Here is a 72,089-nt window from a genome sequence, read left to right as displayed (position 1 = left end):
CAGGCGATATAACAGTTCCATCACCACAGAAAGTTCTATTGGCTAGCACTCTTCTAGATGAGGTTAAAATCATGAAAGGGACAGAGGCTGGGTCCCTAAATGATGGCTGAAGCAGTCACGCCGTCACTACCACTCATTGGATTTGATTAAATAAATAGATAAGCTTCTGTTGTGTTGAACCCTTTAGACATGGAGGTTTATCATTCATAGTAGGTAGTAACCTCTTATTTGACACAAGGGCCTTGTGTTAAGATACTGAAGCATTGAGTTCACTTCCCTCTCAGTAGATGGTGGAGAACAAGTCCCACTTGGAGAACTGTCTTGTCCCAGAGCAAAAAATCAACGATTTCCTGGGATTTGGTCCATGAAGATTAGTTCCGTAAGTATGGAGACAAGTGTCAAGGCCTTCCTATGGGCTTTGAAGAACATTCCTCTAAGACTTCAGAGCCTGAAGATTTGTACGCCCTGCTCTTTGATGCAGCCTTCTTGATGCTGTGGTATCAGCAGGTTTCTGCATATTCTTTACATGGTGGGAACACCTGACGCGTGCAGCTCACAAGTACTTTGAGAAGTTAGCAGTCCTGGCAGATCACAATCCCCCTTACCTCAGAGAGTGGAAACTGAAGTTCCCAAGGGGCCATGCACTGTTACAAAATAATATCGCAACAATTTTATAGGTGTGTTAGAATGTGACCTGCGCCTGTTGTGAATATTTTGCCTACACAGGGTTGCTTTATACAAAGCAGTGGCATATTTTAGTTTAGAATATGTGGAAAGAAAAGAAAGATATTAGAGCCCTTTTTCATAAAGACTTGCACTCACATCTGTAAAAAGCAATCTTCAGAGTTTTAATTTTTAAAATTTTCAACTTTTCTCATTTCTGATATTTCTTGTGTACACTTATACCATTGATGTGGTATGAGGTTATTTTAGGGGTACAGGGAGAGACTCTTCTAATTTAGTAGCTATGTTTTCCTTGCATTCTCATTATAGTCAGAATATGTGGCAGATGATTCTGACTTCCCACTTAGTGATAGAAATTTTCCTTTTAAAATAAATTTGCTTAAGTTAAAATACAACTCATCAAAGGAAAAAAAGATATGAGTAAATAGCAGTACTAACACAACATGGATTCAACAAAAGTCCTGAATGTGGTATATAAATGAGTCCTGTTTGTACATCCGTAGGCTGTAAATGCCTGGCCAATGGATAGGATTTCTTTCTTTGTTAAAACGAATAAATGAGTTTTTATTTATTTATTTTGTTGACGTAACACTGATTTATAAGATTATCTAAGTTGTGTCAGTACTTGGTGTTTGCTAATCGGCTTTTTGTCTTTTTTTTTGAAATTTGAATTACCTCACACTTTGTTCAGTTCCTGGCAAAGAGGGAATGGTGTATGGATGATCATGTAATGCCTGAGCCTTGAGTACAAAACAAAGACTGGTCTTCAGGGCACCCATGCCTATCCCTGGGATGTTAGAGTAAATTTGATCAGTCTACTCAGGTAAAACAGCTTATCCAGGTGTGAGTAAACACTGCTTTCCTTTCCCTGAGCTGGAAGCAAGTGCAAGAATCATGCAGGATTGTTTCATCAGATGCTATGTTCCTGCTCTAGTGATGAGCTCTGTCCCCCCGCCCCCAGCTTGGTTTCTGAGAGGACCCAGTGAAGCAGAAACACTTTCTGGGCCACAGAGCCCCCAGAGCTGGGTCCTGTTGGCTGGTGTCAGTGTTGCTGTTCAGACCCCGTGGCCTCCCAATTTTGAAATCCCATCAGGTAAGTATCCAATGATCTGTCTTAACCACAGTGACTCACTGAGTCTTTAGTTACCCTGTGGCTGGGACCTGTTTCCCTAACAGGAAGACATACTTTAAATGACGTGAGTGATAGAGCGCTCTCTCTAAAAGATTTAGAACAACCAACCAGAAGTTCCAGAACATACGCTGGTTTGTCCAATCCATCTGACAATTATGAGAGAGGCAGGACCCCCATTCTCTGACCATTGCCAAGGGTTCCTCATTCAAGGCTCTGTAGTGTTGATCAAACAGAGAGGCTCAGTGCATATTAATGGTTCCAGGAGATAAAAGGGAAATCAAGCTGTGAAAAAATAAAATAAAATCCCTCAACAATTGTCTGCGATTTATGGAGTTTTCTCAAACCCTCAAGGGCAGATCATTTAGCTAAACTCCAGGGATGGTGGGGCTTTGGAAGAGAGAGAACCTGAGTGAGGACTGCACCCACCGTGGCCTTCAGATCCATTCTTATAATGCAGTTTGCTTCTCTCCTAGAAGACTTTTAAAAACTATCACACTAATTCAATATGTGTGGTGAGGAACTGCCCTCACATTTCACAGTTTCACCTAAAAATTGTCCTACTCTGTTGTTGGTCTCCTCTCCCGAAGCAAAAAAAGAAAAAAAGAAAATTAGAGTTTGAGCACTCTCTCAAGATTAAAATGGGGGGGGGGAAGTTTTAAAGGGATTGATCTGCTGAGAAAACTTGCATCCCTCACCTAGCATGGATGTTCTTCCATAACCTCACAGCTCTTCTGTCTAGAACTGAATTCATTGTTTTTCATGGACACCGTCTCTCCCTGATTCTTCCATTTCCGTCACTGGCAGTTTTGTCCCCCATGTGCTCAGAAGCTTGCAGTCTCTGCTCCCCCATCCCCGGCTCACGCTTAGCCCCAAGGGCTGAGTGAGGGCTCACTCTTCCTATCATCACTGCCTGAAATGCCCGGCTGGTTCTGGCTCTGGTCCTGGTTGTGCTTCTTTTTTTTTCCTGGTTGTGCTTTGTGACAGAATCTCTCCCCTATGTCCCCATGGTGGTCTGCCGCCTCCATCCTTGTCTACTCCCCAATATCTCATTCCACCCGCTTTTCCTTCCTCCAGATCCTAGCCCATGCTGGTTCCAGTGGGATCCTGGGATGCCCTTCCTCACCTCCTCGTCTGCTGCAACCTCGTCCTGTCCTGCCAGAACCTCCTTCCCCGCCGCCCACAGTTATCCATCTGCTGAGCTCCTGGGAGTCGGGGAGACCACCGACTGCTGGCCATTCTTTTTAGTCTGCTTCAGATGTGATAGATCTTACCTTGACTAGAGGTTTCCTGGAATACTACATGTCCTTCTGCCTCCCTGTATCCCTCTATCAGACCCAACAGTTTCATATGCATGATTATTGTTGAATAAATGATGAATGAACGCTTCTGAGATAGGTTTTTAAAGATGAGGAGGAGGGGAACCACAAGCAGGAGCTGTCTGAAGAACGAATCCTTATTTTAGATCCTACTGAGTGTTTCTGTCGAGGACTCTTTGGACTATGAAAACAGAAACAATTATGGTGTAAATGGACTTTGAAAATAGCAATAATTAGGTAATTAAAAATGTACTTCGGTTTCATTATGGTGTCCATAAAATTCCACCATCGAAAACAAACTATTTTAACATATTTTACTTAATATAATTCATGTAATTGTGATTTTTATGTTCCACCTAGTTATGCAATTAAGTAGTACATGGCTATTTCTTACAATTAAACATTGCGAAAATCTGCTGCCAGTTCGGAACACAGAGTATGATATATTTAACAACTTTTTATGCTAAACAGTAGACACAGTGAACATTATATTCATTTAATTCCATTTTAATTAGTTGAATAATATTTTAAATGTGAATTTAGGCCTAACTAGAATGGCACATTACTTGAGGTTGTTTTCTTCCAAATTACATATCTGTAACTTGTTGATGTTTTTCACAAAAAGAAACGGTGGTATGTGTGGGCGCCTGAGTTGAGAATAAGGGAGCCTTCCCAGTTTTCTGTCAAAGCTTCTCAATCACTGGTTAAAACTATTCTAGTGGCTCATGGATTCCCACATGCACTCTTGAAGAGTTAACCCCCAGAAACTCAGAGAATGTGTTCTAACTTTGGCTGAGGCCTGAGGCAACAAGAGGCAAGGGTCAGAGATTCCAGCTCCTCTGGCTTCTCCTGCTCTGATGAAGAGGCAGCCTAAACTCCCCCACCAGTTGCCTCTGGCCCTGGGCCTTGGCCCCACTCACACCTCAGACTGCTCAGAGGAGGGCCTGTGCCAGCCCATGGTCAGCCACTCCCCCAAGGGCTTCTGGCCTCCCTTTCCCACACACTTCCTTCCCACCTAACTGGACTGCTGCTGAGTGAGCCTGGAGCCTGGGAGGGATTCCCGAGGCAGTGGAGCTGAGTTCCCAAGGAGGCACAGGGATTTATTAGGGAGAAAGGGGACCTTAGAGACATCAAGCTCTGCTTCGGTTCCCTGACCTGCCCTGTGTCATTTCCCGTCAATTACTGCCCTGGCACAGAGGGTCCCCAGCAGTCTCCCACTCCTCTCGCACCAAGATCTCCTTTCCTTCACTTTCCCCATCTACTGAGTCTTGACTGTTGGATTTTAACGTCCTGAAGAAGATCTGTGGCCTTCGGTCTACTCCAAAATCATGTCCCACCTTCTATACTGGCAGGGCAAAATTAAGCCTCCCTAGGGTCCAGACTAACAGCCTGACTTGTCCTCCTTCTGTTCCTAAATGAGAACGAGAACTCTGCACCAAGACAGCCCCATGTGACACGCCTTGATGGGAGTCCTGCCGCAAAGCGGGAGGGGGGCAATCAGCTCTTGCGCTTGAGGGACTCCTCCTCTCAAGCTCGGGTAGTCCTGGCTGTTTCTAAGTGACCCTGCTGTTCATTCCATTTGCCTGACAATCGCCATTCCCAGTCCTCTTGCCCTTGAACTCTCCAAGGCTCAGCTCCCATTCTGCCTGTCTCACTAGACCTCTTCCTAGTGTTGCCGCAGACCCTAAGGACTGAAGGAGATGAGGCATGGGAGGGCTTAACAACCAGCACGACAATAACAACAGTTCAGTTCAGCTCAGTTCAATTCAGTCATGTCCGACTCTTTGCGACCCCATGAATCGCAGCTCGCCAGGCCTCCCTGTCCATCACCAACTCCCGGAGTTCACTCAGACTCACATCCATCGAGTCAGTGATGCCATCCAGCCATCTCATCCTCTGTTGTCCCCTTCTCCTCCTGCCCCCAATCCCTCCCAGCATCAAAGTCTTTACCAATGAGTCAGCTCTTCACATGAGGTGGCCAAAGTACTGGAGTTTCAGCTTTAGCATCATTCTTTCCAAAGAACACCCAGGGCTGATCTCCGTTAGAATGGACTGGTTGGATCTCCTTGCAGTCCAGGGGACTCTCAGGAGTCTTCTCCAACACCACAGTTCAAAAGCATCGATTCTTCGGTGCTCAGCTTTCTTCACAGTCCAACTCTCACATCCATACATGACCACAGGAAAAACCATAGCCTTGACTAGACGGACCTTTGTTGGCAAAGTAATGTCTCTGCTTTTGAATATGCTATCTAGGTTGGTCATAACTTTCCTTCCAAGGAGTAAGCGTCTTTTAATTTCATGGCTTCAGTCACCATCTGCAGTGATTTTGGAGCCCCCAAAAATAAAGTCTGACACTGTTTCCACTGTTTCCCCATCTATTTCCCATGAAGTGATGGGACCAGATGCCCTGATCGTAACTGATGCTAACTGAACACCTCTTCAGCCCTCAGTACATTGCACTAACTATCTGATTTAGCTCTCCAACATGCACAAAGGTAGCTAGCTGCTCCTAGTAACTCTGCTTAGGACAGTTAATGAGGCGGGTTCAGAGACATACTGCCAAGGGAGAGAACCCGTCTCAGAACCAGATGATCCGACTTCAGGGTCTGCGTCTCTAATCACTGCTCCCTCCTTCCTCCCCAGCAGTGTTCACTCTCTCATTTCTGGCTGTAAGGCCCTATGGACTAGAGCCTACCAGGCTCCTCTATCTATGGAATTTTCCAGGCAAGAATACTGGAGCAGGTTGCCATTTCTTACTCCAAGGGATCTTCCCAACCCAGGGATTGAACCTGCATCTCTTACGTCTCCTGCACTGGCAGGTGAGATCTTTACCACTAGCGCCACCTGGGAAGCCTGCCTCCCCAGCAGGGGAACCAGCAAATAGTAGGCAATAGTTATTATTTGCTGCATTGAATCCCAAGGAATAACCCTCTTTTTCTTTGCTTCTGTTAGTTTTGAGATCTGGGTCTTCTGACTCACTGTTCAGTTTAGAATCACAGTTAATTTCAGCAAGTTTTTTTTTTGTTTTTTGTTTTTTTTTTGTACCCAGATGGTTGAGTGACTTTGGTAGGCTCAGATCCTGGCTTTCCACCTGGGGTCTCTCAGATCTCTCTCTTTGGACTTTTAGATCTTTTTGAACTCTGCCAGAAAATCTGCCAGTGGCCTTGGGCTTAGCATCTGGCAAACTGGATACCAGACCACCTGACCTGCCTCTTGAAAAATCTGCATGCAGGTCAAGAAGCAACAGTTAGAACTGGACATGGAAAAACAGACTGGTTCCAAATAGGGAAAGGAATATGTCAAAGCTGTATATTGCTTATTTAACTTATATACATTATGAGAAATGCTGGGCTGCATGAAGCACAAGCTGGAATCAAGATTGCTGGGAGAAATATCAATAACCTCAGATATGCAGATGACACCACCCTTATGACAGAAAACAAAGAACTAAAGAGCCTCTTGATGAAGGTGAAAGAAGAGAGTGAAAAAGTTGCTTAAAACTCAACATTCAGAAAACTAAGATCGTGGCATCTGGTCCCATCAGTTCATGGCAAATGGATGGGGAAACAGTGGAAACAATGGCAGACTTTATTTGGGGGAGCTCCAAACTCACTGCAGATGGTAACTTCAGCCATGAAATTAAAAGATGCTTGCTCCTTGCAAGAAAAGCTATGAACAACCTGGACAGCATATTAAAAAGAAGAGACATTACTTTGCCAACAAAGGTCAGTCTAGTCAAAGCTATGTTCTTTCCAGTAGTCATGTATAGATGGGAGAGTTGGACTATAAAGAAAGCTGAGCACCGAAGAATTGATGCTTTTGAACTGTGGTGTTGGAGAAGACTCTTGAGAGTCCCTTGGACTGCAAAGAGATGTCTATCCTAAAGGAAGTCAGTCCTGAATATTCATTGGAAGGACTGATGCTGAAGCTGAAACTCCAATACTTTGGCCACCTGATATGAAGAACTGACTCATTGGAAAGATCCTAATCCTGGGAAAGATTGAAGGCAGGAGGAGAAGGGGACAACAGAAGATGAGGTGGCTCAATGGCATCACCGACTCGATGGACATGAGTTTCAGTAAGCTCCAGGAGTTGGTGATGGACTGGGAGGCCTGGTCTGCTGCAGTCCATGGGGTCACAAAGAATCGGACACGACTGAGCAACTGAACTGAAGCTGGAAGTCTGTCTTGAGGTCCCCAATCACAGCATTGTATTTATGATGCTAGGGACATCAGAGTCCTGACCACTTTGCTACCTTCAGTGGCACTCACCCCTCTATTCCCATCTTGGTTGCCCAGCCTCAGCTACACCTGACTGTAACTCTATCCTCTTAAAATCCCAGCATCTCTTGGACCTTAAACAACTCCAACTTGGCTGCAGCTGCTGCTACGTCACTTCAGTTGTGTCCAACTCTGTGCGACCCCAGAGACGGCAGCCCACCAGGCTCCCACGTCCCTGGGATTCTCCAGGCAAGAATGCTGGAGTGGGTTGCCATTTCCTTCTCCAATGCATGACAGTGAAAAGTGAAAGTGAAGTCGCTCAGTCGTGTTCGACTCTTAGCGACCCCATGGACTGCAGCCCACCAGGTTCCTCCATCCGTGGGATTTTCCAGGTGAGAATACTGGAGTGGGCTACCATTTCCTTCTCCCCAACTTGGCTAGTATTGAATAAATGGTTTGAGGAAGGTAGCAGCAGAACATAGGCTGCACACAAAGCTGTGTTGTCAGATGCCACTGGGAGAGAGACTGCCATGATCTCAGACTGAGTTGTAGCCTCTGGAGAGCCATGTCTTGCTGCAGCCTTTGTCCTCACTGTGTGCTGTGCTGTGCTCAGTCATGTTTGATTCTTTGCAACTCCATGGACGGTAGCCCACCAGACTCCTCTTTCCTGGAATTCTCCAAGCAAGAATACTGGAGCGGGTTGCCATTTCCTACTCCAGAGGATCTTCCCGACCCAGGGATCAAACTTGCATCTACCGTGTCTCCTGCATTTCAGGTGGATTCTTTACCCACTGAGCCACTGGGGAAGCCCTCACTGCTCCTGCATAAATGTGAGGTGTGCTTCCCCTACATCAGGCACAATGTTACTGCTGTTCCCAATTCCAAAACCAACTCTGAAAGTTCCATATTTATTATTCTAACTCTATAGAAGAAAACTGCAGAGCATATAGAAGACAAATTTGTTTTTGTCTGCTCAGAATCCTTTTTTTTTTTTTTTTCTGGTAATAGTATCTTGATTTTCCTTGGGACACACCCCTTTCTATCTATATGGACTTTCGGGACTACATTTCAAGCCCTTCCTTGCCTAGAGATAGGCATGTGATACAAGCTAAGCCAACTGGATTCCTTTTTGCTTGCAAATCTGAATGTCGAGAGAAGGGATGGAAGAGAGGGGAAAATGATTGGAGCCAGTTTAACAGGATAGCATGAGGTCCTGAAGTCTGGATCCCAGGGCTGCTCAGACCTCATTCTTTCCGAGATCCCTTTTTCAGCCCAGCTTTCACTCCCTAAGTGACCCAGATCCTCCTCACATTAGCCAGAGTTAATTTCTGTTGCTTGAAACCCTAGAACCCTACATGATAGAGGGCTGGCCATTCATTCATCCGTGTAGCGGCAAGCTCCCAAGCATCCTCTCTGTGCATGGTGCTGTGGGTGTGGTGATGAGGAGGGCTGAGTTTCTGTAATCAGCAAGGGTAGTCACTCATTCCACTCTTGAGTATGTTTTCAGTCCAAGGAACTTGTCCTGGGTCATGCACAGGACTATTCCATGGCTTGATGAGATTCAAGATAGGTTGTCATACATCTGTATTATTTTATAGATCTGTGTTGCCTTGTCCACACTTTGCTGGAGGATCAGTCAACTAATATCTTCCTCCACCTTGGCACTAAACTGTTGCGTGGATAAAAGTCAGGTATCTGGGACTATGAGAATAATTTCCTCAGATATGCCTCCATCTAGTTGGCCATTTCATTTTTTCTTGGGGATTTTGTGAAAGATGGTTTGCTAAGAGTCAAAAGAGACCCTAATAGCAGATCAGGAGATATGGCTTGATTTGCGGATTTACCACAAAATTCCGTTGTGGTATTGGATAAGGTGGTGGCCTTCTGTGAGTCTCAGATTCTCTTTAGGTAAATTGGGAAATTGTTCCAATGATCTCTAATGCCCATTCTGCTTTGGTAGCTTCTAAACATCTTCTGTCATAGGCAAGCTCTTGGATAAAGAGAGAAAAAAGGCTGTCTCTCCTTGTGATTTGAAGGTTCTGAATGGCATAAAAAGAGTTAAGCTTTGCAGTACATTGCAACATTGATAAAAATGTGTGTACTTTAATTTCTAATAAAAAAAATCAAGCAGGTATGAATAGCAATACAATTGCTCAAAAATTGTTCAAATTGAAGGGAAACAATTGGAAATGGATTTGGAAATACAATGTTTAGCTAAGCAAGCTATAATGTTCTGTTATTTTAATCAGCATTGTAAAGTAATTTAAATAATGCAGGAAGAGACTTTTATACTTTAATATATAATCACTTTTTTTTCAATGCATTCATCAAAAGGCATTTCATGTTAATGATTCTGTGGCTGACGACAGATACTGGCAATAATGGTCTCTCGTCTGCTCTCAGCTTATATTTGGAGCTTTTTAGATTTAACTTTTTTCTGCTCTTCTCTACTACTCTTAAAGGAAAATTCCTGTAATTTTGGGGAAAAAAATGTTGTTCCTAAATGTTTCAAAGAGAAATATATTTTAAAAAAGAAATCTAGAACATTTCCCTGATATGATTTCTTCTGTAGCACCAGCAAGTTGGAATGGAGCTCAGGGGTCATCTCAACAACTTGCTTGCCTCCAGGCCCTTGAAACTCAAAAAGCATGAATGTGTCTTTCCCTTTAAAAATCTTCTCCAAGGACAGTGGGATTCTCTCACTCCATAGCTATTTTATCTGTAATTTTAATAAATAAATACTTATTGACAGTTGAAGATCTTTGCATGAAGAAATGACAAAGAAAGTTTCCTTCTTATTATTGAATTTCTGTTGACTATTAATATTATAAGTGGCTTTTTTGGAAATCTATTTTTAAAGAGTCATTTGAATTATTCTTGCTGCATTCTACATGTTTATCAAGTCCCCATACCCTCCAGAGAGAAGAGTTCAATGCCAGCCCCCAAATGGTGAAAGTAGATCTCCAAAGATTATAACGTTTGGCCTTGCCCTTGCAAGAACCTTCTTTCCTCCCCAGATAAAGCACACTCTCAGTGTCACCTGCGTTGCTTCTGCCCATACTGTGAGGAAAACTCACCTATCCATCTATCCATCTATCCGTCCATCTATCCATCTATCCATCCACCCAGCTATCCCCACCTCCAGAGTTTCCCCAGGATAAGAATAAAACTTAGCCCTAGATGTGTTTTTACATCTGAACACTATTTCTGGACTGGAGAGCTCCTAGTTTGACTGTCCAGAAATATTTTCAGAAAGACAGCCTAGTTTTCATCAGCTAAGCCTGAGACAGTGGAGTTGGATTCAAAGCACTAAGGAGCCAGGGGGAGTTGGCAGCCAGGTGGGAGGAGGGGCCCAGGCTGGGGGCCCAGGAGCCTCTGTTTGGGTTGAGTCTGCCCCAGATGGAGGGTCTGGCAGTCGTTCCTCTCTTTGGGCTGGTTAGCGATGGATTGGAAACACATGGCAGACTCCGGGTTGGCGCTCGTAGCCACATGCTGCTCGTTGAGGTGGCAGGCTCAGCTCGAGCTGCTCGGGGGCAGGAAGGAAAGAGAGCTACTGGGGTCCAAGCTCTGGTCAGAAGGGCTTCCTGAGTCCTCCCCACCTGAGTTCCAGGGGACTTCAATGGCCCTTCAGGAGAAGAGAGGTGAATCAAGGACTGGGGAAGCAGTGACTGCTTAGAGTGAAAGCAGAGACACAGTGAGCTGAGTCCAGAACAAAGACAAGAGGGACAGGAGAGGAAACTTCTATTCACTAGGGAGGAGTCCCTAAAACTCTCAGTGCCTCCGTTCTCACACCTGTAAATGATAAGCCTTGTCAATTCCTGTATCATAGGCCGACTGAGAGAATTGCATAAAGTAGCAAGGATAAAGCACCGAGCGCAAATCCTAGGGAATAGTGGCTTCTCTGTATTGGACTTCTCAGGAAGGGGGGGAGGGGCAGAGAGTAAGTCACAGCTGTGAAAGGGCAGCTGTGTCCAGGGCAACCCAGCGAAGACACCAGAAAGCTCTCAGGGACCCTGCATCAGTGGCCCAACTCCGAGCCCCCACAGGACACAACTGCAGAGCCCAGGAAGGACTGTAGTCCTCAGAACTCAAGAGCATCCCGAATTCCATCTTCGGTGTATCTTCACTGCCACATCATGACAAAATCCACGCCACTCAGCTCTTCAGAACTGCTTGTTAACTCCTTTGTATGCTGAGCACTTACTGGGTCTCCACGGGTTGCACTGGAATCCTGGTGTCCTGAGAGGGAGGGGACACGTCTCAGCCTGAGGATGTTGTGACCTATGGAGGAGAGGACACACAAGCGCACCATGCCGCCCCCACAGGGCATGAGGCAAGGCTCAGGGCATGCCTTCCAACCCTTCGTTTACCTTCAGGGAAGGTAAATCCAGACAGAGGCATGGATAGCCAGTCAGCTGGAAAAAGTGTTTCATTTTATTGTCAATTGAGTAAATGTGTGCTACAGCACCAATAAGTCAACATTCTGCCTCAAAACTTCCAAATATTAAAAAACAAACAAACAAACAAACAAACAACAACTACCCTTGGTTGGGGTAATTGTGAGAAAATGCTGACAGGGATGAAATTTGCTAGTACAGAGGCTCATATATATATGGTTGGTATATTTGATTTATGCAATTTTGTTCTATGCACTGACTTTAGAAATCTCCCTTCGATTTAAGATGAGAGTCCATCATAGAAGTTTTCTAAAGGTAATTTAGCCGTATATATTAAAGTCTTTAGAAATGAGTAATATTTAAGCCAGCTATTCCAAACCTGAGAATTTATCCTAAGAAAATTAACGTACATGTTAACGAATGTTTAGCACAACAACAGACACCTCAGTGTCATATCTAATTGGAAAAAATGGAATTTATCTAAAAGTCCGGTAATGATTGAGTCAATGAAAAATCATAGTATGCACAAATAAAGGAATCCTGTTTGGCTACTGAATGCAGAGGAGTAGGATTTTTTGATGGAAAAATGTTGAAGAAAAAGTCATGAACAGAAAATAGAGTAAGATTAAAGTGGAATAATGTTGCTTTTTACTACTACTTATCTATTAATTTTCTATCTACCCATCTTTCATCTATTTATTTACCTATATATTATGATATTGCCATTACTCATTTAAAAATTAATTTTTGGTAAAGTTTGTTTGTAAAATACTCTACATTAGCTTATTTTTTCCTTTTTTTTGGTCACAGATCATTTTGGTTTTTATACATAGAAAAAGTAGCATTAGATATTTTTTCCATTAAAAATGAATCTTGGTGCTTTCTAAAATTTAATATTATAATTTGGTTTAAGAGAAGTAATTTCCAACTTAAAAACAAAAACAAGATAAAACAAAAACTTTGACCATGGCCATCCTGAGAAGGAAAAAGTCCATGAGACGGAGAGGCTGGCCAGGCTGGGCTAGGATAAGAGAGGGCCACTCACTGTACTTGGTCCTCCTTCCAAAATCTAACGGGTAGAAGATAGCAGTGAACTCACACTGTGGCCCATGTTACCCCCTGCCCAATTTATCCACAGATGTTAAGCTCTCATTACAGAAAATTAGACCTAAGACAAGATGTTCCAGCCATGTAGACTATTTCTTTGGGTTATAGCTTATCTATTACTTATAAAAATGTTTTTCTATTAAAGTGTAGATTTTCAAAATCTAATTGCCAACTTATCTTGCTGACTTTGCTTTCTCTACTTTATTTTCATCAAATGCCTAAGGGTGATTATGTCAACCTTTAACACAATTGAAGAAAGTGTACCAAACTCATGTCTCTGATTTTCACTGCAGTGTTATTTATGTCAGTGAAGAGTTGGCTTGATCTCTGTTGACAGAAAAATGGGTAAACAGAATGTTGCATATATGGATGGTGGAATACTATGCTGTAATGAAAATGAATTTAGTTGGTACCAAAACCAATGTTGGATGATAAGAAATAGATTATATTTCCATAACATATTATCTATGTTTATGTTTGTATCTACTTATATACAATATCAGAGAAGGCAGTGGCAGCCTACTCCAGTACTTTTGCCTGGAGAATCCCATGAACGGAGGAGCCTGGTGGGCTGCAGTCCATGGGGTCGTTAAGAGTCGGACACGACTGAGCGACTTTACTTTGACTTTTCACTTTCATGCTTTGGAGAAGGACATGGCAGCCCACTCCAGTGTTCTTGCCTGGAGAATCCCATGGACGGAGGAGCCTGGTGGGCTGCAGTCCATGGGGTCGTTAGGAGTCGGACACGGCTAACGAACTTAGCAGCAGCAGCAGCAGCATATACAATATATGGAGGAGGGCATGGCAATCCACTCCAGCCTGGTGGACTACTGTCCATGGGGTGGCAAAGAGTCAGACTCGACCGAGCAGCCAAGAATGGCACAGTACATATACAATCTATTTATATTGTATATTTATAATAATGTATATTGGGTTGGCCAGTAAGTTTGTTCATGTTTCTCCATAAGGTGTAACAGAAAAACCCAAATGAATGTTTTGCCCAACCCACTATATTTAGAAATACACTTTATTTCTGAACTATAGGACTCTACTACATAACTTGAGTACAAAAATGCTCTATTTTTTCATGAATAAAATATTTATTAATAAACTGAGGAAGAATTAGGAAGAACTGTAATAACTACAAGGTCACATGGGTTAGCATTCAGACCTGACCATGATGGAATCAAGTGCAGTGGACTTAGCTTTCCCACCAGAAATAACTGTAAAACTGAAGGAAATGTATGAAGCATCTGTTTTCACACACTGGTGGTGAGCACCACATTTAACCATTTTCTGCAGGGGGTCGTACTTATACTTTGTAAACATCACAGGGATGCGGTTGAGATCTACAGTCAGGCCATACTTTGGGAGTATTAATCATTTTTCTTTTTGTAAATGTGTCATTTGTTGTTTGTTCCTTTTCTCTCTTGGTTTGAATATACTGTATTTATTTTATCTCCTCTATTGACTTTTAAGCTATACTTCTCTGGTTTATTATTTTAGAGATTAGTCAAATGATATTATACATTCTTAGCTTATCACATTCTTTCTTGAATTAATATTAGTTTGCTTTACATATAATGAAGATCTTTCCAGTAATACACTTCTATTCCCCTCTCTTTTTGTGTGTGAGGGTTATCATATATTTCACTTTTGTATGTTATAAACCCAAAACATTTCATTTTTAAAAATAGTTGATTTATAAAGTTGTATTAGTTTCTGGTATACAGCAAAGTGATTCAGTAACATATGTATATATATATATTTTTTTCATATTCTTTCATTTTTTCATTTTTATTTTCTTTTCCGTTATGGTTTATTATAGAATATTGAATATAGTTTCCTATTCTATATTGCAAGACCTTGCTGTTTATCTCTCTATATATAGTAGTTTATATCTGCTAATCCCAAACCCCTAATTTATTCCTCTCCTCACTTTCCCTTTGGTAACTACATTTGTTTCTATGTCTATGAGTTTGTTTTGTAAGTAAGTTAATTTGTATCCTATTTTAAATCCCACATACAAATGATATATATTTGTCTTTCTCTTTTTGACTTATTTCACTTAGTATAATAATGTCTAGGTCCATTCACATGATTAGAAATGGCATTATTTGATTCTTTTTTATGGCTGAGTAGTATTGCATTGTATATGTATACCACATCTTCTTTATGCATTCTTGTTTACAGACATTTAAGTTGCTTCCATGTTTGACTATGGTAAATAGCGCTGCTATGAACAATGGGATCCACGCATCTTTTTGAATTAGACTTTTCTCCAGATATATGCTCATGAGTAGGTTTGCTGAAACAGATAGTAACTCTATTTTCAGTTTTCTAAGGAACCTCCATAATGTTTTCCGTAGTGGCTGTACCAACTTACATTCCCACCATCAGTGTAGGAGGGTTCTCTTTCTTCTACATCTTTTCCAGCATTTATTATTTGCAGACTTTTAAATAGCAGCCATTCTGACAGGTGTGAGGTTATACCTTTTTGTAGTTTTGGTTTGCAGTTCTCTAATAATTAGCAAAGTTGAGCATCTTTTCATATGCCTATTGGCCATCTGGATGTCTTCTTTGGAGAAATCAACTTAGGTTTTCTGCCCATTTTTTGATTGAGATATTTGTTTTTTGTTATTCAGTCTATGAGCTTCTTGTATGTTTCAAAAATTAATTCCTTTTTGGTTGTATCATTCGCAAATATTTTCTCCCAGTGTGTAGTTTGTCTTTTCATTTTGCTTATGGTTTCCTTTACTGTGCAAAACTTCTAAGTTTGATTAGGTCTCTTTTGTTTATTTTTGCTGTTATTTCTATTGCCTTGGAAGATTGATCCATGAAGTGTTGCTCTGATTTATGTTGGACATTGTTATTTTTAACTTAAAGAGTCAAATGGCTCATAAAGAAACTAGGAAAGGAGAAAAATGTCGTTTAGATTGACATTTTTCCATCTCTCCTTCTTTTACGTGGACTAAGTTTCTATTTGTTACAATTTTCCTTCAGCCAATTTTTTGGGATATGGTGAAATAGCTTATTGAAGTTGCCTTTACTTTGACCTCATTTTCCATGAATATTTTCACTGGATATAGGAGTCTAAGTTGGTTTACTTTATTTTGACATTTAAAATATGTTGTTCCATTGTTTCTGATGAGAAATTAGTAATAGTTATATCTTTGCTCTTTTGTGTGTAAAAAGATATTTCATCTTTGGCTGCTTTTAAGAATTTTTTAAAAAATAAATATTCTCAGCAATTTGATTGTGAGGTAACTAGGTGTAGTTTTCTTTGTGTTTATCCTGCTTGTGATTTGTTGTTTCTCTAATCTCTGGGTGAACACTGCTCATCAAATTTGGAAACCTTTTGTCATATTTTTCCCTGTTTCAGTCTTTGTCACCTTCTGATCCTCATCTACACATATATTCAACCACAGAAGCAGATTACTTAGGTCTCGGAACCTCTATTCACTATTTTTTTCTTTCTTAGTGCCCCAGGTGGTATAGCTTCTCCTGACATGTCTTCAAATTTACTGCATTTTCTTCTGATTATTCAATACTCTGTTAATCCCACTCACTGAAATTTTCGTTGCAAATATGTTTTTCTATTCTAAAATTTCTGCTTGATTCTTTTTCATAGTTTTCATTTCTCTGATGAGGTTTTCTATCCACTTACTCATTATATCCAAGAATTTCTTTAAGTCTTTAAACATGTTTATAATATCTGCTTTAAAGTCTTTGTTTTCCAAATTCAATAACTGTGTTATCTTAGGGTCTATTTCTATAGAAAAAGCTTTATCTTTTTCTGGTTTTAAGCCAAATTTTCCTTCTTTGCATATATAATTTTTTCTCACTGTGTGCTATATATTATGAATGCTATATATGTGAGAATATATTGAGTCATCTTCCTCTAAAAAGTATTGAGATTTGTTGATAGTTAATTTATTGGAATATCAATTTGATTATCTTATGAGTTGCTTTTAATCTTTGTTAGGATTACATTAGCATAATCTTTATTCTGAAGTTCAAATATCTTACTTTAAAGATGTGAGCTTTATGGAACTTCAATTAAATTCCTGGAATGTTTACAGATGTTTCTCCATCCTGACTGTCCAAAATTCCTGACTCCCAGTGCTGAATGTCATCTGAAATCTCCATCCAGTCCACATTCTCTTTTGTAGCTTTTTGTTTGTTTGCTTTGAGGTCTTAAAAGTTGTACCATGTATAACCATGTCATTAATATCCATGCAAAACCTCAAGGAGACTTCTATGCAAATTATTTGGACTCCTTCTCTGTGAAGTATTTTTTCTTTAGTATCATGTCTTGTAAAGTGAAAGTGAAAGCGAAGTTGCTCAGTTGTGTCTGACTCTTTGGACGCTATGGACTATAGCCCTCCAGGCTCCTCCATCTATTAGATTTTCCAGGCAAGAATACTGGAGTAGGTTGCCATTTCCATCTCCAAGGGATCTTCCTGACCCAGGGATAGAACTCAGGTCTCCTTCATTGCAGGCAGACTCTTTACCCTCTGGAATTTATTTAGAGTGTAGTTCTATCTTGTAAGTTCCAGCCGTCTCAGCTGTTCCAAATTTTAATCAAATCAAAGGAAGATATTGTCAAAATCGGGCTTCCCTGGTGGCTCAGTGGTAAAGAATGCTCCTGCCAATGTAGGAGACTCTGGTTTCATCTTTGGGGTCAGTAAGATCACCTGTGGAAGGCAATGGCAACCCACTCCAGTATTCTTGCCTGGAAAATCTCATGGACAGAGGAGCCTGGTGGGCTACAGTCCATGGGGTTGCAAAGAGTCAGACACAACTGAGTAACTAAACCACAAACAATTGTCAGATTCAGTAAATAAGCAAGATCTAGATGCTATTATAAAAGAAACACTTGAAATGTAGAGAGACAGGTTAAAAGTAAAAGAATGGGGAAATATGTACCATGCTGACAGTAAGCATAAGAAAGCTAGCATGGCTCTATCACTATCAGACACAGAGATTTTAAGAAAAGGAAATTATGAGAGTTAAAGAGACTACTTAATTAACATAAATGGGGCAATTCATAAAGAAAAAGAGCAGTATATGTATAAAATATATGGACCAGATATCAAAGTTTTCAAACACAAAGAAAAGCAAAACAAAGAGAAAAACAAAGATAAATCCACAATAATAGCTAAAGATTTTAACACTCTACTCTTAGTAACTGGTAAAGCAAGTTGATAACACCAGAATATTTGATGAACACTATTTACCAATTTGACCTAGTTGACATTTGTAGAACATGACATCCAACCACTTCATAATACATATTTTTTTTCTAGTGCACTAAAGACATTCACCAAGGTAGAACTTAAGATGGACAATAATACAAGTCTCCATGCATTTCAAGGAAATAAATTAAAAAATTAGGAAAATTTTTTCATAGCTGAATATATAATATATACTTCTCAATAGCCTATTAGTCAAAAGAAAAAAATCCTTATAGGGATTGCCTAATATTTATGAATAATTGATAACAGGAACTTCCCTGGTGACCCAGTGATTAAGACTCTGCACTTCCTTTGCAGGGAGTACCAGTTCAACCCCTGGTCTGTGAATTAAGATTCCACATACCACAGGGTGTACCCCCTCAAATAAGAGTAAAAATAATTGATAATGAAATATAGCATATAATATTTTATAGGATACAGCTAAAGCAGTACTTAAAGGAAAAATATATTGCCTTACCAGTTAGAATTGAAAGTACTGAAATTCAAACTTAAAAATCTGAGAAAAACAAAATTAATGTGTATAAATAAAATAAGAAATAATAGAGATGAGTAGATATCAGTGAATAGAAATGAACAAACATTAAAGGCAATGAATACAACAAAAAATAGCTTCATTTAAAAGATTAATAAAATGGATAGGTAAAGAGAGAAAACATAAACTTCCAATTAAAAAATTAATTTAAAAATTTCCAAGTGAAAAAGCAGGAGATATCCCCAGACATATGTCACACAGATATTAAAAAGATAAACTAGTACTATGAACAATCTTGTGTATATAATTTAACAGTTTTGATGGAGTTAAAAAATACATTGAAGGACACAAATTGCCAAAATTAATACAACAAAGTGCAAAAGTTTATAGCCTTATATGTGTTAGCTAAATTGATTTTGTAATTAAAACCTTACTACCAAAAGCACCCAAGTATCACATGGATTCACTCGTAGATTTTACCAAATTTTAATTTAAAAATACTAATCTTACAGAAATTCCTTGAGAAAATAGAAAAGAAGGGAGTACATTGCAGTTCTTTTGATGAACCCATCTTAATGCTGATACCATAACTAAACAAGGACGTTAAAAGGATATCATTAACTAACATTTCTTATGAACACAGATGCAATACTTCTTAACAAACTATAAACAAATTTAAAGAGACAGAACATCATCATTACTAAGTGGATTATCCAAGAAATGCAAGATTGGTTTAACAATCAAAATTAATCTAATATACCAGAATTGCCAGAATAAAGAAGAATATCACATAATGATCTCAATAAATGCAGAAAATGCATTTGCTAATTTTCATGCACAATCCTAAAAATAATCTCTTTGCCAACTAAGAATAGAAGGGACATTTTTCAATATGATAAAGAGTTCTCACTACTATCAAGACCAAAGAAAAGATATTTCTTAATATATCTATTCAAAATTATACTGAAAAATGCAGTGAGTACATCAGGAGAAAAAGAAATAAAAGATACAAAATTCAGAAAGGAAGAAATATAGCTATCATTATTCATAGATACAAAATTCTACATGTAGAAACTCCTAAAGAATCTCTAAATAATTAGAAATAGTAATTACTTTAGCAACGTTACTAGAGATAGGTTAATATTGGAAAATTATTTGCATTTTGGCAGGGAACAATTAGAAAATGAAATTTAAAAATACTATATATAATAAAATAAAAATACTTAAGGAGATAAGTGTAAGATTTCAACACTGAAAAGTATAAGAAAATGTGAGAAATTAAAGAAGACCTAAGCAATAAAGAAGTATACCATGTTCATGAATTGTTCAAAGATCCAGTGCTGTTAAGATAGCATATATACCAAAACTGATTCAATGCCATACAAAGCAAAATTCCAGCAGACTTTTGTTTTTGACTGGCAAGCTGAAACTAAAATTATATAGCAATCTGAAGGGCCTAGAACAACAAAACACAATATTAAAGAAAAACAAATTTGGATGCTTACACTACCTGATTTTAAGAGACTATAAAACTGTAGTAATCAAGACTTTTTGTATTGATGCAAATAGGAACATATATTAGAGTCTGGAAGTTGATTTACACAACTGAGTTTCGACAAATTCTGCAAGACAATTCAACAGGAAATGATGGTAAACAAAGGGATAGCCACACTGGAACAACAACAAAAAAAATGTTCAAAACCTATCTGACACCACACACAAAAATTAACTTGTGGAAGATTTTAGCTCTAAATAAAAAATAAAAATCTATGAAGCTCTTAGAAATAAACTTAAAAGAATATCTTACTGACCTTCAGGTAGTCAAACATATCTTGGATATGGCATGGAAAACATAGACCATAGCCGGAGTGTTTTAGCTCAGGCTTCCATAACAAAATACCACAGAGTGGGAGGCCTATTATGTTTCATAGTTCCAGAGGCTGGAAGTCCAGGATCAGCATGGTTAGGTTCGGATGAGAGACTTCTTCCTGACTTGCACTGAGTTCTCACATGAGAACAAAACAGAGAGAGCTCTGGTGTCTCTTCCTTTTCTTATAAGGGCACTGATTTCACTATGAGGGCCCCACCCTCATGACCACATCTAGCCCTAATTACTGTCCACAGGCCCCAATACCAATCGTGTTAGGAGTTAGAGTTTAACATATGAATGGGAGAAGGGGAGGAGTGTACAAACATTCAGTACATGGCATAGACTGAAACCAATAAATTAGACTTGATCTAAATCAAAAACTTCTGTTTACAGAAGACACCATTAAAGATGGTACAATAAAACTCAGTAATAAAAAGGAGTGAACTATTGATACATGCAGAAACTTCAATAAATCTCAAAGAGAGGCAGAGTAAAAGAAGTCAGCCTCTAAAGGTGACATACTGTCTGAGACCATTTGCATGGCACTCTTTTTGACAAAAATTAGAGTAATGGAGGATAGATCAGTGGTTTCTAGAGGTTAGGAGTGGGGAACGTGTGACCACAAGAGGCAGCAGTGAAAGAGCTTTGTGGAGTTCTGGTTCCTGATCGCAGTGGTAGTTATGTGAATCCATTCATATTTTAATAGTCAAAGAACTGTACCCCAACAGAAGTCAGTTTTACTGCATGTTAATAAAAATATAAAATAATTGGTAACTAGATGGGTAGAAAAGATTTTGCAGCATATATATCTGGAAAAGAACTAGTGTTTGTATTAGAAAGGCAACTCAATAAAATATGGACATATATCAACATGAATCTGCCACAGGTATACACGTGTTCCCCATCCTGAACCCTCCTCCCTCCTCCCTCCCCGTATCATCCCTCTGGGTTATCTCAGTGCACCAATTGTAAAGTAATTAACCTCCAATTAAAATAAATTTATATTTTAAACAAATGAAAAAATAAAATAAATTAGGTAAAAAAAATATGGACAAAAATTGTGAAAAAATACAAAGGAAGCTATTGAAATGGTCAATAAGCATTGGAAAAAAGTGGTCAAGTTATCAGCAAAATGCAGATTAAAACTGTACTTGACTTACTAGAAGAACTCACTAGAAGGCTTAAAATTTAAAGGACAGTCAATGGTAAATCAACCTATTCCAGTACTCTTGCCTGTAAAATTCCATGGACGGAGCAGCCTGGTAGGCTACAGTCCATGGGGTCACTGAGAGTTGGACATGACTGAGCAACTTCACTTTCACTTTTCACTTTTATGCATTGGAGAAGGAAATGGCCACCCACTCCAGTGTTCTTGCCTGGAGAATCCCAGGGACAGCAGAGCCTGGTGGGCTACCGTCTACGGGGTCTCACAGAGTCAGACACGACTGAAGCGACTTAGCAGCAGCAGCAATGGTAAATGCTGGTCAGGATATGGGACAAACAGATGGTAGAGTGCTCTCATACTTCTGATTAACTGTAAAACGGTGTAACCACTTTGGAAAACAGTTTTGTAATTTCTCATGGAATAAACATACACTCTGACAGCAACGCCACTCCTAGGCATTTACTCAAGGTAGATCAAAATATGTCTGCAAAAATTTGCACAAAAATGAGCACAACAACTTTGTTCATAATTATCTCAAATTGGAAGCAACCCAAATGTCCATCAAAATATAACAGATATAAAATTTGTGGTAGATTCATACAACAAAATGCAACTCAGCAATAAAAAATGAGAAACTATTGATATCCACAACAAACAGAAAACTTACAGAAATATTTGTGCTGAGAGAAAGAAGCCAGGCAGGAAGAGTACTTTCAGTAGGATTTCATTTATATAAAGTTCTAGAATAGAATCTGCCTGCAGTGTGTGAGACCTGGGTTCAGTCTCTGGGGTGGGAAGCTCCCCTGGAGAAGGAAAAGGCAACCCACTCCAGTACTCTTGCCTGGACAATCCCATGGACGGAGGACCGTGGTAGGCTGCAGTCCATGTGGTCACAAAGAGTCGGACATGACAGAGCGACTTCACTTTCTAGAACAGACAAAACTAACTTATGTATAGAACAGAGAACAGTGGTTGCTTGAGTGGGTGAGCAGGAAAGCCCTGGCTGGAAAGGAGCAAGGCGCGTGGGGAAACTTTCTAGGGTAATGGAAATCTATTTCCTAGTCCTCAATAGTCTGTGGATTACACCAGTGTATGCATTTGCCGGGGCTTCCCAGGTGGTGTTAGTGGTAAAGAACCTGCCTGCCCACGCAGGAGACATAGAGATGCGGATTCGATTATCCCTGGGTGGGGAAGATCCCCTGGAGGAGCGTATGGCAACCCACTCCAGTATTCTTGCCTGGAGAGTCCCGCAGACGGAAGAGCCTGGTGGGCAATAGTCCATAGGATCGCAAAAAGTCAGACACAAGTGAAGCGACTTGGCAGAGCACACATGCATTCGTCAAGGATCACCCAGCCATGCACTTAATGTGTCCTTTTCTCTGTGTAAATTACTCTCTGTTAAGAAACATAATATGTGCCTATAGGGAAGATGTCCTTAAGAAGTGAAAGGGCTAAGCTAGGAATACAATGAATACACACACGGTGGCCTTGCCTGGACTTACCGCACCGAGGTACCCAGCCCTGAGCCGGCCCTGCAGCTCCCCAGCACCCCCCTGACCTTGTCCTCACCCCTGCCCTAGTGTCATCCTTTCTGGCCACCACAAGGGATTTGGCAAACCACTCCTGCACTTTGATTTCTCTCTATTTGGCATCACTCCTTCACTTCAGTTGGCTCTCCTAAGGTGCTGGGAGAACAGAAGAGGATTGGGAAGTAAGTGGAAGGAGATGGGCAGTCCTCACCTACTCCCTTGGATTGGCATCTGACTGCCCTGTAGATGAGCTCTAAGCCCAGGTGGATGTGAAAAAGCCGGGTGGGTCCCAAGCGCTGCATGGATTCTTATGGGAACAAGTCTGCCGGGCCCAGAAGAGAGGCAGCCGGTGCTTCCCTCATGTGCCTTAGTATCTCTCTGCTTTTGTTTCCTTAAATATAAGATTTTTTTTACCTTTACACTCCAGAGGCTCAGAAAGATGTCCCTGTTAGGGGAGCCTGCAGTTCTGAGGCTCAGCTCACACACTGACGGTTTCAGTGGCACAGAGTCTGTAACTTAACCCTTTGTGGGGGGTGGGAGGGGGGCAAGCAAAGGAATGAATTTTTCCTTCCCTCTTCTCCTCCTGCTCTACTGACCTTTCGTTTTGCTTTTTGCTAATGTCATTTTCACTCTTGGTTGGGCTTTCTCGACAGCAAGGAAGACTTCTTTATGAAGCTGTGGTGATAAACTAGGGTCATGCATTCATACACACAGAGGAAACCACTTCATCAGCTCCTACTCTAATATCAAATACCTCTAATCTCATCAAGAAAACAGCAAAACTGCAAATGCCCTTGTTAATCCTGTCACTTACTACCTCACTGGATTTTGAAAAATGCAGTTTAATTAGCAAAATAAAAGAACTTAATCTTTCTCCATATTATTCACACAAGTAAAAATATATGCGTTGGCTGAAGATAAAAATAAATTGCACAGGGCTACTAACCAAACACAGGGGTGGGGGAAGGATGAGGCTACAGCCACCCTGATTGGAGGGAAGGAAACAAACCCTAGGCTTTCTTAGGGCCTCATAAAAACAGCACTCCATTCTTCATAAATATCTCACACGTACTTAATATAAAGAAGAACAATTTTGAGGCCAAAAGGTGTTCTAGCATACAGGATTGTACTGCCTTTACTGCAGATTGCAGGCTTTGTAAACATGCAGTAGGGTTCAGCAAAGCTGATGCCACGGATTTTAATAAAAACTGTACAAGTCAAGAGAGGGAATTTTCCCCAACAATTATTTTTAAAAAGGAATTAAAATCCCATTTTAAAAGATGATTGTGACAAGATAGAAAAAACACAATATCTTTTTTTTTTTTTGGTCTTTCCTTTTCAACTTGAGCCACCTCTACCCTCTTACATATTCATAAAATGTATACAGAGCTAATTCTGAATGTGCCCTTTATGACTATGTCACAGTCATAATATCACCATGTTCCGAAGGCGTAATTAAAGATTTACCTAGATTTATGAGACTTTATCATTATCAATAGGGTTAAGGAATGCCGGGGAGACACATTGTTGGAAGATTCTGCTCAGCAGTTTCTTGAGCAATGAGAGTCCCAGTATTACTTTAGTGCTGAAAAATATGACTATTCGGCACTAATATATGGCCCTTTATTAGAAAGGGAACACCAAAGACACTTCAGTCAAAACACTTCAGTGGCTTACCCATCTTTTCCTTTTGGGGGATGGAACTGGCAGGAAAGCAAAACATCTGGCTCATTGAATTGTGTGAGATGGAAGCATCAGCTCCCCACAGCAGCAGGTAGCTGACCCCTCAGATTCCCTTAATAAACACTGAGCCATATTAAGGTGGACCAATGTGCCTCAAAACAATAGGATATGCTTTGCTTTGATCATCACCCTCTGGAAGCCAGGGGCTGCATGGCTCTTTGCCATTCGCATTTACTCAGGTTCAGTTCAGTTCAGTCATTCAGTCGTGTCCCACTCTTTGTGACCCCATGAACTGCAGCACGCCAGGTTTCCCTGTCCAACACCAACTCCTGGAGCTTGCTCAAACAATTTCATCGAGTCCATTGAGTCGGTCCATCAAGTCGGTGACGCCATCCAACCATCTCATCCTCTGCTGTCCCCTTCTCCTCCTGCCTTCAATCTTTCCCAGCATCAGGGTCTTTTCCAGTGACTCAGTTCTTCGCATCAGGTGGCCAAAGTATTGGAGCTTCAGCTTCAGCATCAGTCCTTCCAATGAATATTCAGGACTGATTTCCTTTAGGATGGACTGGTTGGATCTCCTTGCAGTCCAAGGGACTTTTGAGAGTCTTCTCCAACACCACAGTTCAAAAGCATCAATTCTTCTGTGCTCAGCTTTCTTTATAGTCCAACTCTCACATCCATATATGACTACTGGAAAAAACATAGCTTTGACTAGATGGATCTTTGTTGGCATAGTAATGTCTCTGCTTTTTAATATGCTGTCTAGGTTGGTCATAGCTTTTCTTCCAAGGAGCAAGCATCTTTTAATTTCATGGCTGCAATCACCATCTGCAGTGATTTTGGAGACCAAGAAAATTACTCAGGTAGGAGCACCCTATGCATACCCGCTTCTCTACCTGCCATCCTTATGCAGCTTTCTAGGTTTAGAACCAGGTGGTTCTGTGGAAAGCAAGTCGCAGCAGCAATCTCAGCAATGAGGTTTTCTTTTTATATCTAAAATATTTCATTTTTCTGTTCTTGGAGCAATCTCCATTCAGAGCAAGACAAGCCACAGAACTGCATTTCTCAGGCATCATACTTTTCACAAAGTAAATGAGCATGCCCAGGCCCCATGGCCTGGCAACCCAGTCTTCAGGCTAGGAAAGGAAAAGGCATGTGTTGAACAGGCTGTCCTTATGACAACACCTCCACTCTGGTGCCACCTAGAATCTTCTGTCTTCTAGTGGTCTCTGCAAACCATGCTTCCTTCTTCCTAGTTCCTACTGGTATTACTCAGTGTTTGGTTCTCCAGGGAAATAGAACCAATAGAATATATTTAGGTAGGTAGATATATGCATTCACACATACGTACACAGGTTTATTTTAAGGCATTTGCTCATGTGATTGTGCAGGCTGGCAAGTCCAAAATCTGCAGAATAGAGGCTGGAGACTCAGGGGAGAGTTGCTGTTGTAGTTCAAGTCCAAAGCCAGTCTGCTGGCAAAATTCCTGATTCCTTGGGGGTTGTCTGTCTTTATTAAGGCCTATAAATGATTGGATGGAGACCATTCACACTATGAAGGACAATTTGCTTTACTCAAAGTCTGCTTATATAACTGTTAATCTCATTAAAAAATACCTTCACAGCAACATCCAAATGTGTTTGACAAAATACCTGGGTCCCACGGCCTAGCCACGTTGACATAAGAGTAACCACTATACTCCCTGTCTTAGAGCTGTGAGTTTCACCTCCATGGTAGATGGTCCTGCATGAAGTAGATTGTTACACATGCATGACTTGTCTAAGAAATAAACTGATCTTACACTATCACATCCAACATATGGTGGTCCTGCCATAGTTTGAATGAAAGCAAACTTCTCTTAATTCTGAAGGAAAGGTGAAAATTTCTTGCCCTTACAAGCAAAGCATGCCTTCTCCTTCTGGGTGGGAGGGGGCATTCAGGGTCAATCCTCAGGTCCTTTGTAGGATTTCTCTTGTGGGCTGTGCACTCTCTTGTAACTTGTAATTCAGCAATGTTGTATGTACATTTCAATAAGGAAAGGGACAAGTGTCTTCACCCATCTCCAGGTAGGCTTTAGTTGGATACAGCTGAAAGGAGATTAAAGACGATTGTCTGGGTGATTCAGTCCTCCCTGAAATGGGAGTCCTTTGATCTTGAATTTGGCAAATAACCCCCTGCATTCTCCACTTGGACTGGATACCCAGCACTAGTGCAAGTGTGATTATTTGGGAAGGTGTTTACCTGGTTTGAACCCAGGCCCCTTTAAATACCTCCTGAGAAGCCCTTTACATCTGAGGTTCTTGCTTAGACTGTGGGCGGAGACTAATGGTGTTGGCACAAAGGTTATTACCAAGTCCATATCCCATATTCAGTGGGTAAAAATGATTATCTTTATTTGCATCATGTGGCTATCAAGACTCACTGAATGCACAAAATAGTGCTGATGGTCTGGAGTGGTCCTGCAGGACTGACTTTGCCTGCAGTGGAGGTGTCGGCAGAAACTGGAGCACTGGTCACTGGCCAGAGCTCCAGCTCCTCTGTCTTATGTTGGGGGTCTGGCATGTAGCTGCCCACTTGGCCTGGCTCCTCATCAATGCTAATTAGCACTGAGCATCCATAATGAGGTGGCCAATGTTTCACTTGAAGAAGTTGTGAAGAATTGGTCAAATAAATAAATAACTAGGACACAGACATGGCAACCTCAAAAATGTCCTGGCCTGCGGCTGTATCCCCACCTCCTGCACTTCTCCTGTCTGTCAGTGGGCACATCAATGAAACACAAGTTCTGCTAGTGCAGATCCATCCAGGTGGTTATGCCTACACCTTCTGCCTACATGGTGCCCCATCCTAGTGGCTGAAAGCAGTCTAGCTCCTTGGAGCCCCACTGGCTCCCTGTTCTCACTCCCCAGGCTGCTCAAAGGGCTCTCACCCAGCCTGATCCCAGCCACCACAGAGAGTTTCTAAAGAAAAAGCTCTCAGACAAGGACACACCCCTCCCTGCCCCAGGAGGGCCAGCTCCCCATACGAAAGACGTGGTCCAGGTAACAATACCAGTGTCTGAACACAGAATTCACCCTGCTCCCCTTTGCTGAAGTTCATACAAATCTGCTGCCCACATGGTAAGGAAAAGCCTAGAAGCCATAGAATGCGGGTGTATTTCTTCTCTTTAGGTGGCAATCACTTTAAATGATGACATTTTCTTGTTCTAAAAACGTGGCTATTACCCTTGGAAGATAAACCAGGACAAGACGTGAGAACACAGTGCTGTTCTGCCAGATTCTTTAAAAACTGGTAAGTGTCTCCAGATCTCTTCTATATGGTCAGTTACAGCTTCAGTATCAAACTGAAGACCCTCACGCCCTGCCCAGGTCACCTCTCACATTAATGAGCTCTGGGAATCTGAGAATCTGAGATTCTACTTAATAACCCTCCAAGCAGGTACTTATATACACTTTTCATAGAGTGAAATTACCAGGTGAATTGACAAGAGATGACACAGCTCAATGTATTTTTAAAATTGCTTACCTGTATCAGTCTATTCAAGCCGGTTGTGGTAGAATATACAGAATTATACACCAGCCCCAAGAAGGACCTCTGCAAAGGGGAATGGTCAGATAAAAGGAAGGCCCCAGCGTTAGGAAAAGGGCCTGACCACAGTTATCATCAAAGCGACAGAAATTCTGTCAAAGCGTCCAGCTCTCACGTTCAACATCTCGCACGTGTAAGAGACGGAACATCTGTGGCATACACAGCAATATGTTTTAGCAATGTTTTTTGGGACCAAAATTAACATGAACAGGAAGACAGGTTTGTGTTTCTCTGTATTTTCACTTATTAATACAACAATCTGAAGGTGATTAGCAATTCTGAGCTATGTTGGGCTATGGGTTTCCATGTGCAGTACTGAGATGTAGTACAAACATCCTCACTCTAAGCTCAGAGTTGGGACTTGGGTAAGTTTTAGGGAACTAAATAGGTTTGTAAAGCTTGGATGTTTTTCATTTCATGCTTCAACATGAGGAAATAGGCGTCAGAGAAAACAGAAATGCCACAGTGCCACTGTTGGCCCTTCTCCAGTATGTGCTAAATGCCTGTGCTGGGCCCGGAGAGCAGGTCTCAGTCCAGACCTAACTTTCCACATCCTGTTGTCACAGAGTCTCTCTTTATTCATTTGCTCATTCATTCATTCACTGATTCATCATCATTGGCTTGCAGTTTTTGAGTGGTAGGCAGTCTCCTTAGCCACTGTCAAGCCCTGGCTTTCAGTGATAATCAGACATCAAACTTAGAGAAGTTCACAGAGAAGTAAGGAAGATGAGCAAATCCACATATAATTAAAATGCAAGTCACTAGGATCAGGTGCTTTGCCAAACCATGTGTTTTGGGGGAGGTCCAAGGGAGCAGAGGATAATTCTGGCTATTGATCCATGTACAGATCTCCCAAGTTTCTGAAAATTTCTACTGTGTTATCTTAATGGGCTGGTGTGAAGTTTGAAAGCCCTTAGAACAGTGAGTGGTTATATAGAAATGTAAAAACTCTACTATCATTGTCATCTCCGTCACCATCACCATCATCACTATCATAATCACTAACACCACCATCACCACTCTCTCTGCCATCACCACGTTATCACTGCCATCATCACCAAAACCCTCACCATTACTGCCACCATTATCACCATCACCGCCATCACTGCCATCATCATCAGCATCATTATCAGTAGCACTGACATCACCACCATCGCTGCCATAAGCACACTGTCAAGGCCACCATCATCATTCCAATTACCACCACCATCAGCAACAGCACCAGCATACTGTTATCATCATTTTTTGTCACCATCTTCATCAGCAAGGAGGATTCTCTGCCCCTCCAGACCTACAGCCCATTCTTCTCTTCCTGCTCTGTACTCCAGGAAACTGATCCAGAAGGACTTCAGCCACGGGCTCCCAGGCCCTCCGATTTCTGGCTAGGAATGGACATTGGAGAGCCCACAAGAGAATGAGGGCAGTTGGCAGTTATTGCCGTGACTTCCTCCCTTCTGAGGCCTAGGTCGAGAGTGGTGGCATTCCTCTGCTGAAGGCCACAGTTCTCATCAGATGGCTCTCTCCCGCTGCTAGAGATCTCCGGGTCTGGAGATGGCTCTCCCCTTGACCCTTCGGGCTTTGAGGTGCACTTGTTATGACTGTTCACTGCTGCTAGTCCTTGGGCGCCTCCTCATCCCTTGCTGTTTTCTTTGACTACTTCCCCCACTGTTGTGAGCGGTCTTGTCCTTAAACTCTCTCTATAGCCACTCTGGGGTGTGGATTTCCTGCCAGGACTCTGACCATCCAGTCATTTTTCAGCCCCTGAGTCATGTCAGACTCTTTGCCACCCCATGGAATGTAGCATGCCAGGCTTCCCTGTCCTTCACTATCTCCCAGAGCTCTCTCAGACTCATGACCGTTAAGTCAATGATGCCATCCAACCATCTCATCCTCTGTTGTCCCTTTCTCCTCCTGTTCTCGATCTTTCCCAGCATCAGGATCTTTCCCAATGAGTCAACTCTTTGCATCAGGTGGTCAAAGAATTGGAGTTTCAGCTTCAGCATCCATCATGCCAATGAATATTCAGGATTGATTTCCTTTAGGATTGACTGGTTTGATCTCCTTGAAGTCCAAGGGACTCTCAAGAGTCTTCTCCCACAGACCTATGGACCTTTGTTGGCAAAGGTCTGTTTGTGCTTTTTAATATGCTGTCTAGGTTTGTCATAACTTTTCCTCCGACGAGCAAGCCGCTTTTAAGTTCAAGGCTACAATCACCATCCTCAGTGATTTTGGAGCCCAAGAAAATAAAGTCTGTCACTGTTTCCATTTCCCCCCCATCTATTCACCGTGAAGAGATGGGACTGGATGCCATGATCTTAGTTCTTTGAATGTTAAGTTTTAAGCCAGCTTTTTCACTCTCCTCTTAGGACCATGCAATCCCCACGCAGTGCTGTCACCAGGGTCTCCCCGAGCAAGGCTCTTATCATGCTGTCAGCCATTGTTTCCTGATCCCCATCACCCCTTTCCCCAAGACACAGAGTGCACCCGTCTTCAGCAAGCTTTCAGTTGTTGACACTTAAAGCTCAAGTATCCAGTGGTTGTATCCTGTGGGACTCAGTTCCAGCAATGCCCCTTAGAAGAGACCTTGCTCCCCTCTCCTTTTTTACAGCTCTATCCTCCAAGAGGAGAAGGCAATGGCACCCCACTCCAGTACTCTTGCCTGGAAAATCCCATGGACAGAGGAGCCTGGTAGGCTGCAGTCCATGGGGTCGCTGAGGGTTGGACACGACTCAGTGACTTCACTTTGACTTTTCACTTTCATGCATGGAGAAGGAAATGGCAACCCACTCCAGTGTTCTTGCCTGGAGAATCCCAGGGACGGGGGAGCCTGGTGGGCTGCCGTCTATGGGGTCGCACAGAGTCGGACACGACTGAAGCGACTTAGCAGCAGCAGCAGCATCCTCCAAGATCCAGATGACAACTCGGATAACACTTCTCACCCCGGAACATAATTTCCTTCTGTTCTTGCCCCACGCCTCACGAGAGAAGGGACTTGTGTCACCCCCACACCAGCACGTTAGAAGGAATGTTCTCGATGTGTCTTTGTGGTAGGCAGGCATGAAAGAGGGGACAGACAAGGAGCAACTGGCACTGTCCCCGGAGAGCTCCTACCACTGCTGCTGGTGCTAGTGACCGGGAGGTGCTGACGCTCTCCCTGCAAACTCTTCCATCACCCAGCTTAGCACCCTAGAGGGATCAGGAACATTTATCCGATTAAATAAAAGGAGTAATCATTGACGGGATACTCTTTGCTACACCCTGAGCTATGAATCTTCATATGCTGTTTTCCCTAATATGCAGTTTTCTCTAATAAGCAGAATAATCCTGCTGTGAGCTGGTGTAATGTGGAAACTGAGGCAGAAACAGGATTAGCCTCAGGGCTATCAGACTCCATGAACCTCCACGCCAGTCACCAAGGCCAGGTCCACAGTGCTCCAATACACAAGACTCTGTATCCACAGTGCTCCCAGTGGGTGCAGCGCATCTAAGCAGAATGACCAGAGCCTCTAGACGTCTGTTCCATTATCATCAGGAACATCGATATTTCTGCTCTGTCCCACTCTCTGCCTGCCCCATGCATCCAATGGGGCAATGCCAGCACCTGGCCCAACTGTAGCCGTGAGCATCCAATGAGACAAAGCCTGTCCTGAGAGCCCAAGGTATTCAGTAATAGCTGTAGTAGACAGAAAAGTACATCTCCCTCAAAATATATTTGCTTTCTAACCCCTGGAACCTGTGAATATTGCCACATGTGGGATTTTGAAAGGAGGGGCTTAGCTTAGCTTACTCAGGTGGGTCCTAAATGTGATCACGTGTAACCTTAGAGAAATGCCGAGGGAATTACACCTAACAGCACACAGCACAGAAGGGATGTATAGACAGACCACAGATGGGAGTGACGTGACTACAAATCAAGGGATGCTGTGATTGACAGCAGCTGCCAGCGGCTGGAAGAGGCAAGGGGTGTATATTCCCTTAGAGCCCCCGAGGGAACACAGCCCCACTGACACCCTGACTCCAGACATCTGGCCTCTGAAACTGTGAGAGAATACATTTCTCTTGTTTAAGTCACCAAGTTCATAGTAATTTGTTAGAGCAGCCCCAGGAAAACTAGTATGATAGCCTGCTAAATACTCTCGGCATTCTTGTAACTATCCGGCCCCTAGGTGCTGGGTCTGCAGAGGGGAGGACCCAGGAATGAGGCCCAGGCCGTGCCCTAGGGGACCTGACTGCGATCCAGAGCCCCTGTCAGTGTGCTTGCATTAGGGACAAGGACAAGGGCCTTGCTTCCTGCCCTCTCCCTCCCCCCTCCCCCAGCCTGTTATCTACCCACAGGAGGCTGAAACTTTGCATAATGGCTTTCTTCACCCACCCCATCACTTTAGGAGATGTGTCAAATTTTGGCAGCTCTAGGGAACCAAGCAGGCTTCCCGGGTGGCTCAGACAGTGAAGAACTCGACTGCAATGCAGGAGACACAGGTTCAATCGATGGGTTGGGAAGTTCCCCTGGAGGAGGGCACGGCAACCCATTCCAGTATTCTTGCCTGGAGAATCCCATGGACAAAGGAGCCTGGTCCATGGGGTTGCAATGAGTCTGACGACTGAAGCAACATTGCATGTGCACAAAGGGAGACAATCTCCCTGGGGCCCAAATCCCAGGGTCCCAACAAACCTGGCTCCTCCCTTCTGACTGGGCTTCCTGGAGGGCAGTGTGGGGAGGTGGGAACGTGGGGTGGTGCAGAGTTGGAGGCCAGTGTGCCCTGCTGTTGCACTGTGGCTCCAGTCCTTTCTGTCCCAGAATGAGGCCACGCAGGATACAAATAGGTTTGGGGCCTTACAGAAGGCATGACTTTTATTCCTTCTTGATTTATAGGAAATACCAGTCATTTCCACATATTGGAACTGAGCCTGGGCTGGGTGTGAAGGCTTCCTTGTCAAGTGTCTTTGTGGCTACTCTGCTGGGAACTGCTAATTAGACAACTGGCGGTCGTGGAGGGGTGTGGTGGGCACCCAGGTCCTGTGCAGGAGACAGCTGGGCCATATAAAAGAGGGTGCTTCAGGAGGAGAGAGCTTCGGTTTCAGGTAGAGAAGAGGAACGCAGTTTCCCTGCCTGGGATTCCTTACATTAGGGGGTCCAGAGGGTGAGGGGCTGAGGGGTCACAGGGTGCAGGAAACCTGGCAGACACATGTACGGGCTATGGGGGTGCCACATGCAGGACCCCAGAGTGCCCGGCAGACAGCGTGCACCTAGGCAGGGTGTCAGTGCTCTGAGGGGAGCGGAGCTAGGGCTGCGGGGAGCCATGGCCTCAACTTCCACGAGGAACAAACCGGCTAGGAAGCACTGACCTAACCGCTTCTGTCATCATGTCAGCTGGTACCCGTCAGCCACTGGAACTTCAAATTTGATCTGGCCAGCGTGGCCAGACGCTGCCAAGGTGGTTTGAAGAGGATTTGGACTGCTCTGAAAGCTGTCTCCGGCAATGAAACAGACAGCCTCTGAGCTTACTGGGCTGCAGCAGCTGCCAGCACCACTCTCAGATGGGGGAAGGGCAGGGGAGGGACTCCTGGCAGTACCCACAGGGCTTGTCCCTGGACCGTGCCAGGCCTAGGGTATCCCCAGCAGCCCCCTTGTTTCAGTCCAAAGGCTGCAATTCCAGGAGGTCCTAGAGTCTGCCCAGTGATGAGCAGGTAGAGGAGTCTGTGCTCTGAGCAGGGTCTGGGTGGAGAGCAAACTTGAGTTTAAATTTCAGTTGTGATCCTTTCTCATGAACACCACCTCTCTTATCTCCAAGCCTCAGGTTTCCAACCTGGAAAATGGGGATCATACTAATTCTCTCAGTAGTCCAGCAAGATAGGGGCTAGTTGGGGTGGTCTGTGTAGGCCCTGGGCTGAGGGCCTTGCCGGCTCTGGGAGCTCCCACAGTCACCCTCACTTCCCAGCTGTCCTTTTATTAATTCATTCAACATGTAATTAATTAGTAAACACCTATCTTGACTTAGGCATTGGGGCTAGTGCTGTAAACAAGAAGGATGAGGTCTCTGCCCTCGAAGACCTTCTATTCTCGTGGGACAGAACAGACAATGAACAACTGACAATGAACAAGGCCATTTCAGACAACTGAACGTCTATATTAACACCTAGGAAGAAAATGGAGTGAAGTATCAAGGAAGAAGGAGCGTTTGGCTAGGCAGCATCCTGCACCAACCCCAAGGTGTCATTACGTGGACCCTGGGGAGAGGGGATACAGCAGCCCCTCCTTGGCTTGTACAATTAATGCAGCGACTCCAACGGTGGTCAGGGAACCTCTCTCAAGAGAAGAACTGAATAAAACTCTAGAGGAAGAAAAATAGAGCCAGAGAAATGTCTGGAGGTGGGAGTGACCTTGACAAGGGCAATGTGGCTAGGCAGAGTGAGTGAGGATAGAGAGGAAGTGCAGGTTGGGGCTGGACACGCGGTCGTGGGGGCCGAGCTTGGGTTTCATCTTAAGTGCAGCCAAAATGAGTCACAGAGCCGGAAACAGGGGTGTCACGGTCTGATTTATGCTCTCAAAGCCACAAAGCACCACCGACACCACCACTGTCATCAGTCCTCTCCTCCAGCTCCCAGGAGCCCGCCCTAAGGCCTTAGCTCCTCCCACTCTTCCCAATCCCAAGTCATTTTTCAGTTCAGTTCAGTCTCTCAGTCGTGTCCGACTCTTTGTGACCCCAATAGCAGCATGCCAGGCCTCCCTGTCCATCACCATCTCCCGGAGTTCACCCAAACTCGTGTCCATCGAGTTGGTGATGCCATCCAGCCATCTCATCCTCTGTCATCCCCTTCTCCTCCTGCCCCCAATCCCTCCCAGCATCACAGTCTTTTCCAATGAGTCAACACTTCACATGAGGTGGCCAAAGTACTGGAGTTTCAGCTTTAGCATCATTTCTTCCAAAGAACACCTAGGACTGATCTCCTCTAGAGTGGACTGGTTGGATCTCCTTGCAGTCCAAGGGACTCTCAAGAGTCTTCTCCAACACCACAGTTCAAAAGCATCAATTCTTTGGTGCTCACTTTCTTCACAGTCCAACTCTCACATCCATACATGACTACTGGAAAAACCATAGCCTTGACTAGACGGACATTTGTTGGCAAAGTAATGTCTCTGCTTTTGAATATGCTATCTAGGTTGCTCATAACTTTCCTTCCAAGGAGTAAGCATCTTTTAATTTCATGGCTGCAATCAACATCTGCAGTGATTTTGGAGCCCCCCCAAAATAAAGTCTGACACTGTTTCCACTGTTTCCCCATCTATTTGCCATGAAGTGATGGGGCCGGATGCCACAATCTTCATTTTTTGAATGTTGAGCTTTAAGCCAACTTTTTCACTCTCCACTTTCACTTTTTAAAAAAAAAATTTATTTTTACTTTATTTTACTTTACAATACTGTATTGGTTTTGCCATACATTGACATGAATCCACCACGGGTGTACATGCGTTCCCAAACATGAACTCCCCTCCCACCTCCCTCCCCATAACATCTCTCTGGGTCATGACCGTGCACCAGCCCCAAGCATGCTGTATCCTGCATTGGACATAGACTGGCAATTCGATTCTTACATGATAGTATACATGTTACAATGCCATTCTCCCAAATCATCCCACCCTCTCCCTCTCCCTCTGAGTCCAAAAGTCTGTTATACATATCTGTGTCTTTTTTGCTGTCTTGCATACAGGGTCGTCATTGCCATCTTTCTAAATTCCATATATATGTGTTAGTATACTGTATTGGTGTTTTTCTTTCTGGCTTACTTCACTCTGTATAATCGGCTCCAGTTTCATCCATCTCATCAGAACTGATTCAAATGTATTCTTTTTAATGGCTGAGTAATACTCCATTGTGTATATGTACCACAGCTTTCTTATCCATTCATCTGCTGAGGGACATCTAGGTTGTTTCCATGTCCTGGCTATTATAAACAGTGCTGCAATGAACATTGGGGTACATGTGTCTCTTTCAATTCTGGTTTCCTTGGTGTGTATGCCCAGCAGTGGGATTGCTGGGTCATAAGGTAGTTCTATTTGCAATTTTTTAAGGAATCTCCACACTGTTCTCCACAGTGGCTGTACTAGTTTGCATTCCCACCAACAGTGTAGGAGGGTTCCCTTTTCTCCACACCCTCTCCAGCATTTATTGCTTGCAGACTTTTGGATCGCAGACATTCTGACTGGTGTGAAGTGGTACCTCATTGTGGTTTTGATTTGCATTTCTCTAATAATGAGTGATGTTGAGCATCTTTTCATGTGTTTGTTAGCCATCCGTATGTCTTCTTTGGAGAAATGTCTATTTAGTTCTTTGGCCCATTTTTTGATTGGGTCGTTTATTTTTCTGGAATTGAGCTGCATAAGTTGCTTGTATATTTTTGAGATTAGTTGTCAACCACTTGTAAAAGAATGAAACTAGATCACTTTCTAACACTGCACACAAAAATAAACTCAAAATGGGTTAAAGATCTAAATGTAAGACCAGAAACTATAAAACTCCTAGAGGAGAACATAGGCAAAACACTCTCCGACATAAATCACAGCAGGATCCTCTATGATCCACCTCCCAGAATACTGGAAATAAAAGCAAAAATAAACAAATGGGACCTAATTAAAATTAAAAGCTTCTGCACAACAAAGGAAAATATAAGCAAGGTGAAAAGACAGCCTTCTGAATCGGAGAAAATAATAGCAAATGAAGCAACTGACAAACAACTAATCTCCACTTTCACTTTCATCAAGAGACTTTTTAGCTCCTCTTCACTTTCTGCCATAAGCGTGGTGTCATCTGCATATCTGAGGTTATTGATATTTCTCCTGGCAATCTTGATTCTAGCTTGTGCTTCTTCCAGCCCAGCTTTTCTCATGATGTACTCTGCATAGAAGTTAAATAAGTAAGGTGACAACATACAGCCTTGACGTACTCCTTTTCCTATTTGGAACCAGTCTGTTGTTCCATGTCCAGTTCTAACTGTTGCTTCCTGACCTGCATATAGGTTTCTCAAGAGGCAGGTTAGGTGGTCTGGTATTCCCATCTTTCTCAGAATTTTCCACAGTGTATTGTAATCCACACAGTCAAAGGCTTTGGCATAGTCAATAAAGCAGAAATAGATGTTTTTCTGGAACTCTTTTGCTTTTATGATGATCCAGCGGATGTTGGCAATTTGATCTCTGGTTCCTCTGCCTTTTCTAAATTCAGCTTGAACACCTGGAAATTCATGGTTCACGTATTGCTGAAGCCTGGCTTGGAGAATTTTGAGCATTACTTTACTAGCGTGTGAGATGAGTGCAATTGTGTGGTAGTTTGAGCATTCTTTGGCATTGCCTTTCTTTGGGATTGGAATGAACCGAGTTTTCCAAATTTGCTGGCATACTGAGTGCAGCACTTTCACAGCATCATCTTTTAGGATTTGAAATAGCTCAACTGGAATTCTATCTTTGTTCATAGCTTTGTTCCAGCTTTGTTCATAGTGATGCTTCTAAGGCCCACTTGACTTCACATTCCAGGATGTTTGGCTCTAGGTGAGTGATCATACCATCGTGATTATGTTGGTCGTGAAGATCTTTTTTGTACAGTTCTTCTGTGTATTCTTGCCACCTCTTCTTAATATCTTCTGCTTCTGTTAGATACATACCATTTCTGTCCTTTATCGAGCCCATCTTTGCATGAAATGTTCCCTTGGTATCTCTAATTTTCTTGAAGAGATCTCTAGCCTTTCCCATTTTGTTGTTTTCCTCTATTTCTTTGCATTGATCGCTGAAGAAGGCTTTCTTATCTCTTCTTGCTATTCTTTGGAACTCTGCATTCAGATGCTTGTATCTTTCCTTTTCTCCTTTGCTTTTCGCTTCTCTTCTTTTCACAGCTATTTGTAAGGCCTCTCCAGACAGCCATTTTGCTTTTTTGCATTTCTTTTCCATGCGAATGGTCTTGATCCCTGTCTCCAGTACAATGTCACGAAGCTCATTCCATAGTTCATCAGCCACTCTATCTATCAGATCTAGGCCCTTAAATCTATTTCTCACTTCCACTGTATAATCATAAGGGATTTGATTTAGGTCATACCTGAATGGTCTAGTGGTTTTCCATACTTTCTTCAATTTCAGTCTGAATTTGGCAATAAGGTGTTCATGATCTGAGCCACAGTCAGCTACTGGTCTTGTTTTTGCTGACTGTATAGAGCTTCTACATCTTTGGCTGCAAAGAATATAATCAATCTGATTTCAGTGTTGGCCATCTGGTGATGTCCACGTGCAGAGTCTTCTCTTGTGTTGTTGGAAGAGGGTATTTGCTATTACCAGTGTGTTCTCTTGGCAAAATTCTATTAGCCTTTGCCCTGCTTCATTCCGTATTCCAAGGCCTTTTTAGAAATGCTTAAACTGAATTACAACATGCCTGCAGTCATCCATCTTGTAACTGCACAGCAGTCCATTTATCCCCTGCCCCTGCCCTCCTGCAGATGGATATTTTATGGTTTCCCATGCAGGTGATTCTGTTTAGTGTGGCTGGTGCATGAGCTGACCAGGTGCCGCCCTGCAGGCAGAGCATAGTGGAGCAGGTGCCTGGTGGAGCATACACAGGGAAGATGGTGCACAGCGGTTTTCCTGAGTGGTTGTACCAATCCCCACCAGCAGGGCTGAGAGCTCTGTTGGCTCTACAGGCTTGCCAATCCCTGGCTCTTTTCATCTTTTCTGGCTTTGCCATTCTGTGTGCTGATATTTCACTGTGGTTTTTATTTACAATTCCCTGATGGTTACAAGGTCCAGCCCCTATTAGCATGTTCACTGGCTACTTGGATATCCACTTCTGTAAAGGGTCTCTTTACATCTTTTTCTAATTTCCTTTTGAGTTGTTTCTTACTGACTTGTCTGTGTTCTTTTTCAGCTTGATGCTCCACAGTCACTTTAAAAAGTTGTAGGCTTGATTGTCAACTCCCACAGCTGTGTCCACCATCCTTCCCCTGACCCCACATCCTTAGGCCTGTTGGGATCTAGGGAATTTCTGTATTGAATATAGATAGGGCCAGCTCCTAGCCATTCCTTGGAGTAGGTTATTCTCAACACTGGCTCTTGCCTTGATCCCTGTCACCCGTTTGGAGAGCCATCTCCTTTCACCTCCCATATAAACTGACTCAAGGGCTCTGGTCCCAGAATTGTCCCACTCTGAGCTCTGCAGACCCAGGTCACAGTCCCTCTTGTCCCAGAGTGGGCCTCTCTCCCCTTGTAGGGTTCCTCCCATGATTGTAGGTTCCTATGGATAGGGCTGGGTCTCTATCTTCTTGATTCCCAGAGCAGAACCTTCCCAAGGTCCAGGCACTGAGTCAGGCTGGCTACAGACAGGGACCAGGCCCCTCGTTCTCGGACAAGAAGCAGCAGGAAAGGCACTGACCACCATACAGTGGCTCCTAACCTGTCCCCAGCAGGGGCCACCCCTGCCTGGAAGGACAGGGTGTGGACATAATTTGCTTGAGGCCAGCGTCTCTGTGCTCTGGTCCCTCCCTGCCTACCCAGGGCCCAAGTAGTTGTCTTTCCCCTCCCCAGGCTGTGACCCCACCCAGAAAGACCTGTCCTGTCTCTGAGACTCTGATCAAATGCTGACCATACAGTTCAGCCCCTCTAGAACCTCACTGCAGAGAACCCCTGAGGAAGATACTGCAAACACTGTCTCTAAAACAAATCATGCTGTTTAAGATTTATTTAAAAAAATCCCATGACAACTTGGGAAAGAAGATTTTAGCTTAAGTCATCTGTGGGGCATTTTTCTTTGCCGTTTTGATAACATTTATGCACATAGCATTTAACACTTGAAGACAGCTTCTCTTCTCATTTTTCATTAAAATCAATCAACAAAACACAGAACTCCATGTGCCCATGGGAATCCAGATGTAAGAACTCTGGCAGAAGGTTGTTTGTGTCTATGGGGCTCTCCCTCCTAACTGTCCCGGTCTGGGCCTCTGGAGGTGGCCTTGCAATTGTGATGAACTGGGCCCACCCGGCCCCCGTGTCCTCAGACAAATGGCCTCCCAGAGCTGGAATGAGACCATGAGTTCGTTTCCGGTCTTGCTGCCCCCTCACTTTCCCAGAGAAGCCCAGCCCAGGACCCACCCTGCTCTGGGCTTTGATTTGTTGCATTGGCTGATAGTCAGTGGGGTCAGGTCAGGAGATGTTTTACTCCAGATTAAAAATAAAAGCCAGAATCCATGCAGGGGGATTTGGCTGTCAGAGATGGATTTCTGTTTCTTCCCATAAGGTTTGATCTCATCCCATCTACTTCCTCCCCAGTCCCTCATCCCAGTCCCATCCAGTCTTCCTCAGGCTCCTTCTGTTTCTCATCAAGTACCATCATCTCACTGCACCAACATCACCTGGTCTCAGTGAAATTCCATGCCTCTCTTTCCTAAAACTCAAATCACATGTGCAATTATTTTTCCTCCATTTATTCACTTATTCATTTGTTCAGCAAACTGCTGGCAGAGATTATCTTCTCACAGGGAAGACAAGCACATAGATAGATAGAGAAACAACCAAAAACTAAGATAATCTTATAAAATGACAAAAGCAATAGGGACAAAGCAGGTGTAATGGTTAATTTTATGTGTGCCCCTTGGGGGCACCCTGACATGTTATTCTGGGTGTGTCTGTAGGGGTGTTTGGGATGAGATTAACATTTGAATCAGTAGACTGAACAAAGCAGATTGCCCTTCCCAATGTGGGTGGGCCTCATTCAGTCAGTTGAAGGCCCAAATAGAAGGAAACGGCTGATTGTCTCAAGAATAAGAGGGAACTCTTTCTGCCTGAATGCATTATCTGGGACATCATTTTTTCCAGCCTTCACATTCAAACTGAAACATCTGCCCCGTTTGGATCCTAGGCCTGCTAGCTTTCAGAGAGGAGCTTAAACCATCAGCTTTCCTGATTTTCTAGCTTAATGACTATAGACCTTCAGACTTCTCAGTTTCTGTAATCATGTGAACCAATTCTTTATAAGAAACTTCTTTCTCTTTTTATATGCACCTTATTAGTTCTGTTTTTCTGAAAACCCTGACTAATACAACAGATATATGATCCAATTGGAAAGGATAAGTGAGCTAAGGAGGAAAAAGAGCCAACTGTTCAAATGTGCGAGAAGGATGCTCTAGGAATAAGGAATCACACGTGCAAAGGCTCTGAGGTAGGAAAAGATTTGTTGTGTTCAAGAAAGATGCAAAAATAAAATATTGGTGAGTGTAATCTATCTATCACTTGAATTTCTTCATATGAACTTTTCCTTATCTGAGATGCAGGTGATATGTTCTTAATTTGATTTCATTTTTAATATGTGGTATTTAGTTGTGTTAGTTCAGTAGTCTAGGTAAATACATGGCAATTTAAATCATGTAAATGTAAATGTAGGCTTGTTTTCACAATAAACAAGGTTGTCAGGGATTCCTTGTTTTCAAAGTAGTGTGTTTTAATTAAATGAAATCTTGGAGTCATCTCGTCTCCTTTCTGTCTCTCGGATCCACATTTAATCTATTAAAGTGCATTGGATTGTCCTTAAAAATTTTCCCACATTTAGAGTATTCTCATATCCACTGTGACCAGTCCAGATATGTGTAGTAGTCTCCTCATAGGTCCCATATTCATCCCAGTTAACTCAAAATTGTTATTTTCCTTTTAAAATATGAGTCAGATAATACTACTCCTTTGATCAAAATCTTCTAAAGCTTCCTCATTTCATCCAATTGTAAGCCAAAATCATTATGGTGGCCCCCAAGGCTCTATGTAATCTGGCTTCTATTGCTTTCTGACACTGTCTCCAACTTTTCTCCAATATCTCTCCGGACCCACTGACCTGCTGCTGTGCCTGGAACTTGAAAGACTCACTGCTCTCCCAGGGCATTTGTACCTCTGCCTGGAACTTTCCCCCCTACATATCCATGGCTCTCTTCCTCTCCTACTAGAAGTCTTTGCTTACGATTCACCTTCTTGATGAGACCCACTTTGACCATCTACCTAGATGACAGCTGCTCACCTCATCCCAGATCTTCTGAGACATCTTTCTTTGCTTTCTCCTTTTGTCCATGCGGATACTTCTGAAACACTCTATCATTTATATGTTTATCATGCTTTTTATTTATTATCTTTCTACTAGAATGAAAAAGGACAGAGGTGTTTTTTTTTTTTTTTTTCCCCAGTCTTGTTCACTGATGACATATGGTAGATGCTCAAGATTACAAGGTTCACTGAAGGAACACTTGCCTGTGCATTCCTTGAGCATGTGTGAATTTCATGTTTTGCATTTCAGACTGTGTGAAAGTTAAGGTAACAAAGCATCAGGGTGTGCAGAGGAGATGTGAGCTATTGCTACTGCTGCCCCCACTACTGCCAACTAACTTTGAGTGCCTGCTACATGCAAGCTAGTACACTCAGCTGTTGCCTTTTTAAATTTCAGAACCATCCTGTGACATAGACAGGGTTATCTCCTCACCTTATAGACAAGGAAACAGAAGCATACAGAAGATAAACAATTTGCCTGCAGTCAATAAGTTAATGTTCTGTGTAGCCAAGATTCAACCCAAGAAGTCTGGTTTCAAATCTCTGCCCTAGTCCTGGTCTGCCACCCTTCCATAGGTCCCATGATACTGAAGCATCTGACTGTATAGGATGTGGGATATGGATCTCTCTGGACCTATTTACCCCAGCCAAAACAACTTCCTGAGGTCTTCACTAGTGGCCATTGTTGTCTCTGTCTGATGAAGAGCAAAGTTTGATGGTTACTAGAAGGGAGAGGGAAACATTTGGAGTAGGATGGACAGAATTCTGATGAAAAGTCTTCTTAATGATTTAATCACTTCTGTTCTGGTCCTAGCACTTAAGCACCTCACCCCACACAATCCGTACCACTCCTGTAGGGAATATATAGCCTTATGTATCCTTCAGATAAATCCCTTTCATAGGTCTTTACACCTTCCCTCTCTTTGAGCTTTGGAGCAGGAGAATGGAAGACAGGTAACAGGGCTCAGCAGGATGCAGGAAGGGCAACTAGGCATCTGGTATCTCCTGCACCTCTCCTGGCAGCTCGTGCTCCATTTATGTAAGTTCTTTTTTCTGCCCCATGTAAATCTTCTCATTTAGATGTGTTATACCTAAATTCCCTCTCTAAAGAATTTTTATTCTGAGAAACAAGTTGATTTCTCTATTGAAGGGTTCCACTGTAATTAAACTGATTGCTGAAAAAGACATCATTCTTCTTTTAATAAGGCAATTTGCATATTCAATAACTTCAGCCTCACTTGCTGAAAGACAGTTTGAAAGTTTGTTTGTATAGTCTCTCACTCAACTGTTTTCCGATTGCCTTACCTCGTTTCCAGTAACATGGTGATAATTGAAGGGAAAATACAAGAGAAAATTTATTTTAATAAAAAAATTATGTTGTTTCAAAACATGGTACAGTTAATAGACAACAGGGAGGGCTCCTGTAGGAGAATATCTTTTAAAAATCAGATATTTTGCAGGTTACTTAATTTGTTGTTCATAAACTGAATCCTCCAGTCTGACTGGAGTTAGAAGCAGAAACATGGAGCCCAGAGAATGGCAGGAAGTGAGAACAGGAGGTGCAAGGGTTGAGAGCTGAGTTAATATGGGACACTCACTCCAGCTACAAGATGAATGGCTCAGATAAAAACCACATTTGTTACAGACTGAATGTTTGTGTCCCCCAAACTCATATGTTGAAACCCCAACCCTATCTCGGTACAGGCTGGGAGCTGGGACCCTTGCTGCAGTACTGCAGAGCTTGCACCTGGACACATCTCTCCTTAAGTAACAAAATACAAAGAAATTATATGGGGCTAAAAATAACTGTGTACCTGCTCATTTAGGGCAAGTTCTGGACAAAAAGATACAAAAAGACCAAAAAACACCCAATTATCACTTCTAAAGATCTGGGGGCAAAAGCAGGGTACTGCACATTCCCTCTGCACACAAAACCACCGAAGAGGTGAGCAGAACACCTAGGTCACATCTCCAGCTGGACCCCTGGACACACCTCTAGCTTTACCCTATAGGAGAAACCATATAACCCCTACTCCCTACTTAGGCAGGGCACAAAGGAACCTGTTTATTGTTCTCACTCTCCCCTGCTACAGCAGCGGCCCCAGTAAAGCCTTGCCTGAATTTCTTGTCTGGCCTCTAGTCCATTTCTACTGACTGGGGAAGTCCAAGAACCCTGTGAGGTATCAGTATCGGAATTGGGGTGGTTGGATGGTAATTAGGGCTAAATTGTAATGGGGAACAAATCTGACTCTATATTGGATCTGTTTCTGTAACTTTTATATTATAGTGCTTTTGCTATGAGTTAAGAATGTTGTCTATAGCCTAAATATATGGGATAGCCCATTCTTGCTGCTAAGTTGCATCAGTCATGTCTGATTCTGTGCGACCCCATAGACGGCAGCCCACCAGGCTCCCCTGTCCCTGGGATTCTCCAGGCAAGAATACTGGAGTGGGTTGCCATTTCCTTCTCCAGTGCATGAAAGTGAAAAGTGAAAGGGAAGTCGCTCAGTCATGTCTGACTCAGCGACCCCGTGGACTGCAGCCTACCAGACTCCTCCATCCATGGGATTTTCCAGGCAAGAGTCCTGGAGTGGGGTGCCATTGCCTTCTCCAGCCCATTCTTAAGGCTCTGATTTTTAAAGGTATAACACTTCTATTTACACAGAGATGACAAGTGGCAAAACAGAGAATACCATTTGTCTTGTTGGAAGTTTCTAGGAACACTATGACCTGACCTATGTGGGCACCTGCAAGAGCAAAGGATTTCAGCACCAAGAAGTTTACAGCAACCAAATATACACCCTCTCTTTTAGTATAAAAGAAGTCTGAATTCTAACTTGAGTAAGATGATTCTTTGGAACACTAGTCCACCATCTTCTTGGTCAGCTGGATTTCTGAATAAAGTTGTTATTCCCTACAAAATCCCATGGACGGAGGAGCCTGGTAGGCTGCAATCCATGGGGTCATGAAGAGTCGGACACAACTGAGCGACTTCACTTTCACTTTTCACTTTCATGCATTGGAGAGGGAAATGGCAACCCACTCCAGTATTCTTGCCTGGAGAATCCCAGGGACAGAGGAGCCTGGTGGGCTGCTGTCTATGGGGTTGCACAGAGTCAGGCACGCCTGAAGCGACTTAGCAGCAGCAGCAGCACCAACAACTCATCTCTCCATTTATTGTCCTATTATTGTGTGGCAAGAGCTGTATGAGCTTGGACTCAGTAACAAGATGAAGTCATGAGGGTGGAGCCCTCATGATGGGATTAATGACCTTACCATTAAAGTAAGAGACAATAAATGTCTGTGAAAGTCATCCTAGTATTTTGTTATGGCAAAATAACCATCATCAGCTTTGCCTCCACTCAGCTATGGTGAGGGCTTCCTAGGTCGTGCAGTAGTAAAGAATCTGCCTGCCAATGCATATCCGATCCCTGGGTCAAGAAGATTCCCTGGAGGAGGAAATGGCAACCTACTCCAGTATTCTCTCCTGGGAAATCCTATGGACAGAAGAGCCTGGCAGACCACAGTTCATGGGGTTGCAAAGGAGTTGGACATGACCTTGCGATTGAGCACGCACACATACACAGCTATGGTGATCTCCTTCCTGAGCTTGCACTCCTGGATCCAAAGTACTCCTGGCTTCCTAAATGTTCATACCGCCTCTCTCCCTGCTTGCTTGTCCTTCACTGGTCCCAAATGGTGAACTACTTGCCCTGGACATTATATCACGATACCAGCAGTATATGGTTCAGGACAAAGCTTCCATCAGCCAGTTTCTCCCTGTAGAAATCCTCTGCTATTGTGATGTGTGCAGTCACTGCCCTGGCATAAAACACAAGATAATTCTGGGACAGCATGCACTCTTACAGGCAAATTCTGGCTGTTTCTACTATCTTTTGAACTTTGCATACAGCTCAAAGGAAACATGGCCCAAGGGCTCATCCTCAATGTCAGTGCAGAAGACTCCAGCACAACTTGGAATCACTGGGGCACAGACTCGAGCAGACTGTGGGTCCAGGTGGTGGCTTCTGCAAAGCTGCCAGGAGAGTTTTTGTCGTTGTTGTTTGTTTGTTTGTTAACAGAGGTATTTAATTGCTGCTCAGACACTGTTTTGAACCCAAAGAGGATGTTGAGGTCCAAAATTTCTGTTGGCATCTGGTGACATCAACTTGCATCTTTGGGCTGCAAGTCAGTAAAGGGGATTTAAAGAAACAAATTCAAACCAATTGCTTTTTAGTATTTAATTGTGGTATATATAAGTGACAGTGAAGTCACTCAGTCATATCCAACTCTTTGCGACCACATGGACTGTAGCCTATTAGGCTCCTCTGTCCAAGGGATTTACCAGGCAAGAATACTCGAGCAAGTTGCCATTTCCTTCTTCAGGGCATCTTCCTAACCCAGGGATCGAACCTGGGTCTCCCACATTGCAGGCAGACGTTCTACCATCTGAGTCACCAGAGAAGCCACATATAAATGTGTATATATACATAAATAAATATATATGACATAAATGTTTCATTCCAATCATTTATTTTCAAGTTTTTATTGTGGTAAAATACACATAAAAGTTGCCATCTTAAATGTGTAATTCAATGTGATTAACTACATTTGTGTTGTTATGCAACTGTCTCCACACTCCATCCACAGAGTCCTCTTCATCATGCAAAAGAGAAACTCTGCACCTGTGCCTCAATAGCTCCACCCTCTCCCCTCCCCCAGCGCTGGACAATCACCCCTCTGTCTTCCTTCTGTGAAATTGACTACTTTAGGTATCTTGTAAAAGTGGAATCATAGAATCATACAATGTTTATCCTTTTGTGCCTGCTTTATTTCACTTAGCATAATCTCTTCAAATTCATCCATGTTGTAGCAAGTGTCAGAATGTCCTTCTTTTTAAGGCTGAATAATATTTCATTGTCAAGCTTCCCTGGTAGCTCAGATGGTAAAGAATCTGCCTGCAGTGCAGGAGGCCTGGGTTTGATCCCTGGGTCAGGAACATCCCCTGGAGAAGGGAATGGACCCACTCCAGTATTCTTGCCTGGAGAATTTCATGGACAGGGGAGCCTGGCAGGCTAGAGTCCATGGGGTTGCAAAGAGTCGGACACAACTGAACAACTAACACTTCCACTTTTCACTGTTTCATAGTATGCACTGACCACATTTTGTTTATTTATCAGTCTGTTGGTGGACTCTTGGGTTGATTCCACATTTTGACTATTGTGAATAATGCTACTATGTACATGGGTATGTGATGATCCCTCCCAGACTGCTTTCTACTCTTTTGGGTTTATATAGCAGTGGAATTTCTGGGTCATACAGTAATTCTGTATTTAATGTTTTGAGGAACTGCCATACCATTTTCCACAGAAGTTACACCATTTTACATTTCCGCTGGCCTTTTGATTTTTAAGAAAGTCATTCTCTGCTTGAACAACTACCCTATTCTATTTTTTTAATATGTGCTTAAAATAACATGAAGTCCCCTGGGTAGAGTGACTATCCTCCCAAGCCCTGTAACTCCCCCATTTTTAGTGTTTTAAATTGGTTTTAACTTGGTGATATGTCCACTGCTGCTGCTAAGTCGCTTCAGTCGTGTCCGACTCTGTGCGACCCCATAGATGGCAGCCCACCAGGCTCCCCCGTCCCTGGGATTCTCCAGGCAAGAACACCAGAGTGGGTTGCCATTTCCTTCTCCAATGCATGAAAGTGAAAAATGAAAGTGAAGTCACTCAGTTGTGTCCGACTCTTAGCGGCACCATGGACTGCAGCCCACCAGGCTCCTCCGTCCATGGGATTTTCCAGGCAAAAGTACTGGAGTGGATGCCATTACCTTCTCTGGATATGTCGTCTACACTTGTTCAAATATAGCATTACATTTATCCAACAGATGGAGACTTGTATGAAGACCCAGCTTCACGACTGTTAAATTATTTCATCTCTCAAGACTATTGTAGGAGTTATCTGCTGATGGACGTATGATTGGATTTCATGGCACCCAGACTAATCACACAACCAGCAGTAGATACCATCCTTGGGCACTCAAAGTTGGCTGGCTGAGGGCAAGTCCTGGGGACAGAATCCACAGCATCCTAGGAGGCCAGGGTATATTGAGAGGCCCAGAACGAATGAAACAGCTCAGGTTTTCATTGTTAAGAGGCCTCAGAATCCAGGCTGACACTACCCTCCATCCCTACCCACGAGGTGCTAAAAAATGAGCCTCCTGATGGAAGTCAGTGTCTCCTTTCTCCTTAGAGGTGATCATGATAATAAGCTCCAATTTTAGTAGCTTATGGTGTTTGTGGTTTTCCAAATGGAATTCAGGCTTTTTGCTCACTCTAATTTCCAGCTTTAGCTCCAGTTGTTGTAATGCAAACCTGAAAGGGTGAATTTGGACAATCGCAGCTTGGCCATTTTGAGCACATATGCTAGAACTAAGTCTTTTTGGCTCAGCTGTAGCTTGAATCTAATGAAAATGACAGATAATGCAGCGCTCTGTGTGCCTGCCAAAAAAGAGGATATTTCCCATGAGATAGCACCTGGTGATGCAGAAATAGACACTATAGATTTGTGATTGGCTGGTGCGTCCCCGTATTCATATCTAGTCTGTATTATCAACCACACAAGATCACATCCTGGATAATAACAGCAACAATGGCATGCATAAAAATTACTGCAGCAAAAAGGGAAAAAAATACTAGATCAATTATGTCAATTATATGCTAGTACTTTTTCCCCTCTCAGTTCCAACACTGAGAAAAGGTGGCATCTCTCTCTGATCTAATTATTCACAAGCTTATTCGTGGGTTTCCCCCCTCTTTTCTCTCCTCTCTTTTACACACCGATATACAGAAGCTCTCTTTTAGAAACACACCATGGACTCAAACGTGCCTCCATACATATGTGACTTACATTTTAGCGGTTGAATAATCAGTTACTTGAAAGTAAAGAGGAAACACCTCTTGTGTTGGCATGTTCTACAGGGAAGCGCTGGGAGGGGGATCCACTGCGATGACCTTACCTTAGAGCAAAAATGCCATCAGCCTCAAGAAGTGTCATAAATTAAGTTCCTATTTAAGCCCTGATTCTAGTAAAAGGGTCCAAATTTCCAAGGTGCCTTTAATGACTCTGCGCTCAGTGACAATGAAGTATTTCTTTAACAGACTGCCACTGAGCAAATATAAAAAAATGCACAGCTTGGAAAGAAAGCTTGCCATCTTCCCTTTCTTCAATTCCTTTCTTCTTCCTTTTATTTTCTTCCTTTTCCCCCTGTTTTCATCCCCTGTGTCTGTTGCTTCATTTTGCCATTAGAGATTCCCTGTGAACCACCGTTCCTCACTCAGGGCACCACAGATGGGGTACAAGTTCTTCCTGACTTCCTGCATGACCTTCATAAAAGTCGAAGTTCTCCTGACCCCCACCTGGAATCTCTGTTATGCCATCTTTAAAGTGAGAGTGCCTGAATCAGCGCTCCCAGGTCCCTGCAAGCACTCAGATTTAAAGGGAAGAGTAATTTACGTAGGCTAGCTAAGGCGGAAGGTGATTTTGAGAGAGAAATACAAAATCATTAAGCAGATCAGTAAATTTGATAATGAATTGTTTCAATTAGATTCAGGTGGCAGCAGATGTTAAATTACTTTAGCAGAACCAAGCTTAGGGGTTTGTGGTTTACTTTTCTCATTGAAATGTACGGATACAAAGGGAGAGATCATATTTTCAGTCTAGCTTGACAGAAAGCCCCTACTGTGTGGGGCTCCCATAAGCATAACTGTATTGGACTGGGAGCAGAAGTGGACAGCTCTCACCCCAGCCCTCCCTCCCTGTCTCCCCGAGCGTGCTCGGGTGGAATCTAGCTCTCTCTGTGTCTCAGATCTCCAGTCTATAAATGAGGACTAGATTCAGCTCTGCCCTAAAATATGTCTTGCTATTTTGCATTGCTCTTTACCTTTGCCAGACCCATTACATATGTTTCAAGTGTATTTGTGTCAGGAATATAGTATATTTTAGAGTGTGTGGTTTACTTAGCTCCCAGACTGTGAGGTCTGGTGGAACAGGACCCTTGATGCTCCTGGCACAGTGCCCCCTGCCTGTGTTAGTTAGGGGCATAGAGTCTTCTGGAGCTGACTGTGACCATGGTGGTGGAGGTTGCAGAGGTGGAACAGAGGTGATGGAAGGTGAGCAGTTCATCCTGTCACCAAATCAGCGCAAGCATCTCAGGCAGCTAACCCGAAAGTGCTTCCCACAAACCCCACACTTGGTATGATCCCCAAAGGGTCGTGCCTATCGGTTTTGTTGCCCCAGGGGAGGCTGGACATCAGGATGTAGGGGAGGAGGGAGAAAGAGCATGCTGGTCCCAGGAGGCATCACTGCCCCTTCTTCCTTCTTGAAGCATCACTCCTGCACACAAATGGCCCTGGGGCCTGGCTCTAATGTGCCCTACACAGGGTAGCCCGAGGCCGGCAGAAGCTCTCCCTCACCGGCAGGCCCCATTTCTCCAGGCTCTCCAGGCAGCATCTAACAAAACCCCACCAGGTCTGCTGAGCTCCTGAGAAAACTGCCTCTTTAAGAACTTATCTCATATTTTCAGAAATTGACTGTGAAAATTCTAAGTAATGGTGTGACATGATCACACTCACTTTCTGTAGTTAATCCTTCACGAGGGTCAGGCGCCCCTCTCTTCTCGGTGGCTCATTTGATTGTCACCTACCTTGCACAAAACCTCCCAGCCCCGAGCACTGTCTGGTGGGATGACAGGCAGTCAGAGTGCTGAGCGCTGTGCAGGAATAACTGAATTAGAAAAAAGCTGCTGGCACTGTAATAAAGCGTTTAATGGACAGACAGCTTCTCTTGCCTTCCTTGGGGTAACACTAAATCCCTTTTTATTGTGGTTTGCACAGATGTTAGTGAGTTATCCATTTCTCTAATCATACTAGAAGTTGGCACATCCATCTTAAGTAAGAAGACCAGCCCACTTGCTTTTACAGAGTCCTTTTTCTAATAAACTTGTGTCAGTTTCAGGTCAGTTTTACCAATACAAATAAAATTCAAACAAATAAAAAGTATATTGTCTCATGATGAGATTTATGTAATTATGTCCCTTAGGTCACTTTAAATTTACAGAGGGAGTTACACCCTGCATAACCCTTATTGCAGCCTGGATTTTCCTGCGACTCAAGAACACACACGTACAAACACACAGCCGCAGAGTTTACAATATTGGATCCCTCAGGTCACGGCAAAGCCTGTGGTGCAGCACAGCCCCTGTTTATGTCCAAAGGGTGAGCTGGCCTGTGGGTGAGTCACAGATTTTTTTTTTTTTTTTAACGACTTCTTTCACATAAAATCTGCTCTCTGTCCAGAGGCCAAGGCTGCAGGCCTGTCATGGCTTAAGGACCACCCAAAAATCTTTTTGCAAAAGAAAATTTTGCAAAACAGGGTCATGGAACAGGAAAAAGAAATGTGTTTGTTAAAAAGAGAAGGGGGTCAAAAAAACCTTCCCACCAAGGTGCTCCCAACTGCAACTTCTGTGGAACTGGGAAAGGTCACCTGAAGTTCAGGCCAGGATAAATAATTGCTGTGGTGAGGGGTTCCTTTTTCCCTTTCCATGGAGTTGATGTGTTCACAGCGGTAGCTGAATCTTGATAGATTGGCAGATGCTGAAAGGCAGCGCTAGGCGGTGACCGGGGCAGGGTTGCACTTCAGTTCCCAGGGCAAAGGGTGGGCAGCTGAGGTCCTGGGCTGGGTGGATCAGAGGCCAGGTGACAAAGCCACGTCTGTCCTTTCCCAGAGCAGGAGCAGGCCCTGGCCCTGGCATCATCCTGGGATGGACGCGACAGGGTGAGATCTCTTGCATGACCGAGGCCCAGGGCTGCCGCTCGCCTTTGTGTGCACAGAATTACTGCTCTCTGGGGCCTCCCCCTGCAAGTGAGCAGGGCTGTCTCTGTTGTGCTTCCTGGTCCAGCCGTCCACTTCATAAATCAAAGATGATGGGTGGTGCTTTAACCATTTGGTGTCCTGTTTTGAGGAGAAAAACTACTATGGCTGCTGCAAGGAGGGAAGCCAAGGAGGATTAAAGAGTCTCTGGGCTCCCTCATTCACCCACTGGTTATGCTGCAGAAACTGAGGTCCTAAGAGGAGGCGTGGCTTGCTGAGGGCCCATCTGACAAGGCATGAAGAGCTTAGACTGGTCTGGGGCCCTCACTCCAAGTCTTTCTTCATTCACTGGCTCACTCATCATTTCATTGGGCAACTATTTACAGGGGGCCTACCTTGTGTCAGGGGCTTCCCAGGTGGTGGCTCAGCAGTAAAGAATCTGCCTGTCAGTGCAGGAGACACAGATTTGATCCCCTGGGTTGGGAAGATCCCCTGGAGAAGAGAATGGAAACTCACTCCAATATTATTGCCTGGGAAATCCCATGGGCAAAGGAGTCTGGTGGGCTACAGTCTAAAGGGTCACAGAGTCAGATGAAACTGAATGACTAGGCTCTAGCACTTCACTTTGACAAAGAAATGTTAGTGATCATTCCTTTGGTTATGATGAATAACTGACAATTATGAAATCCTGCATACCTGAGATCTTCATCTTTTTGCCAGCTATCATCCCTTTTCAGGGGCCTGGCTGTGAACTGAGATCTTCCAGGAGATGATGGTTTAGGTGGACAGGTAATCCAACCCCCAGCCCCTACAGACCTCAGGGGGTCCCTGAGGTCACAGCATCTCTCAGGAGCAGCGGAATCTATGTCAGGGCTGGCATCTCCTGACCCCTACAGACCTCAGGGGTTAACCGCAGCTTTTGGGAGCAGTGGGGTCCATGCCAGGGCTGGGCAGGCAGGTCAGACTAGGTGGTGGGGCCTTTGCCCACTCTCTGATGGTGAAAGCCTCACAAACCACAGTCTGCATCTGGAGACACAGAAGTGGCCTTTGCCACACATCAGTTTCTGACTGATAGTTGAGGCTGGGCTGGTCCCCAAAATGCCAGTCTTGAATGGGACTCACTTTGAATTAAAGGCTTTGTCTCTGTTGGGGGACATTTTCAGCTCTCTGTGTTCTTTTTGCCACCACCTCTCACCCCAACTCCAACCCCAAGCCTGGAGTAGTTGCGTGTGTGTGAAAGGCCCTGTGTGTGTCTCACCTGCACCAGTCACCTACTCCAACAGGTCTTAAGCAGCAGGTGAGAGAGGCAGAGTCCAAACGACAAGACCAGCAAATCAACAGCCACCAGGGCTGCAGGACACAAGTCGGCCCCTGCAACAGCTCCAGCCATTCAATCTAGAAAGAAAGGAAGGGCTTGTGCAATTGGCCTGAAAGGATGCCCCTTCCTTTCCCACCGATGGGGAGTGTGAGGAGCTCTGACAACTTCCAGGTCCCCAGGGGTCAGACAAAGGAAGAGCTGTGGATTGGAGCTTCTGTGGACGATACTGTGATGTCAGTCATCTAGGAAACTAGGCCATGGACAATGAGAGCACAGAGTTCTAACCACCAGGCTGCCAGGGGATTCCCCAAACTCATCTTTTACAGCCTTGAGCCAGCAGTTCCACTCCCCCTGCCCCACTGCAGCTGTCATGCCTCCCTCCATGGAGGCATCACCCTCAGCAAACCCAGGCTTCGAGAATTGGCATTCAGGGCTCTTCATGATTGGACTCCCTCTCATTTTTCTAGGCTTAATGCTCCAACTCTACCTCCAGCTCTGCTTTGGTCAGTCTGGTTCCATCCATCCATCTTCCCACCCACCATCTATCCACCCATCCATCTACTCATCCATTCATTTGTTTAAACACACACCCCCATATTCTTCCAAGCTGACTCCCAAATAGGCCTAAGAAAGCATTCAGCCACACAGAAGCTTGCCCTTCCTATATGGCCCCACTGGCTTGCCTCCCAGAGAAGTAAAATATAGATTGGTAGATAGATAGATAGATAGGTATTAGTTGATTATGAGGGATTGACTCTCATGATTATGGAGGCTGAGAAGTCCTGGGATCTCTGGTCTGAAAACTGGAGACCCAAGAACACTAATGGAATGATTCAGCCTGAGTCTGAAGGCCTGGGAACCAGGGGACCCAATAGCATAAATCCCAGTCTGAAGGTAGGAGTCTGAAGGGCTGGGAATGAGATGTCCCAGCCCAAGTGGTGAGGAAACAAAAAAGAGGAAATGCTTCCTTTCTCCACTTTTTTTTTATTTTTCAAGCCCCCAGTGGATTGGGTGATGCTCACCCACACTGGGAAGGGCAATCTACTTTACTGTCCACCAGTTTAAATGCTAATCTCTCATCCAGAAACACTCTCACAGACAAATCCAGAAATGTTTATTCTGGGCACCCTATGGCCAGTCATGTTGAAATATAAATTCACCACCACACCTCTCCTCCTGGGGAGTCTACCTTCCCTATGCTCCGTGGCTTATATACTCAGATGTGTGTTTCAGTCTCAGCTACTAAGATTATTAGGAACCTCAGTTTTTCATCAAGATCATGAAACAGGCCTCCCCCACTGACTGCTGTGTGATTCATTGGGGGCACGTAAATGACACTCTAGAGCTGGCACATTGTAGGTACTCAAAGGAAAGGGAATTGTTTCTTTATTTCCCAAGATTTTCAGGTCTTGGGGTCATTCTGAATGCCAACGGCATTTACTTTCACATTCCTGACTATAGCATCTCTACTTGTTACCTGGCTCCTTTGGGTTATTCTTGCCCTAACTAACATGCATGGAGTACTTAGTAGGTGCTCAGTTGGCATTTGGTTGAGGGGTAGCAAAGAGATTTTATAGCTAAAGATGACTCTGACTAATCATAAGTGGCAGCTTAGAGGATGGGGTTGACAAAAATCCTGAGGCTCTCTCGCCTTGGTGGTCCACAGATTCCATGATGGGAAAGTGATGTGTGTCGTGGCATGGGAAAGGAAAGAGAGGCGAGAGTACCATCTTTCTACAACCAGGAAAATACGGGAAAGTTTGAGAAAAGCCATCATCCATGTATCCATTCAAGTGTTTGAGAACAATTTTGGTGGGTCCAGAAATACCTTTTTCCTCTTTATTTGCAAAACTAACATAAACGATCATTTCCACTGACAGTCAGATAATAGGTAAATTTACGCTGTCCATTCATTTCTGAAAAAGTCTTGACTGAATACTATACTTGAAGTCTTAACATTTTATCTAATTATAATTAGATCTTCCACAGTGTTATTTACTTTTCCTAATCATTACTGAGTACCTTCTCTGTGCTGGGGCTGGGGAGTCATCTTCAATGAGTTCACAGTTCAGTTCCATCCCTTGGGGGATAGAATCAGGTAAGGACATAATGATGCTGAAAGTCACCTATTTGGCTTCACTACCTAATTAAGTTTGAGCTCAGCCACCAATATGTTCCTTTCCCACTGAACTTTAAAAGTACTCTGCAGACACATCAACTAGACATACGTGAAAATGACCTACAGATATCCAGAAATAAAAATCCACTTTGGTGTATGGCAGGAGTTGGGAAAGTGTGGCCAATGGGCCAAATCCAGACCCATCACCCATGTTAGGAATAATTTTATTGAAACCCAGCCGTGTCTGTTCTGTTACATTATTATCTACAGCTGACGCCCTACAAGGGCAGTGTTGGATCATAATAGAGAGGGTGCAGCCTAAAATATTTAATATCTTGCCCTTTATAGAAAGAGTTTGCCAAATTCTGGCTAAAGAACAAGATAGTATAATTCCAAAGAAACATCTGCGAACCTGCAGAATTGGGCCCAAGGAGGTGGCCAAGGTGTACAAGGCTGAGGGGAGAGGGGGTCTAAATTTGTCCAGATATTAGGAGCTGCAGATGTGGCTCAACGGCTCACCTCTTCTGGTATAAATGTTGCATTTTCCTGAAAGGAAATTGAGTAGAGAGTAAATTAGGAAGAGCAGGGGAATAAATAAAATATAATTCCAAGTATGCATGCTTCTCAATATGTGAATGGTTTGGATTAAATATCCTGCAAAACATCACATCAGTGTCAGTGATCCAGGACCTAGGATCACCAACATAATTTTAAGATGTTTCCCTTGGTGAAATGGATGTTTTTAAGTGTATGTGCACAAAGACATGGACATCACACATGTGGTCACCAGGGGCTATTCAAAGTGAGATGTGTGCGTGTGTGTAACAAATATATCTTTCCATATCTATATATAGAAATACTAAGGCGCATATAAATAAATGTTAAATAAAATTTCACTGACTTTGGAACTATGTAAAGAAATCTTGAGCGTAGAGATAACTTCTGAGAGAGGGAAGGAGTTGGATGAAATAAATGAGAAAAGTAAGGGAACGCATGACAAATTTACACACACGTCTATCAGCAATTATAAAAAGATATTTAAAGTATATATCTGCATTTGAACATATACAAATATTTTAAGCATATATAGAGATATTTAAATTATATATGTGTATATTTTATGATCAGAGTGTTAGGCACCCTGACAGGCTACACCAAGGAAAGGTGTCATTTGCTGTTCCTTGGTGGAGAGGCTGGTAGGCCCCAGAATACCAGCCTCTACCAGTTGTTTCTAAGACCAAGATATTTTGTGCATCTTAGAATGCAAACTGACCATTAGCACATGCACAGTTCTTAGAGGAAAGACTCTGGGGTCCAATGAATAGTATCTTGGCTCTACGTGTTGGCTGTGTGACTTTGGGCAAATTACTTAACCTCTCTGTGTCTTGGCAGCCTTACTTGTAATAGGTAAATAGCAACAGTACCTGTCTCTGGATTAATATAGAAATGAAACAAATTAATAGCAAAGCACAGGTTCTGGCACATAGTAAACTCTCAAAAAAGTAAGCTATTTTTGGTATTATTTATATCCGTGGGCTGAGATGTGTTTCTGTTACCTTCAAGAGCAGTTTTGAGGAAAATAGTTTTTGTTGTTTTTTAAATTAACATTCTCTGTCATCAATGCCCTTTATAGTCAGCAGAGCACCTCCACGTGTTGTCTCAGAGTAGTGCTGTTCAATAGAAATGGAGTGAAAGCCTAATAGGTAACTTTAACTTTTCTTGTAATCACACTAAAATACAGCAAGAAGCAGGTGAAATCTATTTTATCTTATTTAGTTCCAATAAGATATATTTAGCTCAAATAAGTTATATCAGCCTTCCCTGCTAGCTCAGTTGGTAAAGAATCTGTCTGCAATGCAGGAGACCCCATTTTGATTCCTGGGTTGGGAAGATCTGCTGGAAAAGGAATAGGCTTCCCACTCCAGTATTCTTGGGCTTCCCCTGTGGCTCGGCTGATAAAGATTCCATGTGCAATGCAGGAGACCTGTGTTCATTCCCTGGGTTGGGAAGATCCCTTGGAGAAGGGAAAGGTTACCCACTCCAGTATTCTGGCCTGCAGAATTTCATGGACTATAGTCCATGTGGTCGCAAAGAGTCAGACACGACTGAATGACTTTCACTTCACATTTAGCTCAACAGTGAGAGGCAAAGTAAAGACCCTTTCAAAGATATCGAAAGTCTGCAATATTGTACATTACATGGAAAAAGAGATTTGAGGTTACAGATGGAATTAAGTTCACTAATCAGCTGATTTTAAGATACAGCTATTTTCTAGATTGTCTGAGTGGGCCTAATGCATTCACAAGGGTTCTTGAAAGTGAAGAGGGAGGCCGAAGAGAAGGTCAGGGTGATGCCACGGGAGAGGAAATTGCCCAGCTCTTGTAGGATGGAAGATAGAAGGTGAGCCATGGGAGGTGGACCACCTCTGGAAGTTGGAAAAGGCAAGGGAAGAGATTCTCTCCTGGATTCCAGAATGGAATACAGCCCTGCTGACACCATAATCTTAGCTCAGTAAGTCCTGGGTTGCTCTTCTAACTGACGAAACTGTAGGGTCACACATTCAGGTTATTTTGAGCCACCAAGTTTGTAATAATTTGTTATAGCTGCAATAGAAAATGAATAAACTGATATCAAAATATTATCCTTTCAAATCCATCAGTATGACATTATTAATGAGATCCATTACATTCTTCATTTTTTTCATACTGTTTGAAATCTAGCATGTTGATAACACATTTTATACCAGCCAAATCGCATTTCAGATGCTTGATAGCCATGCAGGGCTCATGGCTGCCATTTTGGACACTGCAAACTGAGATGATTCCCACAGTAAACTCTGTGGTGATATTAGCAGTAGGCGTTCCTATGTGGCTCAGTGGTAAAGAATCTGCCAGCCAATGCAGGACATGCATGAGCTATGGGTTCGATCCCTGGGTTTGGAAGATCTCCTGGAGGAGGAAATGGAAACCCACTCCAGTATTCTTGCCTGGAAATCCCATGGACAGAAGAGCCTGGCAGACTACAGTCCACAGGTTCACAAAGAGCTGAACGTGACTTAGGCACTGAGTATGCACACGCACGTGTTAGCAGTAGAGCAACACAACCAGGCCATTCTCAATTATATATTCACATGCACTTCTGCTATGAATTCTGATTGTTTATTTGTCTAAAACATGTTGATCCCTCTTACTTTAGGTCCCTAGATCAGAGCTGTCCCTTAACAGTTGGTGAGATTGCTCACAGTGCCTGGAGAGCGGGCATGTGGCAGGATGGGGCAGGGGGTTCAAAGTAGCCTGTGCCGCATTCAGCAAACCTGTGCCCTGGGAACTGTATTGACCCTCCCTTCTGCCCTGAGGAGCACAATTTTGTCATATCTATTTGAAGTCCATGTACTAAAAGGAAAAATTATTATCTTTCTGTATACTTTGATTCCTCTCAACCTGAGCCCATTCTCCTCTGGCCCTCCCATGGGCATTTAGAATTGTAAACTAGGCCAGGAAATAAGAAGCACCTTAAACTTACACCTAAGGAAATAAGGGAAAGAAGAACAAATAAAACCCAAAGTTAGTAGAAGGAAAGAAATCATAAAGATCAGATTAGAAATAAATGAGAGACTGAAAAAACAAAAATCAGTAAAACTAAAAGCTGGTTCTTTGAAAAGATAAACAAAATTGATAAAGTTTTAGTCAGACTCATCTAGAAAAAAGGGAGTGGTCCCAAATCAGCAAAATGAGAAATGAAAAAGGAAAAGTTACAACCAATACCACAGAAATACAAAGGATCATGAGACTACTAGGGAGCAACTACATACCAATAAAATGGACAACCTAGAAGAAATGGACAAATCCTTAGAAAGCTACAATCACTCAAAACTGAACCAGGGATAGAAAATATGAATAGACCAATTACCAGTATTGAAATCGAATCAGTAGTTTAAAAACTTCCAGCAATCTAAAGTCCAGGATCAGATGACTTCACAGGTGGATTCTACCAAGCATTTCAGTTCGGTTCAGTTCAGTTTAGCCGCTCAGTCGTGTCTGACTCTTTGTGACCCCATGAATCGCAGCACGCCAGGCCTCCCTGTCCATCATCAACTCCCGGAATTCAACCAAACTCCTGTGTATCAAGTTGGTGATGCCATCCAACCATCTCATCCTCTGTCGTCCACTTCTCCTCCTGTCCCCAATCCCTCCCAGCATCAGAGTCTTTTCCAATGAGTCAACTCTTCGCATGAGGTGGCCAAAGTACTGGAGTTTCAGCCTCAGCATCAGTCCTTCCAATGAACACCCAGAACTGATTTCCTTTAGGATGGACTGGTTGGATCTCCTTGCAGTCCAAGGGACTCTCCAGAGTCTTCTCCAACACCACTGTTCAAAAGCATCAATTCTTCGGTGCTCAGCTTTCTTAATAGTCCAACTTTCACATCCATACATGACCACTGGAAAAACCATAGCCTTGACTAGGCAGACCTGTTGGCAAAGTAATGTCTCTGCTTTTGAATATGCTATCTAGGTTGGTCATAACTTTCCTTCTAAGGAGTAAGTATCTTTTAATTTCATGGCTTCAATCACCATCTGCAGTGATTTTGGAGTCCTAAAAAAAATTGTGACACTGTTTCCACTGTTTCCCCATCTATTTCCCATGAAGTGATGGTTAGAGAAGAGTAAACACTTCTTCTGAAACTATTCCAAAAAATTACATAGGAAGAAATACTATTGAACTCAATCTATGAGGCCACCATCACCCTGATACCAAAACTAGATAAAAGCATAATGAATAAAAGAAAACTACAGGCCAATATCACTGATGACCATAGATGCAAAAAATCCTCTACAAATTATTAGCAAACTAATTCCAACAGTACTTTAAAAGGATCATGCATCATGATCAAGTGGGATTTATCCCAGGGATACAAAGATTTCTCAGTATCCATAAACCAATCAATGTGGTACATTGTATCAACAAATGGAGGAATGAAAACCGTATGATCATCTCAACAGATGCAGAAAAAAATCTTTTGATAAAATTCAAAATAATTTATGACAAAAACTCTCCAGAAAGTGGGCATAGAGAGAGTATACCTCAACATAATAAAGGTCATGTATGACAAGTCCACATGTAACATCCTGTGAGAGAGACAGTGTATGTGTGTGTGCGTGAACGGGCTAAGTCACTTCAGTCGTGTCTGACTCTGTGTGACCCTATGGACTGTAGCCTGCCAGCTTCCTCTATACATGAGATTCTCCAGGCAAGAATACTGGAATGGGTTGCCATGCCCTTCTCCAAGGGATCATCCCAATCCAGGGATCAAGCGTACATCTCTTAGGTCTCCTGCATTGGCAGGCGGGTTCTTTACCACAAGTGCCATTTGGGAAGCCCACTGTAACATCTTCCTCAGGGCAAAAAAACTTTTTCTTTAAGATCAGGAGCAAGACAAGGATGTCCACTGTTGCTACTTTTGTTCAGCATAGTTTTGGATGTCCTAGCCACAGCAATCAATGAAGAAAAATAAATAAAAGTCATTTAAATTGGAAAAGAAGTAAAACTGACATTGTTTGCAGGTGATACAATGCTATACATAGAAAATTCTAAACATGGTGCCAGAAAACAGAGATCATCAATGATTTTGGTAAAGTTGCTGGATATAAAATTAGTATACAGAAATCTTGCATTTCTACACACTAACAAAAAATAGCACAAAAAGGAAGTAAAGAAACAATCCCATTTACCACCATATCACAAAGAATAAAATTCATAGGAATAAATCTATATAAGGAAGTAAAGGATCTGTACTCCAAAAAATATAAGACGCTGATGAAAGAAATTGAAGAAGACTCAAACAAATGAAAAGATATACTGTGTTTGCGGATTGGAAAAATCAATATTGTTAAAATGACCATACTTCTCAAGGCAATATACAGATTCAGTACAAATGTCCAATGGAATTTGTCCTATCAAATTTCCAATGGAATTTTTCACAGAACTAGAACAAAATGTTTAAAAATTTGTATGAAAACACAAAATACCCCAGTAATCAAAACAATCTTGAGAAATAAAAATGGAGCTGGAGAATTCATGCTCCCTGAATTCAAACTATACCACAAAGCTACAGTAATTAAAGCAGTTTGGTACTGGCACAAAAACAGACATATAGATTGATGGAACAGAATGGAAAACCCAGAAATAAACTCAAGAACCCATGGTCAGTTAATCAATGACAAAGGAAGCAAGAATATACAATGAAGAAAAGATAGTCTCTTCAATAAGTGTTACTGGGAAAACTGGACAGGTATATGTAAAAGAATTAAGTTTGAACATTCTCTAACACCATATACAAACAAACAAACAAAAACCCAAAATGGATTAAAAATATAAATAGAAAAATACGATACTATAAAATTCCTAGAGGAAAACATAGGCAGAACACTTTTTTGACATAAATTGCAGCAGTATATTTTTGGATCTGTCTCCTCCAGTAATGGAAAAAAAAAAAAAAGAACAAATGGGACCTAATTAAACTTAAAAGCTTTTGCACAGCAAAGGAAACTATAAACATAATGAAAAGACAACCTACAGACTGGGAGAAAATGTTTTCAAATGATGCTACCAACAAGGGATTAATTTCCAAAATATACAAACACTTTATATGGCTTAATATAAAAAAAATCAAAAAATGGGCAGAAGACCTAAACAGACATTTCTCAAAAGATATACAGATGGTCAACAAACACATAAAAAGATGCTCAATGTCACTAATTATTATAGAAGCGCAAATCAAAACTGCAATGTGCTGTCACCTCACACCAGTCAGAGTGGCCTTTATTAAACAGTCACAAATAGAGAGGGTATAGAGGAAAAGGAACCCTCCTACGCTGTTGGTGGACATGCAAATTGGTGAAGTTACTATGTAAAACAGTATGGAAGGTCCTTAAAAAACTAAAAAGAGAGTTGCCATATGATCCAACAATCCCACTCCTGAATATATATTCAGAGAAAATAATGATAATTTAAAAAGATACACACCCCCCCAATGTTCATTGCAGCACAATTTACAATAACCATGGAAGCAACCTAAATATCAACCTAAATATCCATTAACAGATGAATAGATACAGAAGATATGGTGTATATATATATATATATATATGCACACACACAGTGGAATATTACTCAGCCATAAAAAGAATGAAATAATACCTTTTGCAGGAACATGGATCAACTAGATATTATCATATTAAGTATGTAAATCTTACAGAGAAAGACAAATATTATATGTTACATATTCAGAATCTAAAAAAATGATACAAATGAATTTATCTACAAAACAAAAATAAACTTGCAGACATAGAAAACAAACTTACGGCTACCAAAGTGGATAACAAGGTGTGGTGGAAAGAGTCAGTATGAGAGAGATAAATTTGGAGTTTGGGATTAACATGTGTGTGCATGCACTTTGGTCATATCCAACTCTTTGCTGCCCTATGGACCATAGCTGGTCAGTCTTCTCTGTCTGTGGGGTTCTCCAGGCAAGAATAATGCAGTGGGTTGCCATTTCCTCCTCCAGGGGATCTTTCCAACCTAGGAATCAAACCCTTGTCTCTTGTGTCTTCTGCACTAGCAGGCGAGTTCTTTACCACTAGCACCACCTGGGAAGCCTAGGATTAATATATACCCACTACTATACATAAAATAGGTAAACAGCAGGGAACTACAGTCAATACCTTGTAATAATCTATAGTGGAAAAAATCTGAAAAAGAACATATATATATATGTATGTGCATTTGTGTGTGTGTGTGTGTGTAACTGAATTACTTTGCTATAGACTTGAAGTCAACACAACATTGTAAATTATTTGTAACTTCAATAAAAAAAAGCAATCCTCAAAGATTTCTAAGGAGCTATGCCTAATGTGTCAGAAGATTAACCCTTTGATCTTTGTGCTGAATTTTATATACCACCAATGAATGATAAATCTTATTCACTTCCATATTATTTCCTAGTTTGACAGAGGCACTATATTTTTATAATATAGTCTTACTTGCAATGCAAATATTTTCAGTGTCTCTCACATCAATAAAATGTAATATTAATTTAAAAAAGAATTATGAACTAGGTAGACATCCTTCTAGCCCATTGGTGCCACTTCCACATACTTATGGGCATTGTCAATATTCTTGTGTTTAATTTACATAAACAGTGTTGTAACATATCACAGTACAATCTACCCTTTTCTTTCAAAATTGTTTTCCCTCTCTAGCCATGAGCTAGACAGTTTTATTTAAAAAAGAATCAGCACACTTTTCTGGAAAAGACCAAAGAGTAAATATTTTAGGCTCTACAGGTCATATGGGCTGTGTCCCAACTACTTAACTCTGTGTATCTAGGACAAAAGCAGCACCTATGTGAATACTGTCATAGACAGTATGTAAATAAATGGGTGTAACTGTCTTCTAATAAAACTTTATTTACAAAAACAGATGCCAAAGATTCAGCCTCCCTCCCACTCTGCTGCTGCTAAGTCGCTTCAGTCGTGTCTGACTCTATGCGATCCCATAGATGGCAGCCCACCAGGCTCCCCCATCCCTGGGATTCTCCAGGCAAGAACACAGGAGTGGGTTGCCATTGCCTTCTCCAGCCTCCCACCCTAGTTTATCCATTTTAGCTACTCTATAGTATTCCACTCTCTGAAGAGAGCAAGAATTTTTATCCACTCCTTTACTGATGTCAAACAATTTGTCACTATTTCCTTGTATCACAAGCATCCTGTAATGCACTTCACATATAGACCCTTCCATGTATTTGTAAGAGAATTTCTCTAAATTAAATTCCTATGAAAAATTGCTGAGTTAGAGTGTCAGTTCAATACCTACAGCCAGATTGTTCTCTGAAATGCTCATACCATTTTATAGCTCTACTGTCATGCAGAAAAATGCCGTTTTTCCTTCAGTCTTATAGCCACTACAAGAAGAACTCCTTGACCTGGTCACATGGGCAAGCAGAAGGTGCCTTCAGGTTGGTTCCTGCGTGCCCAGCCACTTTCTGCTCCTAGCCTGCAAGTCACGACTAAGGAAGGAGGTAAGGCTGGTTGCTTGTGTTAAGCCATGATACTTATTTCTAAGGATGAACTTCATGTGATCACAACTTATTAGGCTTAATTCACAAAAGCACTGTTCTTTATTTTATACATACATACATACATATATATATATATATATATATATATAGAGAGAGAGAGAGAGAGAGAGAGAGGAAAAATTCTTCCCTCATAGCTCAATCAGTAAAGAATCTGCCTGCAATGCAGGGCACCCAGGTTTGATTCCTGGGTCAGGAAGATCCCCTGAAGAAGGAAATGACAACCCACTCCAGTATTCTTGCCTGGAGAATCCCATGGATAGAAGAGCCTGGTGGGCTACAGTCCATGGGGTCACAAGAGTCGGACACGGCTTAGTGACTAAACCACCACCACCTAGGAGGAAAAAAGGAAATCCATGAAACAGTTGGCTTTGACACTGATGACCCCAGGAATGATTTTGCAATGCAAGAAATCAATTTCCTGGCCTCATAACATCATTTCCAGAGATGTGATCACCAGAGGAGATGGCATTTTCATAAAGATCTTTCTGCTTCTGCAGGTGGATAATGACCCAGAAGTGAAAGTCTCTTCACTTTCAACAGACACCCTGGATAGTTATCTGATATCCACCCTTGCTCCTGACCAACCAGGATAGAGATAGGAGGTCCTGCTACACTGGGAATAGCCTGAGTGTTTTTATACAGAGAGCAGTGGTCATTAGAATAGGGAAGACTCCCTTAGGAAGATGCAACATTTGGAGACTGGGGTAACTGTTACCTAAATTCTGAAAAATCTCACTTTCCCCTTTTTCCTAGTCATTCATTCAGCTAACAGCTTTTATTGAGCACTGAATATGTGTCACATTGCCAACATCCGCTGGATCATGGAAAAAGCGAGAGAGTTCCAGAAAAACATCTATTTCTGCTTTATGGACTATGCCAAAGCCTTTGACTGTGTGGATCACAATAAACTGTGGAAAATTCTGAAAGAGATGGGAATACCAGACCACCTAACTTGCCTCTTGAGAAATCTGTATGCAGGTCAGGAAGCAACAGTTAGAACTGGACATGGAACAACAGACTGGTTCCAAATAGGAAAAGGACTACGTCAAGGCTGTATATTGTCACCCTGCTTATTTAACTTATATGCAGAGTACATCTGAGAAACGCTGGGTTGGAAGAAACACAAGCTGGAATCAAGATTGCCAGGAGAAATATCAATAACCTCAGATATGCAGATGATACCACCCTTATGGCAGAAAGTGAAGAGGAGCTAAAAAGCCTCTTGATGAAAGTGAAAGACGAGAGTGAAAAAGTTGGCTTAAAGCTCAACATTCAGAAAACGAAGATCATGGCATCTGGTCCCATCACTTCATGGGAAATAGATGGGGAAACAGTACAAACAGTGTCAGACTTTATTTTCTTGGGCTCCAAAATCACTGCAGCTGGTGATTACAGCCATGAAATTAAAAGACGCTTACTCCTTGGAAGAAAAGTTATGACCAACCTAGATAGTATATTCAAAAGCAGAGACATTACTTTGCCGACTAAGGTCCGTCTAGTCAAGGCTATGGTTTTTCCTGTGGTCATGTATGGATGTGAGAGTTGGACTGTGAAGAAGGCTGAGTGCTGAAGAATTGATGCTTTTGAACTGTGGTGTTGGAGAAGACTCTTGAGAGTCCCTTGGACTGCAAGGAGATCCAACCAGTCCATTCTGAAGGAGATCAGCCCTGGGATTTCTTTGGAAGGACTGATGCTAAAGCTGAAGCTCCAGTACTTTGGCCACCTCATGTGAAGAGTTGACTCATTGGAAAAGACTTTGATGCTGGGAGGGATTGAGGGCAGGAGGAGAAGGGGACGACCGAGGATGAGATGGCTGGATGGCATCACGGACTTGATGGACGTGAGTCTGAGTGAACTCCAGGAGTTGGTGATGGACAGGGAGGCCTGGCATGCTGCGATTCATGGGGTCTCAAAAAGTCGGACATGACTGAACGACTGAACTGAATTGAACTGAACTGAACTGAATATGTGTCAGATGTTGCCACTGACTGCAACTAATAAAGCTTCCTGTCTTCTTGGAGCATGCAATCTAATGGGAAGTAGACATACAATAAGCAGAATAAATATGTGAGTCACATCTGTTCATTTATTTCTACTTCATATCTGCTATGTGCCAGGAGCTGAGATTTTTACAACATGGTCTCCAGCTTCAAGAGGTCCACACTTCGATAAGTGAGACAGATGGGTAAAAGAAACGCAATGCAATGTGACCATTATTCAAAGTATATTCGAATGCAGTAGAGCATGTATCATTCATAATAGTGTCATTACGGGGCTGTGATGAGTTCTGCTCCAGGTAGTGAATAAAGACCCCCGGAACTTGAGCCATATTACTGGAGTTTTCCAGAGAAACAGAACTTATAGGAAATTTATGTGTGTGTGTATATATATATGTGTGTGTGTATATATATATGTGTGTGTGTGTGTATATATATATATATATATAACAATATATATATAACAATAACAAAAAATATATAACATAATATATATAACAATATTATAGAAGATTTATTATAGGAATTGGCCTATGTAATTATGGAGACCAAGAAGTTCCACACTCTGCTGCCTGCAAGCAGAAGTACCAGGAAAGCCAGTGGTGTAATTCAATCCAAATCTGAAGGCCTGAGAACCAGAAGTGCCAAGATCCAAGGGCAGGAGAAGATGCCAGTCCCAGCTCGAACAAAGAGCAGATTGCCTCCCCTCCACCATATTGCTCTGTACAGGCCCTCGACAGTTTGGATGATGCCCACTCTGCTTGGTGTCTTAGTAAGTAGGAACATACCAAGTAGAGAGAGATGGAGGAGGACATTTGGGGCTAGGGAAACAGATTTGGCAAAAGGTGGAGGTCTGGAAGGTAGGCTACATATTGAGTCATGAAGGATCAAAGAAACTGAGGAGTTAGGCTAGTTAGTGTCTGAAGTCTTTCAACGAGCAGTGATGACAAATGGTATCTATTCTGAAATGCTTGCAGACAAACGGTCACGTTTTTAAGAAGACATCTCTGGACCCTTAGGCCTGAGCAGGCTACCTGGGTCACAGCGGGCACTCGGTGGAAGTCTACTGTATGAACAGCTGATACTTCAAAATGCAACATCAAACTTAAGTCATAATTATTCTGTTTCTCGAGGGGATGATCAGTTTCACACAACAACACTGTGTTTGAAGAGCTTGGCAAAGAAACAAATTGGACTTATGGTTATGTCTTTGTTTTAAAAATGCTATCATCTTGAAGGCAGAATTCCAATATTCCTTATGCAATGTACTGCTCTGTGTTGGAGAAGGTTATCTAAGGCAAGTAAGCGGACAGAAATGCAAACGGTTCTTGGACAAATATTCTTTGTCCAAGTAACATGGTCCCTGGGAGAGCATGGAGCCATGTCTAACTGAAGCCAAAACCACCGTTAACTTCAGGCTACTCTGGAAATGGGAGCAAGTATAGAGAGTGGGTGAGACTGCAAATTCTCAGGGACCTGGGCCATTTATGGGTGATGGGATGCCTCCTATTTTTGAAAAATAATTATTAGCTTCTTTTCTTTCCTTTATGGCTCTTTATGTCCCTCAAGTCTCAGAGAGGTTTTAGAACCAGAGAATAATGGTTTGTGGTGGGGGGTGATGGTGCTGCTGCTATGGAGGGATGCAGGATTTGCTCCCTGGTGGCCTCTGTGTCCTTGAGCTGGAGCTGAAAGAGGCAATCCCACCTGAGCCTTACTGGCAGGTTAGCTCTGCTTTCTCTCATTTACTCTGATTGCAAACAAACTTGGTCCTTCCTACTGGGATGGTCTCTGAGGACCACAGTGAAAAGACTCTTTCTAGATTTCTCTTCCCAGATGTGGGGACTGGGGTAAGTGATGCCCCTCGGTAAGCCCAGTATCTTTATCTGTAGGTAGGGACACAGTAGCCTTGGGGACTAAATGAGACAATGCATGGGAAGTGGCAAGAACAGTGCCCGGCACTGGTCCAGCTCATTCTGTAGCACTGAAAACTCTTCTGTTTGCCCTGCTGTCTACTGAGGGATGAAGGGTGGGCATCCTGGCTTTGACACAAGGATGTCTACTTTGGTCATTTTGGCCAACTCAGTGTCATGTGCATGATCATTCATGCAGGAGACTAATTGCGACCCAGTTGAGACAGAAGAAGATCCTGTACCCACTTGCATTGTTGCTTAACAAACAAGAGCAGGATATCGGTGGTGCCCAGTACCAAGCATTTATATAGGTCATGTAGCCATGGGTTGGCTGGGGCTCAGCCCATCTAGGTTGAACTCGGTTGGGTGCCTCTGTTCTAAGTGTCTTATATTTTCCTCCTTGAACCAACAAGCTAGCTTGGATGTGCTCTTTTCATAGTAATGACAGCAGTGCAAGAGATGAGCAGAAACACACAAATGTCTCAAGTTCAAGGCTCAGAATTGGTGCAGTGTCCCTTCCACCTCATTCCGCTGGCCAAAGCCAGGCTCTTGGTCAACTACAAGGTCAATAGGGGGGGAAATATGTCCCAATCTATTAATGGGAGGAACTATAAACTCATTTGGCAAAGGGCTGAACACAGAGAGGGGCCAAGAATTGGGCCAAAAACTCTATCCATGGCAGGTTATGTTCTTACAACCTCTTCATCATTTCAGTTGTGTCAACACACCTATAGATTGAGCGAGAGAGAAAGATTATCTCACAACCAACACACTGAACACACACACATATCTATTCATGGATTCAACAGACATTTACTGAATACTCACTATGAGCCAGGTACTTTTGAGGCACATGGTACCATGATAAATAAGAAAGACATATCCCTTGCTGTTCACATTCTGGAAGGCAAGACAAACAAACAGGTAAAACTTCCAACAACAACCAGGAAAAGGTTACTTGGTGGTAACTACAAAGCAAAACAAAAGATTGGGTGATAAAGAGCACCCAGTATGTGGAACAATTTTAGAGAGTAAGGGGATATCCAATTAACAAATTATGCTCTTTATTTTTTTTTATTTAAACATATTTTTTAACATGTTTACAATATTGTGTTGGTTTCTGCCATATAACAACACAAATCAGCCATGATTATACATACATCCCCTCCCTCCATAGCTTCCCTCCCCTGCCCCCATCCCATCCCTCCAGGTCATCACAGAGGGCCAGAATGGGCTCCCTGAGCAACTTCTCACCAGCTATCCATTTTACACCTGATAGTGCATGTTGATGCTAGTGTCTACATTCATCCCTCTCTCCCCATGCTCTTTATTGAACACCTTCCAGAAGTTTCTGGTCTGATGGTCTCAGTCATCAATATTCTCTCAGATAGCCCAATGGCATTTCACTCTCAGCTCAAATGAGTGCCCCTCCACCCCTTCCTCTGCTTATAACTCAACTAAGAGGAGAGGAACAGTGCTAAATTTCATGCATAAGTTTCTCTTTTGAAGAGGGTCTTCATTTTTCAGGAGGAATATTGAGTGCTGTGTTATAGTCTTTTAAAAATGTCTGTGAGAAGCAATCATGGTAGCATACTGGTCTTTCCACATCACTATCTTATACATCACACAGTGGCATCAACTGTAGCTGTGTGACACACCAGACCATGGCAACAGCTGAATATCAAAGGCAGGATTAGGATTACTTTAGCCAAAAAAATTCCCCATTGATAAATTGTCTAGTGAGATAATTACACTGAGGAGTGAATCATCAAAAAGACAGACTGGATGGAGTTGTTATATTTGATTAACCACATGTTCAACAATATATCGGTGTTGGGTAGTTTGGGAAAGTTATCTGTGTGTCTAATAATATTGCAATATTTTCATCTGAACACTGACACTGGGGTGATAGACCCATGGCTTTACTTCCTTGGTTCTATCAGTGTTTTGAGACGTTTCCTTTGAAGATAAGAGCATGAAGACTTGGATCTGACCGTGGTGCCCCAGGTGCCCCTCCACTGGGTTCTGTAAAGGCCCTGGAGCTGCTATTGGCTCTCGAGAGAGGGAAGATCAAGAGAGGACCTGAGATGGATGGGGTCACTGGGCATGGCTGACTTCTGCATTTTTCCATGACAGACAATTCAGGAGGAGTGGAATAATTGTGGAAGTCCTGATGCATCCCTAGCCAAATACCTTGCAATGATGCTGGCTCCATCCCAGAGCCCTGGAGCTTTGGCACACCTGAACATCCTAGGTAAGTTTCAGTGGCTTTAGTACCCAGTCAGACTAGAATTATGTCATCCCAGACCACCCAGAGGCTTTGGATTTCAGGGCATATCCTCCAATTCCAGTATCCATTTGTCCTTTTCTTTCCAGCTACCCTGAAGCTGTACACCAACTCTACCCTACGCCTACCCCCACACATACACCATCTCTAATTCTTGATGGTCACCCTGAAGAAATAGAAATCAGGCCTTTTCAGATGGGCTAACAAAGGAAAGGTTCACCCCCCACCACACACACATACACACACACACACACACACACACCAGGATCAGCCTTTACACATATACACATGTACATTCACACTCACACATCCTTGTTTAGGGGAGCTGGGTTCCCATTCTATTGCAAAGACACACATGTAATACAGAACCACACATCCCTTTCTGAGTCCTCAACAAATTCTAAGCAAAACTCAACGATGGGACTTTTATTTTATCTTTTTTTTTTTTTGGTATGTGTGTGTGTGAGACAGTATTCTTAGTCTGTAGAACTGTCTAGTGAGAAATTTACAGGCAGAATTGACTCTTTGTCTCTACAAAGCCATGAAGGAAAGAGGCTAAGTGGTAATTGTATGCACAGTTCAAAATATTTTAAATGAACTTGTTCTCACAAAGAAATAAGTTATGAAGTTAACTTTTGTATGTGTGCGAATAATTAAACTATTGTCACGACTTTAAATTATCATCCATTGTTAACTTACATCATTAAATCTTACCTCTTTGCTAAAGAATAATGAAAAAAATGCACTTAATTAACAGTTATTGCAAGCTCCAGGCCATTGATAATACCAGTCTGAGTCTGAAATTCACAAGTGTGTTTTGTACTTTCCTCCCCGTTGTTGTGCTGGGAAGCAAAGCCTCGTAGTGTGAGGAGTGACGCTGATTCTCCTGTATCAGAACCAGCTGTCCTGGAATACTGCATTCTCCCTGAATCGTCCAGTCACACAAGGATTTTGCATCTGTGCAAAGAGAGGTAC

The sequence above is a fragment of the Capricornis sumatraensis genome, chromosome 20 (genome assembly GCF_032405125.1).
Source record: "Capricornis sumatraensis isolate serow.1 chromosome 20, serow.2, whole genome shotgun sequence".
NCBI lineage: Eukaryota > Metazoa > Chordata > Mammalia > Artiodactyla > Bovidae > Capricornis > Capricornis sumatraensis.
Note: the sequence above shows the minus strand (reverse complement) of the source record.